This window comes from Microchirus variegatus (genome assembly GCF_963457635.1).
Source record: "Microchirus variegatus genome assembly, chromosome: 10".
Lineage (NCBI taxonomy): Eukaryota > Metazoa > Chordata > Actinopteri > Pleuronectiformes > Soleidae > Microchirus > Microchirus variegatus.
The window spans coordinates 26,143,012-26,205,632 of NC_139811.1; the positions used below are offsets into that span (position 1 = coordinate 26,143,012).

Below are 62,621 nucleotides of genomic sequence, written 5' to 3' on the forward strand. Positions count from 1 at the left end.
AAAGTCAAGTTTGGCAGGAGATGAAACTGTTACAGACTTTAAAACGGGAAGAAAGAAAATGGGCTTGTTTCTGTCTGTATTTTTTCCCCAGTTTTATTTCGTTTTACTCTCTTGACACTTGGTTATCCTCTAATTTACTCAGATTGATATAAATCAAGTTTGCAGCACTGGGGTTGGAAGTTGGTTGGTCTTAAACATTTGTGGAACCTCTTTCTCCCTCTGCAGGTCATTCTGTGCTGATAAATGAGGGTGGACTTTCCTCATCACTTCATCACTGGGAGCAAGTAAATGCAGTAATATGTCATCACCTTTTTTTAGGCTCAGCGAGAGACACACTGTAAAACCTTATTAATCCCTGAAGAAGAGCTGCTGCAGGATTAGAGACCCTAACATGGGGATTTTTCACTGAGTCTGCCTCCAGTCGGCTCCTTGGGCTTAAAACATGCCAGAACAGGAAAACTGGCCCAGTGGGAGGAAAAAATATGCATTTAAAGTTTCAAAAGGAACAAGGCAGCCGACTCTTTCAGCTTGCCAAAAACTGATTGATGTATGTTTAAGGGGAAAATACCTTTTGTGTGTGCAGTCTTTGATAAATAACGACCACACAGTTCACTCTGGGTCCTGTAATGTCATTTAGATGTATATTACATGATAAACACAGTCTTTTCTTTCTGTCACTGTGATATAACGGGGGGCGGTGATTGTGTGTCAGACTAATGGTTAGCGTGTGGCAGAGCGAGACGGCTAATCTGTCGTCACTTCATTTCATTTAAAGGCAGAATTATGGTTGAACGTCAGATAAAAGTGTCAGTGTTTGCAAAGCGTGTAAAATAGCGAAAAAATGGAATTAAATTCTGTGGTGAAAAGCAATTTTCTTCTTGTAGGATGATGTGAAAGGCCAATTCTGACTAAATGTTTTCAAAGCTTTTCTTACCCTAAGCCCCTCCCACCAGAGACAGGCGGACACAAATCACTCGCAACATGACGACAGACAAACTTCTCAGCATCAGTTATTTATTATCATTTTGCCTGTATGTATTTTACCTGACTCTGGGTCTTTTTTTTATGCTAGATCTTGCTCATGCAACACGATTTCGCAAAATGCACATGAAAGCCCCCTCACGTGGGGATTCCCAGTGGGAAATTGGGAGATCATTTTACTATAAGAGTTACTGAGTGGCAGGACAAGAGAGTAAGACGAGATTTGTCATGAAAAGTACGTAATATATCTGTTTTATCTGCTAACATTTAACTTAAAGGTGAAGTAAGTAGTTTATAGTGACATCTAGAGGAGAGGCTGAAATTTACAACAACAAATTGACTACTAATATGTATAAAAAAGTGGATTTTGGGTCACATAAACCCAAAAGTGTCCCTTTAACTAAATGTTGTTAGTGTTTGGTTTTACCTTATAACAAAAGCACTTGAATGTAGCGCATGAAGGTGTCAGAGCTTTTCTGAGTGTGTCTGCATCGAGGTGAACGGTAAACTGCTGATAAAACCCGCTCAGGGTTTTGAGGAGGAGTTAACTATGGCTCCTGTGCATCATTGAGACATATCTTTAGACACGCCTAAAAGATCCTGAACAGGCGACTGAAGAGAAAGTCTTTACTCTGTAACTCTTTGTTCTACAATTGTCACATATATGATTTGTGAAGAGGAGAAGCTCTGTATTTATTGTACAGGAACATTGACTAAATAAAATGCATGTTTCATGTGCCACCCACTGACTGCTGGTGTCATGTGTATCTCTACACGTCACAGCATGTGTTCTTACATTGGAGAGAACTACAACTCTAAGCTGCATGGACACACATGCACACACAGGAGTTAGACAGGAGGACAAGGTTGTCTGCTTGTTTCATTATTATTAAACTTAGATTAAACCAGTGGTTTTCAAAATGTTCCTGGCATATGAGGCCAGAAGTTTTTTTTTATCAGTCCATAACAATAACACAGGAGGCTGCTAATAATGCGAGCAGATTTTCAATGAAATAAAGGTCATCCAGATAGCATCAGTATACTCCTTGAAAGTTTATCTTCCCAGCATAAATCAATATTCATTTAGCTTAGTTTCACCCCTTTTTTTCCTTTAAAAGTTATGGTATTTGGGATATTTCTGTGGTTTGCTGGAAGGAGCGAGCTCTATATCAGAACCAAATCTGTGCAGGAGTTGGAGGCAAAGTCGCATTATCAGACATGTTCACTCCACACACACAAAACCCTGTTGTAATTAAGTTGCTAAACCAGAGACGGGACTAGAGGAAAAGCAAATGTTGCCTTCTCTCCGCTGGGCCAGTGAGGGAGAAACTGCCAGCCTGGTGATAATTATAATCATTAGAGATGACGGGAGACGAAGCTAATTAACATCTAAGGACCATGTCTGTTAAATGAGGTGCTCAAACAAATAGGCTAAATAAACCTTAACCAGCGACCACACTCGAGCACAAAGCAGCATGACTGCGGTTTAATCTTCGCACAGCAAGGTTATTGAGACTTGCAGAGGGAACATAAGGTAAAGGAGTAAACCAGTAAACTAAGAGAGTGCTATGATTGTAATAATATGATGATAATGGTGTCCGTCTGTTGAACGAAAAAACATAATGTAGTCTTTTGTAGGCATTCATTATGCGTTACACCAAACAGAGGAGCAAGGTTGACTGCAGGGAAAACCACAATCCGTTTGGCTTCCCCTTGAACCCTCAGTGTTTTCATACAGTGTCATCACAAAAGACCGGAAGTTCCAATTAACGCTGTTTTTTAGTGTGTATCTGCATCATTACCTTGTTTATGAAGCCCTGAAGTTTCAAAATAAACAGTTCAGCCACTGCTGAGAACGCTGTGTTTATTGTAATCTCCGGCTCAGCGAGATCTCTGAAAAAAACCGGTCCGGTTACGTAAACAGCGGTTCTCCTGAACAGCAGATCCTCCTGCTCCGGGCACTAGTCCGGGCACATCCGGTTGCGTACATTGAACCGCAGAAGAAGAATAACGTCCGTTGTGGAGGTGTTTCACGAGCGACAGTGTCTTCTGACTCTGGGTCTGACTCCGGGTCAAAGTCATAAAAGGGACTGAGTCGTGACGAAGCTATTTTTAAACATTGTTAAAACAATGTTTTGATAATGAGGAGCAGTGCATCCACCGTTCCAGAGGGGGGAGCTCCGCTTCTGAGAGCGGGTGTGCTGATTATGTCACTTCCGGGTACTGGCCAATCACAAGACAGTTGGGAAGGCTCTACGCTGGCTGGCCAATCACAACACACTCTGTCCTCTGGGGGTGAGAGTTGAGTCTGAAATATCGCGGCTGACGAACAGCGTCAGAAAAGACAGATTTCTATCGGCTCGTTTACAGCAACTAGGAGGTTTTTGACCATAAAAACAAGTTAATATATGTAAGTAGACCTCCATAACTAACATATATGTGCAACAGGACCACTCTATGTGAGCTTTAAACTCTGAAACAATGTCATGCACCATCTAGTGGTCAACATGTGGAACTTGTTGGATGTGTGGCTGAGTGTTTGCAGATGTTTTATAGACTTAATATAATCTGATGGGTTTGTTTCCTATAGCAGTCATGTTGGTGTCACACGGCAGAGCAGTGGGTAGACCTTTTTTGCCTCACAGCAAGAGGGTCTGTGGTTAAGAGTAAATGCTTGTTCGTATCTGTACGTTGACCCTCGAGGAGGATAAATCAGTAGAAAATAATAATTACTGACCAGGAACACAACAGGATTGTGACTAAGTACAATAATCCAGATGTTTATGATGAGTTATTGAATTACGATGAAAAGCACAATATTTATGTGTTAGGACAGTTGAAAAATCGATCAGGTTTGAAGGAAAACTGGCAGAAGTTTAGATTTACAACATGAAAAAAACAATCTGAATTTATTTCAGTTCTGTATCTTATGTTTGTTTGTAATCTGCTGAATTTGCCTCTGTACATGTGACACCAACTGCACTTCTGTCCACCTATGGTTTCTCCCATTTTTTCCTTGTACCGCGGTTTCTGGAGTTTTCCCCTTAAGGCCACATTATACTTCTCCGACTGCGTAATGCGTTATCCGACTGCGTAACCACGGAGACACCTCCAGCCTTCATACTTCTCCGTCGTGGTGACGGATACGCGCTGCAATTTCCCGGCTGATCAGTAGGGGTCGCTGTGCAAGGTTGTTGTGCTTCAGGCTACAGTGAGCAATGGCGTCCGAGAGAGAAAGAGAGACAAAGACTGTTGTTGTTGAAACAGTGGCCATTTCTCACTTTTCTGTGTCACGGAACGCAGTTTTAAGATAATTTGAGGCGAGAAATTGGCCATTTAGAGTCTAAACATGTGCTGTGTGTGTTAAGATATGACCTATTTATAGTTTGGCAGCGACGTTGTCGGCGGTGATCAGCTCTGCCTCTGTGGACGCTCGGTGCGAACTGTGAGCCGGCACAGAGCAGCTTATCTCGGCCTGTCCTGAGGACCAATCGCAGCTCTTGCTGTCTCTATTGTAGCTTGACGGAGTGACAGACACTTAAAAAATATTTTGTGCAGTCGGAGACGACGCAGAGGCTCCCCGACAGGCAGAGCACTTTACACAGGAGTATAAATTGGGCTTAAAGCCCTTCAAGGCTTGTGTTTGTGATGTTGTGCTATATAAATAAAACTGACTTGAATTGACTTTGGACACGCACATGCCTGAGAATGTACAAACAACGTTTTCTTTTAATGACAAGGCTGTCACTTTGTGCATGTTTCTGACGATGACATTCACTGGTTATTGTCAGAGCGAGATTGCTCTCAAAGCTTTCCCTGTGGAGTGTTCACTGTGTGTGGTCTGCAGCTGCAGACATCGTTTTAACTCTCCTCTTTTTGGCACAGCAGCCCTTTCTGCACTTTTCTCTCAATTAACAGTGTTCTCTCTCTGCCGCAGGACTCTCTTTTTCCTCCTGCTTTGCTGCTCTCTCTGAGCCTCTGCACCCTCTCTTTTTCCTGGTTTTAAAGGCTAGCTCGCTCCTTTCCCTCCCATCCACCGACCCCGGGCTTCACTATCCCTTCATCCCTTTCTTTGCCTCTATTCTCATGAAGTTTGCATTCCACACCTCCTCTATAGACTGCACACAAAAGAGCAGAAAGCGCCGCTTCTGACCTGTGGCAAACATTCCGCTCCTCAGGGTCCTTTTTCACTTGGCCACAAGTCCCTCGTCCTTCCAGTCTCATCAGCCAGTCTGTCTTCACTGCAGCTGCCACTAACAGATCATGGAACATGGATTTGGAATCACATTTGTATGAATTATCAGTGGGGAGAAAAATAAAATGCATAAATAATTAAGGGAAATTAAAGGAGCTGTTATTTGCATATTTGAAAAAAAAAAAAACATTGTCTGCCTTTATTATTAGGAATAATTTAATGTGCAGTGCAGATATAGTGTGGCACATGTCTAATCACAAAACCCATCTTTAATTATGATGACTCAAAACAGACTTCATAAAATCAGCTGGACGAGCAGCGAGAGTTCCAGCACCATCTGCTCATCCATCCTTAAAGCCAGGACACAGGAAATTGACTATTAAGCTATAAACGTGGCTTTAGATGGGACGGAGGCAGCGACGTTTTCGATTACTTGGACTTTTAGACAGAGGTTAGAGATGAACTGGACCAGGGGCACAGCTGGAGTTTCAGTATCACAAGTGCCAGAGGCAAACATTTGGAGGTATGAGGCAAGAAAAAGTGATTGGAAAGGGGAAAGTTTGGGGTGAAAAGGAGAGGAATGATTACAAAGAACATGCACAGACTTGTATAGTTTGCCTCCTCTTTGTCTCTGTGTCTGGGTTCATCAATCCTCTCAAATTCCACAGCTATAGCTCGGAGGCTGGTAGGTATATCTGAGGCTGTCCAGCACACGTCCACCTCTCCAGCCACACCTGTCCACTCTCTCCGGAGGCACTTGAGGAAGACACAAACCAGGAACGCCCTCTTACCTTAACATACTTGATCCCATTTAGCACCATAAGCAGCAGTGGACTAACCATTAGGTAGCAGTTTGTTGATAGTTTCTTGTCTTTTATGGGCAAAACATCACAAATATGAACTGATATAACTTGATGGCAACAGAACCAACGGGTTTTTCCATGGTTAAGGGTTGCTGGGATGGTCATAGGTCAAAGGACAAGGTCATTTATTCATTCACTTGTCCCTTACCATGACATGTGCTCAAAAAACCACCACTTGACCTCCCCAAACCCTATGATGAAGACCTAGAACTAGTGATAGGCACCATAAAATCCTTCAGGAAAAAGCTAACGTGTATTATAAATCAAGGAAGAAGTAGACTCCTTTTTTTCTCATAGACTTAAATACAAACCGGTGGAGTCGCCTCCTAATGGCCAATCAGGAGAATACAGGTTTCAGGCACTTAAGAATTGGCTTCACTTTTTTATATTAATTTACAGTAGAAATACACACACACACGCACAAAGAAAATCAAGATGTGACTTCGTTCCTGCCTTTACTCAAACTGCCAACCACACATAAATATCTAAACGTCACTGTCACAGTGCAGGTTTTGCTCGCTGTCAGTGACCCTGCAAATCATATTTTTATTATCTCACCGTAAAACTCTGCTCGCTGCTGAAAGAAATGGGTCACAGTTTATAGGGATGTTCTAAATAAGCAGGCATCAGCTTTGTGAGACAGCAGCAGGAATAACAACAGTTTATCACATGGTTTATCACAAGCAGACGTAATTGGTCGTCTATGAAACTGATTTGTCATTATGTGTTGAGTCATATATGCATCATATAATTGAAGATGATTTTTTTTTTTTTACCTGTATTCACACTGTTAACCTGCTGGTTGATAGAGCAGGTCAAGACTGTCGTTTTCAGAGTTATGGTGGGAATAAGTGTCTGGTCTTTCATCTTTACTTTTATGAACACGCACCTCCACCACTGTAACTCCCTCCATACACGAGTCAGTCGGTCCACACTCCAGTAGTTTGTGTAGAGCGCTGTCACTAGCTTTTTATAAATGAATAATTCCTTTTTCAAGTGAGGTTTTTACGAGGTTCTTGAGCCTTGAAGCGGCTCAGTGAGACATGCCTGTGACCAGGGACAACAGAAGAGAAAGATTCTGCAAAAGGCTCATCAAATACAGTCTACAATATCTTCAGACTGTGTTTGACAGCCTTTTACAACAGTAAACTGAGTGTTTGTGAACCACGCGTGAACCTGCACCAAAGTCTATTGACAAAAACAGTGATTTTACTGAAAATGACGATAAGTTGTGATTTTGGTGTTTGAAAGCTGTCATTCAGATTTACCAAAGTAACAAACTTACTGATGAATGCTACAATAGAGCAGCAGCTGCTGGACTCTGGTGCTGGAGAGTGGGTAGATTGTAAAGACACATCATTTGAGTTTTCTGTTTTAAAAGACTGTCTAGATGAGGGATAAAACACTCATTTTATTTGGTTAACCTTTTGTCACATGGCAAAAATCTCTTTTTTTCCCATTGTCTCTGGTGGCAGCCATGTTTTTCCTGCCATTTGGGAAAGGAAGTGTCCAGAGAACAAAAAGAGAATCCTCCCTACATACAATCTGACCTCTCTACTGAATCTTCAGACTCACAGTCTTTCCTTTACTGTAACACCAACCTATTTACAGTGTCCTCTACTTTTTAACTCCATGGATTCCTGCTTTTGTTCTTATGCGGGTCTTTGCTGGTTGCATTTTCCTTGACCTACACACGTTTCCTTTGAAGCTGTTTGGTCAGCTTATGTTGTTTTTAAACATGCAATAGAAACATTGTATATTTGACTTGGCTTGACTTGCTGGGTCCATAAGTGACCTCAGTTTTCCCTCAGGAGAAACACTGGCTGGGAGACGCAGGCCTGTTTCTCACTCTGTGGATCAGTTTTTTCCTTTGCAGGCTTGTCTTTCCCATGCTGTGCACACTTTGTAAACACGCTGCCATGTAAATGTTTGTAGAATGTTATTTTAAAGGGTAGAGCAGTTCTGTGTCATTAAGGGATTGTTGAGGGTTTGGTTTTTGGAGTGTAGTTCAAAGTGATTTTAGCTAATTACCATAAGATCTATGCCTGCTTCGGTCTAAAAATATCTTAACAATTTATTTGCTGCTTTATCTCACTCTCTTTATCAGCTTTTTTCAATTGTAAACTTAAGTTTGGAAACTGCTAACTCCACTACACCCAAGTCTTTTGGTGTTTCTGGTCAACTGCTGCCTCATTGGAAAGTTTGTGTCACTTTGGTAAACCTGAACAAAGACACTCAATACCAAACGTATGGCGTGTTTGCACCAGCTCCACTCAACTGACCTCCTAGTACCAGGTACTTTTTTAGTACCTGCTCTGGAAAGGTTCCAAGTGATCTGAGGCGATCCTATGTGTGACGTCGCCAGACTGCAGGCCACTAATGAGTGCAGTCACAGGAAGAGACATTTGACAAAAGAATGAAGCCAAAGAATGCAGAATTGTAGATCAGTTTAAAAAGACCTAACAATCCTAAAAATGTGGGTTAATCTCCAACATCTATCAGGGAAGTCTTCAGGGAAAGAAGAGTGTATTTAGCGACAACACTGCTGATCGTGATTGATCACAAACCCTGCCGCTGTAATTCAGTCCTGTGTCAGACGGAGTCTGTGCTTCGGTCATGGAGGAAGAGCTGAACAAACATTTTTAATTTACTGATTCTAATGATTCATTTACACTGAAAACAACTGCTTCACAAGTCATTAGTTCCACCCATGTTGAGTAGATACTATTTTTGTAGTGGAAAAACCAAACTAAACCGTGCCTTGCCGAGGCGAGCTGGGACCTTAGGTGGAAAAGGAGCTATAAACTCACGAGCGGAGGCAGCAATGGATCGACAACTCCTGTGTGATGTGATGTAAAACATTTAGATTTTTTCCATGGACTTTGGTGCAGGTGAGCGCTTTAGAAACTGAGAGTCAACAGGACATTCTGAGACAATGAATCATCAAATGATTGCATTCAACTGCAATAAGTAAGTTCACCAAATGAATGCTCCTGAATTTTACACACTGTACCTTTAATGGTGATCGGGACCTGTCACAACAACATGGTGTCACACAGGAAATGAGGCATCACGTTAAAGGTGAAGTAAGTAGTTTATAGTGCCATCTAGAGGAGAGGCTGAAATTTACAACAAAGAACTGCTCCTCTGCTCACCCCCTCCCTTCCCTGAGCGCTACGGTATCCTCAGCCGGTCAAATGTCGTCCTCGTCGTCTTTCTCCGTGTCAGCAGATGAGGTTCATGAGGCGAGGGAGAGGGCGAGCTACCGCGGCCGTAGCTGACGAAGCGGAGAGAGTGGAGGCGGGACTTCTGCTACAAGTAAAGAGACGCTTGATTTGTTCACTCGCGTTTGTCTATACAGGCTCCCGTAGAAACATGGCGTCGTGGCAATGCAACCGCGGCCCGCGACCATGTTATTTTACATTGACTTTTTGAAACACTACGAAAATGAATCAAAGAATATTATACAGCGACTAGACAATGCAGGAGCACATAATATATATAAAAAGGTGGATTTTGGGTTATATAAACCCATAAATACTACACATTGTCCCTTTAAGTTAATCATTTTTCAAGTGTAGAGTAAATATTGTATAGTACATTGTAAGACAAAAGTTTAAATTCTTTCAAATAAAAAAGCTTTCATGAATGCAATCATAAGTCATTCTTTATCTGCAGTTGTGTTTCAAATCTCTCAGTCACAAACTCATCCATGCATGAGCGTTATAAGAAATAGTATCAGAGAAAAAAAAAACATTTCAAATTGCTCCCTTGCTTTTCGGCTGCAAAGCGTTGCATCACATTTAGCAACAGGCCCGAAACACCAAAGACTGTGGCCTCTCATGACAGAAAGAGTCTGCTTTCTGATCTTATCTGCGGTACTTTGGCCTCTTACAACATCCATCAAGAGCAGAGTTCACTGTCGTTAGTCACCAGTCAGACACAGACTGAGGCACTGATAAGCTCACACCATTATTCGCACTCTGGGCGGGAGAAGAAAAAAAACATGGACTGACACAGTGATTTAATCCAATCGTTTTGGTGAAATAATCAATTTCAGGGAAACATGAGTTATTGATTTCAGGTGTGCTGTACTGCTTCTAACCACCAGATGGCAGTACAATGCAGCACATTAAGTGGCTGTAAACAAAGTGAACATGAAAAGTGAGAGGAAGGGTAAGCATTACAAATGAATGACAACATACACTCATGTTTTTTTTAAAATGTGGTAAACTACCTATTGAAAAGTAATATACGATTACGTTAAATGTAAAAACACAAGTCAACTCACTTAGTTTTCTAAAAAACGAAATAACACTGTAATAAATACATTAACGGCAGATTAGTTTAAATAATATATAGCAGTACATCTGTAATGCTTGAATTTGATTAGAAAATTATATTTTATTTGAATATTAATATCTGCCAATGATAAATAAATGTAAGCCAGAAAACCAAATATAACCTATAATGGTAAAAGTCAGTTTTATTAAAATATAAACACACATAAGTATCATATTGTTAGGACAGTTCTATAAAACTACACAATATAAACAGTAATATTGGGGTAAAAATACCCAACTACCTGGATAATACTTTGGAAATAACATGGTATTTCTGTAATACTATCTTATTTTAACAACATTATTATTGTTATACTATAAATATATTGCTGTAATACTGTTATTAAAGTGTCACCGTGTCCTGCAAATACATTCAATTTGTACAAATGAAATGTAGAATGTTTGCTTTGTTACAAAACAACATCAATAATATATAAATGGGATTAGATGTGTACATTAGAAATAATGTGTAATATTTGAACTATATGTCATTTTTAATTCATTAATATGAGAACATGAGCAGTGCCACAGCAGTGAATGGGGATCTGTAGCTGTTTGTTGACAGGGTCACAGCTCAGAAATCACATAAGCTCTGCCCCTAAGGTAGAGTGTGTCACGCGCCCAGACACGCGCGTGGCCCACTCATTTTAGAGGAATTAACGTGATTTTGGGGGCAGGCTGATCCAATCAAGTTTAAAATCCCGTCCTGTGGTGGTGGGCTGTTCGCGATGCCACGTCTTTTTTTGTAGAAAAAAAAATGCAGAATTCTTTTCTTCTTCTCTCTGTTTGAACATGTGACTTAAGTAGACGCTCACATGGCTGCCGCGGCTGCATGATCCGATTTACTTTTTTTAAAAGTCCGGTGATCGGTGGCAGGATCCCTCGGCAGCGGCCACACGGAGCAGAGAGAAAAAACACCCGCACAGACACACAGACAGACGGACCATGGCGAGCAGCAGCGGGCAGAAAGTCGTGCTGATCACCGGCTGCTCCTCCGGCATCGGGTTACGAATCGCCGTCACGTTGGCCAAAGATGAGAAGAAGCGGTACCACGGTAAATGCGCTTCATTGTTACATTATTTCTCTCATCGAGCCTATCAGGAGCGAGCCTGTATCCAGTCTGTTTTCCCGGAAAAACACAACGAGAACCTTTGTTTTTGCACCGGGCTCCTTTTACGCACACATTTTCGAACGAATTTCGTGCGCAATAACGCTCAGTCTCTGCGCATAATCAGTGGTTTCGTGTGGCTTTCCTTTGAAACTACAACGACCCCGTGGTGAGATCGTATCCATATGCGTTTTCATGTCACCACTGAATCTCAGTGGCTACTCTGGGTCAACAATTATCATGTGAAAGCACAGTTTCCAGGCGCGATCATAAAAGAAGTGTCTTGTCAGTTTTCTTTCAAGTGACTTCTCTTGCACAAAGCGTCCTTTTATCGCCCTAAATGGTGGAGCGCCTGCTCCGGTTTAGTGCCTTTAGTTCCCTCAGTAGAGCGAGTGTTGAAAGGGGGACAAAGTTTGAGACCTGTACAAGCAGGGTTCACTGTGATGCAGGGGCCTTGTGTGTTCGGGTGTCCCACTTTCTTTTTACAGTGTTGGATTGGTGCGCGTCTCCCAGAAATCATTACTGTCACTCTGGGAACGGAGGATCCAGAGGCCTTTCTATGAAATGATGGGTTTTCAGACAGAATAACATTATAGACTCATTCCCCCCACAAACTCCTATATTGGGACTTCACTTACCGAATAATAGTGTAACACAGTTTGTCTAAGTAAAACCTCAGTGTTGTCCTTCTGAAACACAATACTAAGTTAAAGCAACACTATGTAATACCATTGCCAGCTTAAAGACATACATTACATCACCTGTGCATTAAAATCTCCATATAAATGATAATGTTACATGTTTTGTTTTTTTTCAGTAGTGCACACAGAAAATATGTAGAAGGTGCACATGAGGCCAACCACGATGGAGCAAATCTGGTCACAAAAAGAACTCTAAAGGAGTTAATGGTCTCATCTGCTATCCATGCTATTTCTCTTCAGTGTTATGGATTGTTTTGTTTGCAAGTACCAGTCTCTGCTGTAACATCTGGGTCTACTACTACTTAGAGCCAGAATTACTACTAGTACTAGTGTGTTGACCTTAGGTTTTTTTTTTAATTAATATCATTATTTAATTGTTAATTATTCTGCTACCCAAGCCCCCCCATAACAGACAGAGAAACCAAAGAAGACAGCAGTTCCCATGATCCCACGCTGCTTCCCGATGTCATCAAACTATTATTATTATTATTACTGTTATTATTTATTATTCCTTGTGATGAATCGACTGTTAGCGGCAGAAATTACACAATGCAAATGTTTGGTGGCTAGGACGTCTCTCGGAAATCATTTGCGTCACTGCAGAGTAGAGCGGCCACTAACGATTATTTTCGTAATCGATTAATCTGTCGATTATTTTCGATTGGATTAATCGTTTGGTCCATAAAATGTTAAAAACCGTTGATCAGTGTTTGTCAAACCTGGAAATGACGACGTTCTCGAACGTCTTGTTTTGTCCACAAACCAAAATGATTCAGTTTTAATGATTTCTTTGTTATGTGGAGCAAAGACTAAGAAATATTCACATTTAAGAAGCTAAAACAATCAGAAATCTTGTTTTAATCATGAAAAAAGCTTCAAAATAGAAGCTTCAAAATCGATTATCAAAATAGTTGCCGATTAATTTAGTAATCGATTAATAATCGATTAATCGTTTCAGCTCTACTGCAGAGACACTAATGAGCCTCAGACAGCGTAACATTATAAACTCATTGTCACCAGCAACCACAAAAGAAACTTTATTGTGTCCTCATGCTGAATTCTATAATTAACTGTTTGAGTGCACAGTCACACGTTCCCCAATTAATGCTAATTTTAGCCGTTAGTTTCCACTTTCAACTTTTAGGAACAACTGTGCAAGACTTAGTTAAAGCAAAACATTGTAAAGGTTCATTTAGGAGGGTTTACTGGCAGAATCTTCCACTACTAAGTATGTTTGCAGTGTTTAATTGCTTCAAAATTAAAATAGAAGAACATTAGGTAAGGGTCTTGCTTTCCAGGGGCTGCGTGAATGAACAGGCGTTTCCAGGCGGTGAAATAAAGTTGTAGATGGCAGAATTACAATATCACCAGACCGTCTTTTGCAGCCTGAAACAGAAAAAAAACTCTGCATGTCTTGTAGAGTAATTTAACCCAGGAGTGAATGTGGATGATATTTATTGCAGACAAAAGCCAGATGTAAGCATGCGTCACTGGGTTTTCCGACCTGTGTAAAAGAAGCTTCGCTGTAGCAAACACACCACGATGAAAGTGGATTTCTCACAACTTTTTTAAGTCATTTAAGCCAAACCTGTTCATTTTGATGCCTCGACTTGCTGGATAGTTTGAGGCTTTGCCAGGAATGGCAACGTTTCCACTGAAGGAACATGTATTATTTAATTGAACAGCCAACAGGAGGTGCCCTCAATGTCCGAACTGCCCTGTGATTAGTCAAACTACAGTCATGCACCATTCTGCTGAGATCTGGACTGACTACAGAGCCTGGAGGAGGTGCAAAATTCTTATGATCTTTCATTTCACTTAATATAAATTATGCTGATACATTATTATAGAGTTATTAATAAATAATGTCAAGGATATGCGGCATTATTGCCCTTTTCACAGTGTTCTTACTCGCTCACGAAACTGAAGAATGTCAGAAGTCAGTGACCCATCAAATTTAATTTGAAGGTCTTTAAAGGTGAACAAAAGGTAGCCCAGTGTTGCTTTAAAGTCTCTATCTTTATCTGGGATCTGGTGGGACTGAGTACACTGAAATAGAAGAGCAAAACAAAAGTGATTAACTGCCTCCTCAACTCTGGTTTGAGTCGATTTTTTTGTTTGCTCATGTCGTGACCTGTTTTCAATAAGGCCACCTCTGAGCCATGAAGCCGAGTCACTCTCTGTTTTCCCAGGGTTTTATGAAATCCAGCAGAGATTAAATATTACATTGTGCATAAAGTAATAATCTGTTGCAGCAACAGGCTCCAAACTCGGTGAAACCCTGAAAAGACCTCTGTGTGTGCAACGCAGTGTGGTTCATTCAAGAATGTTTTAAGCTGCCCAAGAGTAATTCCCGTAGGAGCCTGAAGGAACAATGGATCTCTTGTTCACTTTTCTACCAATACGTAAATCTCTTTGTTGCTTCATGGACACCCGGTTCTCAAATCATGAGATTAGACTTTAAAAGACTAAGCATTGAGACACATGCAAAGCAACATTTAAAGCAAAACGTCTCCAACTTCATTAAAATACATATTTAAAACAACATTTTCACAGCACCCCGGCAGCACAGCAGCAGCTTCTCCTCACCAACCAACATATCCAGCCCTTTCTCTGTTCAGACAAGATTAAAGTGCCTTTATCTGTCGAGGACAACAGGTAGATGAACGTGTGAATGGGAGGTTGTTTACTTCCACTGATTGCCATTGTGCAACAGCACTGTCTTCCTGTCTCTCTGCGAGATAATGTCAGTCAGTGAACACAGCGTGAAAAGAAACCGTGAAAGCTGAGGCAACAGTGTTGCTGATAGCTTCTGTCTCCGGTCATGATAGATTCATGTGCCGTGACGAGGTCAATGCTGCCCACTTCACAGGAAATCAATTGTGTGACCTGTAAACTAAAAGGCGCGGACTTTCCTAGAAACTCTCTAACCTGCTCATGTGTTTCTCTTTGTATGTGTTCTTGCCTGTGTTTGTGTTAAGGAAGTGGTTAAAGCTGCCCTCAGTGATATGCTTTCATGAGTTTACATGTTAAACTCTGACACCCCCTCAGGATAAACATGGCTGCAGACGGGGGCCACAGGGAAAAACAGATTTGAGCCTCTTTACAAAAAGGCTCACTGAAACAAATTTGCATGTTTAAAGGTCATATAGAGTGGTCCTGTTGCACATATATGTTAGTTATGGAGGTCTACTTACATACATTAACTTGTTTTTATGGTCAAAAACCTCCTCGTTGCTGTAAACGAGCCGATAGAAATCCTCTTTTCTGACGCTGTTTCGCAGCCGCGAGACTTGAGACTCAACTCTCTCAACCCGGAAGTGACGAAATCAGCACACCAGCTCTCAGAAGCGCAGCTCCCCCCTCTGGAACGGTGGATGCACTGCTACTCATTATCAAAACATTGTTTTAACAGTGTTTAAAAATAGCTTCTTCACGACTCCCGCCGCAGTCCCTATGACGACCTTTGACCCGGAGTCAGAAGACACTGTCGCTCGTGAAACACCTCCACAACGGACGCTATTCTTCTTCTGTGGTTCAATGTACGCAACCAGTTGTGCCCGAACTAGTGCCCGGAGCAGGAGGATCTGCTGTTCAGGAGAACCGCTGTTTACGTAACGTTAACGGGATTTTCAGAGATCTCACTGAGCCCGAGATTACTATTAAACACAGTGTTCTCAGCAGTGGCTGAACTGTTTGTTTCAAACCTTCAGGGCTTCTTAGACAAGGTAATGACGCAGATACACACTAAAAAAACAGTGTTAATTGGAACGACCGGTCTAGTTCAGCTTTAATATGTTAAGAATACGTCTGTTGCCTTATCTCGCAAAGTGAGCTTTGTAAACTGCTCTCTCTCCCACACCAAATTCCATACAGAAAAAGATATGTTTTTAGCTCGCAGGCACACAAGACCTGCTTGTCAACTGGTACATTAGACCAGCAGTTTGTGTCACCAACATCGCAAAATAATACATTTGAAGTTACTGAACAGTGGATCAACAGCGCCTGTGTGCCCCGATGTGAAATGTATGTTTTTCTCCATGGACTGTGGTTCAAGGAGAAAGTGGATTATGAACTTAAATTTCAAGCCAGAAACAGCTTTCTCACGCTAAGTGGCAAACTTTCTATTTTAAAGATATCCAAAACTTAAGCAGGCCTATGGGGGAGAGGAATGTTAACAGCAGGAAGGTAGCCAAACGTTAGCCTTGAGTTAAGCCCAATTTATACTTCTGCGTAAAGTGCTCTGCGTAGGCTACGTAGAGACTCTGCGTCGACGCAGAGACTGTCGAAGAGCCTCTGCGTCGTCTCCGGGTGCACAAAATATTTTTTAAGTGTCCGTCACTCCGTCAAGGGACTACGGAGACGGCAAGAGCTGCGATTGGTCCTCAGGACAGGCTGAGCGAAGCTGCTCTGTGCCGGCTCTCAGTGCGCTCCGGGCGTCCTGACAGAGGCGGAGCTGATCCCCGCCGATAACGCCGCTGCCGAACTATAAATATGTCACATCTTAACACACACAGCACATGTTTAGACCCTAAATGGCCAATTTCTCGCCTCAAATTATCTTAAAACTGCGTTCCGTCACACAGAAAAGTGAGAAACGGCCACTGTTTCAACAACAACAGTCTTTCGCTCTCTTTCTTTCTCGGACGCCATTGCTCACTGTAGCCAGAAGCACAACAACCTTGCGCAGCGACCCCTACTGATCGGGCGGGAAATTGCAGCGAGTGTCCGTCACCACGACGCAGAAGTATAAATGCTCGAGGCGTCTCCGTGGTGACGCAGACGGATAACGCATACGCAGTCGGAGAAGTATAATGTGGCCTTTAGCCAAACGACAACACTGCAGGCAGCAGCTTTAAAACAGACGAATTGTTGTCCCTCCACATATTCATGTCTTTGCGTTTTTTACAGGCAACAAATGGCAACATCTTACATGTTTAATAACAGTTTTCCCATTTCTCTGTGTCTCCCTCCCAGTTATTGCCACCATGCGGGACCTGAAGAAGAAGGACAAGCTGGTGGAAGCAGCAGGAGACACATACGGCAAGACCTTGATGCTGATGTCTCTAGACGTGTGCATCGACGAGTCGGTCAAGCAGTGCATCAATAATGTTAAAGACCGACATATTGATATCCTGAGTGAGTGGGACTCACCCGAAACTTGAAACACTGACCCACTTATTTGAAATCAGAATTGAATTACATTGCTTTTTGTCCCCAAACGTTGATAAACACACTGAATGCTGTGTCCCAATTCAGGGGCCGTCTCCTTTGGAGGACGTGGTCTATGTGTCTGATGAAGGCATTGGTCTTCGTCAGCCACGTAGACACCAAAGATTTCCCTATCATCTTACTGTTGTCGCCTAGCAACCACACCGCAGCTGGACGTGGCACAAATCACTAACAGCATTTAATGAATCGTGGGAATTCTTTGTTTTGTACTGAGTTGCAGCCATATTTAAAGTAGTTTAGTAGTTGTTCCGTTAACTCCTTTCAAAGTGATAAACTCTGGAGTGCAATGCATCCTGGAATATGTTGGGACGGGTAGCGTTTGATGGCTGCATTTGTCAGGGACATCCAATTTCCTTTGAATTTAGTCTCCGACAAATGCTTTTGTCCAATCCCAGAGAAATTAATGAAGCATTTTCCCACTGCATTTGGAGGAGGCTTCCAAATTGAACAGACGAGGTGCGGCGGTGTGAGGCAGTGTGGAACTACAGCCTGACTGTAAAACCCAGAACACAAAATGAGAATTGCTCTGTATTTGGAGCACCGTTCTAGTCTTGATGACCACTCAATGCTACGGTTTTCTTATTCACCCATTCACACAGTGTATATAGATATATTCATATTTATATTTATATTTATATATGCACAGCAATTTTTCTATCATACATCTGTCAAACCCATTCTCACACTGCCCGCACAGCTGTCCGAAATAATTTGGGGTTAAATGTCTTGCCCAGGGACACATTGGTATGTAGACAAGCACAGCTGGGGATCAAACCAAGACCCTCTGGATGGAAGACAACCAGCTGTATCACTGATCCACAGTAGCACAAATCTCTTTGCCTGAAAGTAAAATCATGGTACATTCTTACAATACTTATCAAGTATAACAGTAAAAACATCAAACTACAGTGTAATATTACTGTACTGATTAATTCTTACAGGCCACTGTTGGTGTAGTAGGTTCGCAGTCTTGTCTTTGCAGCAAGAAGACCTTGCTTTGCAGAAAGACTGTGTGCGTGGGTTTTCCCCAGGTTCTCCGGCTTCCTCCACAGTCCACAAATGTACAAATATGGGGATTAGGTTAATTTGGAACTCTAATTTGACCATAGGTGTGAGTGTGAACGGTTGAACGGTTGTTTGTCTCTCCAGGCTGAGATTGGCACAGCACCCCCCGCGAAACCTCCTGTGGAGGATAAAGCGGTAGAAAATGGATGGATGGATGGATCATTCATCCAAACAGAGGTTTTGAGGATTTGTATATGAACCGAGCTGTGACTCTGCTGTAGCACTGTCTTCCTTGTGGTTTTGCAGTAGATATTGTGAGTAGGCGGGGGGAGGAGAGCCGGGACAGTCTTCAAATTCCAGCAGGCAAAGAGATTCTGCACCAAAGCAGAAAAGGCATATGAAAATAAGCCCTGCAGTTTCATCTGAGCACAACCTTCTCTTTTGCTTGTTCACTGGGTCTTTAATCCCCTTAAAAACCTTCCTATTTTTGTTTTTGCTCAAATTAAACAATTCCTAGATTAGTAACACCTTGACATTCATGTCAATATATCTAGTCTTATGATTTAAAGGAACTTTTGAACTTTTGCCGTGTTACTATGATGACCATTTGCGATGACCACTATTGCGTGGATTTCCTACTTAATCTTGGCGTACTCAAAACCCAGAAACTGTCGTACGCACAAATAAATTCAGATGTATCACAGTGTGCGTACACATGGATCCAAGCACGTTTCTTTTGTACATCCCAAATCAACGTGGAATTGAGCGCACTGAGAGGTGCCAAACTCCTCCCTGTCCACGCCCCCATTTAAATATGCATATCGATTTAAATAGGCCCTGAGATTGATCAAATAACGCAATGAACAAAGGAAAGTAAAGGAATTTCACACAGTCTGAGCAAGAGATTCTAGTGAATGAATGAAAACGCACAGGGAGATTTTGTTTGGTACACTGTCAACAGGGATTAAATATGACAAAAAGAGACGTGAGTGGGAGCGTGTGCGTGAGTCTGTAAATGATGTGGGATCAGAGCAGCGCACACACACACACACACACACACACACACACACACACACACACACACACACACAGAGATTAAAAAGAAATGGTCAGATCTCAAGGTGGAGGTGAAGCGGAGGGTTTCTGCTCACCGCCGAAGCAAAGTGAACGCAACAGGTCAAACTATCAGCTGCTCACAATACACATCGCTCGTGCGTAAAGATATTAAACACTTTGACTCATGTCAAGTGTTTTTTTTTATTTCTCACAATTAATAAATGCAGAAGTGACATTTCAAACTTTACGCCCGCTTTCACTGACATGGATACTGAACACAGGGAGACGATCAGGGGCTTTGAATGCGCACATGCTCAAATGTGCATGGTGCTGGTTTACAAAAAGGGACAATTAAAAGAATAAACTAATTACTCACCCATCGCGCACTGTTCCAGCCTCCAGCCTGTTCCCAACCATGCTGTTAGTCATCATGAATGAGTCATGAGTTGAACCAGACTACCTTACACGAGGTTAGTTAGCTGCATTTGCGAATCACATATGATTTGAACATTGATGGAATGAAAATGTTTCCTATCAACATAAACAAATTCATCCTGTTATGGCGCTTTTATAGCAATGTGTGTGCAGTCAATAACTTCGATTACATGAGGGAAACCGGCTCTCGCTGAAAATTGCACTTTAATGTTGGCCTGTTCAACAGCATTGTATGGGAATTTGATGAACCTGGATGACATTCGGATGATTCCGTCCCACACAGCTGGCATGGCTCGGCTCAGGGATGACTGGCACATGAGCCAATTATCATCGTTTGCAAGTAAATCCTCACGTTCACTAAATACTCACTCATGTGAGTATTGCGCCATTTGCAAGGTGTTAATTGTTCATAAGTGTGTCTCTGATGTGCACATCACTCTGATGACTACTTGTTTTCACATTATTTACAGTTTCCCAGCATCACCACTAAGTGTCGCCAAAGGAACAATAGCTGTAGAAACAGGCGTATGCCAGCCATGAAGTTGGCGTGGGCACCGCATATTTCGTTTCATACATCTGAACGTGAGCGTGGAAAAGAACGTACGCCACGTTTTTGTGCGTAAGCAACCTTTGTACATGAGGCCCCTGGCCTGTGCAGGACAGACATGGTCATAATTAGTAGCGTTGTGGTGGACACTGTCCACTGTCTCTCTCTGACGTTGACGTGAGATTATGTGCAGTACAAAGAGCGAGTAACGTTAAGCAAGTGAGAGCCAATGACGTGATGCCTTGGAAATGAAAATCCCAACATCTCTGTCTCAACAAAGAAAATTAAGACTGACTTTGACCAAGATCCCAAGGACATTCACATGTCCAGATGCAGTGTGCTGCAAATTAATAAAAATGGACACCATGGGCAAAGTGGCTTTTACAAGTTGCCTTCCCATCTTAAGATGTGTCAGCACATTCAGTCCTTGAATTTTAGGGAACTAGTCCTGGGAAGTCTTTGAATTTCATGTCAACCCAGGTATGGGAACAGGCAGCAGTAGTGCTCCACATTCATGTCTTTGCATTTTCAAGTTGTATCACTTCACATACAGTATTGTGCAAAACATTTGGCCTCTATTGGATTAGTTGTTTTAGCAGTTCTGTAATGATCGTATAATTATTTCTCTATATATCACTATTGGAACACATTCAGAATAAAACCTGTAGGCAGTTTTAAATGAACATAATAACAATTAAAAAAATGTATGTCATGTATTTATTGTGATCGACTTTTGAAAGACTCTGGCTCTTTTATACTTGGAATGGAACCCAAGTTAATGTCACCGTTAAAACTTTGTTGGTTTAACCAGTAAGGTCTATTTCGCCAAGTTTATTCAAGACATGCTTGAGCACGTGTTGGAAAGCTTGCTAAAACATAAGACCAACTTTCAGTCACATCATTCAAATCCATATGCCAATGATTACTGAATTCATCAGGCATAAAAACAAGGCTGCTGGTGCATGATATTTTTTGCACAGTACTGGAAGTTTTCTTTGAAATGTTCCCTTCCTCCTATGAGCACCAGAGTTTTGAGGGACATTTGTTTTCCCCTCATTTGTCTGATCGTCTCTTTCAGTTGTTGTATTCAAACCTTGAGTCCGGCTAAAGGGGCTGTCTGAAAAAAACACTCTCTTCAACATGGAGTGGTTATGTCACACCTCTGCGTTGTTGTGTCACACTGACATCTGGTGGCAACATCAAGCAATAACAACTGATTTAAAAATGTATTTATGTTGAACTGCCATGTCTGTGTTTGTTTTTATCTCGTCAGTCAACAATGCCGGTGTGGGCCTGCTGGGACCTGTGGAGAGTATCAGTATAGAGGAGATGAAAAGAGTTTTCGAGACCAACTTCTTTGGTGTGGTCCGCATGATCAAAGAGGTGATGCCGGACATGAAGAAGAGGCGTTCAGGACACATCGTGGTCATGAGCAGCGTCATGGGGCTGCAAGGTATGAAAATAATATGTGAAGTGAAACGGCAAGTTCAGAGACTGACTTTGCAGCTGTAACAGCATTCAAATCCATCAGCTCTGTCAACTTCCACAGAAATGTCACATAATAACTCAAAATTGAATGTATTTATCACAAATCTCTTGGAAATGGCTGAAAATGTTATATTATACATAGATTTGCTCTTGTCACAATTTATATTGTTAATTAGGTCACAGTAGTTTGTCATTTTTTTTAAAAAGTGGTTTCCCATATAAAATGTTGGGGAAACACCAGACTATAGGATCACAGTGTATCCAGTTGCAGTCATAACAAATAGCCTATTTGAGTGCAGTTTATTTTATTGACTGAAAAGCAGAGTTATTTGTATTAAAAGTAGTGTTTAACTGCAGCCAACCGTCTCAGCAGAAGAGTTTACTGTGATTCTAAATGTCTGCACACTTCAAACCCTGTAATAGAGGTCGAACAAAATATTGATACAGTATCGTTGCCATGACTCGTGAGATATGGTTATCATTACTTCATGACTTGGAATGAAGCTAACGTGAACAAAATTAAACAGAGAGAAGAATTTGATAGCGGAGACAAAACTGTAACTCCTCCCATTTATTTATTTATTTATTATTATTATTATTATTATTATTATTTAATTACACAAATATTGCAATTGCTTTATTTTTCTAATTTTGTGCAGCAAAAATTGTTCATACCATGCTTACAGTTTGATCAGAGTACAAACAGCTGCAGGTCACTTTCTAGTGTTTGTTGTTTAACTAATTTAAAGTGCCAGATGGGTTGGGATTACCAGAACATGTTAGTACACTAATCTCATTCTCATATTCTGTCTGACACATGTTCATTACGTGTAAATGTGATTGTCCTGTTCTTTGTCTCGTCAGGAGTGGTGTTCAACGATGTTTACACTGCCTCTAAGTTTGCCATGGAAGGATTCTGTGAGAGCATGGCCGTGCAACTGATGAAGTTCAATATCCGGTAGATTAGCCTCTCTGCCCTCTATCTCTGTCCTCACATCTGTCTTCACTCTGTGTCCCTCACACACGCCCGTGTGTTTGTGTCTGTGACTCCCCTCAGGTTGTCCATGATCGAGCCCGGCCCAGTGCACACTGAGTTTGAGACAAAGATGATGGAGGATGTGGCCAAGATGGAGTATCCGGGAGTAGACGCGGACACAATACGTTATTTTAAAGACGTTTACCTGCCATCGTCCATAGATATTTTTGAAGCCATGGGCCAAACACCTGAGGACATAGCCAAAGTAAGACAACTGTTTTCTACCTCAGATGTTACTGAATCAAAGTATTGACCTTTGTCTGGGGATGGCTTCATACCAATATCACAGAATCTTCCAATAATCAGTCCATTACAGTCCAATTTTTAATTACTTTCAGGAAACTATTAAGTTGTTTTAAAAACATAATGCTCCAACAATTATTCTGCTTCCAAAGTAAAAGATGAGTTAAGATGTTGTGACTGCTTTTTCCTTTAATTTGTACAATCTTTGCTTGGATCAGGGGTGGAATCATTGGCCCATGCACAGAGCGTCCAGGCCAGCTTGAGCCTGACTCTAGTCCATCTGACCATTTAGAACTCTGGATGTCACATGCCCCAGTTTGTTTACGCAGCCATTGTGGCAGCAAAGGCTTTGGCAAAAATGAACAGCTCCTGGTTTCAAGCCGTCACAGTTTACTTTGCACAATAAATCCATTGACATTGAGCAATATATTGCAGATTAAATTATACACTATATGGACAAAAGTATTTGGAAAATTGATCTTTACACCAACAAGGACTGTGAGGACGTATTCAAATACATATACACTACTTTAATATGGATTTGTTCCCTCTTTTGAAGCTGTAACAGCTTCCACACTTCTTGGAACATGTAGTGTTTCTATGAATTTGTGTCCATTAATTCTGTAGAGTATTTATGAGCTTAGAAACTGATGTCAAAAGTTAAACCAGGTCTTTGTAGTCCTTGCTTTGTGCACCATGACACAGTCATGTTGGAATAGAAAAGGACCTTACTCAAACTGTTGCCACAAAGTTGGATTGGAGATAAGAGGCCTAGAGACTAAAGGCTGGAAAACACTCACCATTATCCCTCCTCTACCGTGGCGCTAGCAGCTAGCTGTAACGTAGCTTCATCGCTGTCCCCCGTCGTTGTTATCTCGGTCATCAAGAAATCGATCATGGATAGTTGACAATGCTCCAATGAGTCCTTAAGAAGACGTTTAGCAGCTTATGAAGTGTCTAGCAACAGAAGGAGCAGTTAACACAGCTCCAGAGCAGGAGGAGGAGCTGCTGCTCAGAGGAGTGGTCTGCCTGCTAGTTACGTCACGAGCAAGCACTTTTCAGATCCACTTGGGAGAGCTCAGGAAAACAACTAAACCCTGCGTTCTCAGCAGTGGCTGAACTGTTAGTTATGAAACTTTAGGGCTTCATAAATGCAGACATAGATACACACCCAAAAGCAACGTTAATTGGAGCTTCAAGCAGGTTAAAGTAAAATAAAAACCTGGTCAACAAAACGTAATACAGGAATGCTAGAGCACTGACAGAAGACCAAGATGAACAGGCATACACTGAGTGCGTTTACATGCACACTAAAAAACTGATTCCTGGCAGTAATAAAGGTGTATACATGTCTCTAAGCCTAGGTGTGTTAAACAGGTTTTTCAAAAACCGATAACTAGAAACAGGTGTGACACAATAGAGCAGGAGCAGGTAATCACAGAGGCGGGAAACACAGGAGAGCAAAACAGGAGGGCAGGAAGTGACAACACCAGTGGAACAAACCAAGATTTGAGTTTCAAAAGAAAACAGGAGTTACAAGACTTACCCTGGATTTCCACTGGACGCGTTACAGCACGTCAGCGGCGCTGTCGCCGTTGCAAATCGCTTCCATTCTAATCAATGAGAGCATTTCCACCAGTCTCAGCAGCGTCCCAGAAGCTGCTCGCCGCGCCGCAGCGCTATCGATAGGTAGCAGTTCTATTTTTGCCGTTGCCGCTGCTGAGCCGTGTAAATTCCAACAGAGCAGTTTGCACCAGACAGGAAGTGCGACACAGACTCAAAGTAAAACATTTCCGCCGCCCTTTCAAAATAAAACACAACGCAGGTCATATAGCCTGTCACAACTTCACATCAACATTACGTCGTGACCGGTGCTGCCAGGTCAAAAGTCTCAGAGAGTCATAATGTACGACCAGAGACTGATTGTTGAAGTGGAGAAACATAAAATCATTTATGACACCAGATCAACAGTTCTTCCACGTCGGAGAATGAAAAGAAGCTGTTGTTGTTGTTGTTTCCTTTATACACGCAGTCTATCGCGGGATCTCGCGAACTCGCGTCCGTTTAAAATTATCGCGCGATCTTCCGTGAATACCGCTGGCTCCCAAGGCACCGCGCTGCTGCTGTAAAGCACCCGGTGGCGATTGAAGCTGGGCAGAGGACGAAGCAGAACCGCGCCCCTGACGTTCCGCGGCTGTAATGCGTCCAGTGGAAATCCAGGGTTAAACAAGTGATTTAAGAAACAAAGGGGGGCTTAAGTCACTCCTGAGTGTTATGTTTCTCTGGTGGTAAAAAACAAAGCGATGAAATCACTCACCGACTCTTCGTTTCTCTCTTTTTTCTGCAGTGCACTAAAAAGGTTATTGAGTCAAGCAGCCCTCGCTTCAGGAACCTGACCAATAGCCTCTACACGCCCATCGTGGCCTTAAAGTATGCAGACGAGACCGGTGGCCTGTCCGTCAACACCTTCTACAACCTGCTCTTTAACTTCGGTCCTCTCATGCACGTAACCATGAGCATCCTCAAGTGCCTGACATGCAGCTGCCTGCGGAGACGCACCATCTCACCTAACTGAAGCGAGAGGGTCCAGTCTTTGCTCTTTCCCACTCCCAGTTCCTTGTTTGACGCCCATCTAGGACCTTGGTGCCTTTCTTTCCTCTGAGGGTTTTTTTTTTAATTTTTTTTAATACTAAGCGGGTTAGACTAGAACCAGGAACATGGAACGAGGGAGGAGGAGGTGCCTTTGCCGCCATGATAAGCTTTGCCTGGATTACATGCACACTTGCACAGAGAGATTTTGTACATAGGCCAACCTTGTGTACTCTCCAGAATCAAGTACAAACGACACGCATTGTACATGGGCTTGGACAAAACTGCAAAGCACAAAAAATTGAAATAATAACAGAAACAAACAATAAAATTGTGGAGAAATAAAAAGCTATATTCTGTGGCTTCAATAACGTTACACTCAGGCTCCTTAGAGTTCTATAACATGAAAGACAGAGTCAGGAAGAATTTATCTGCTTTTATTGTTGTTTGCCTTACATAGTGTTCTCATGGTCATAACTGCTGTTGAATCATATTTTTATAAACTGGATTTTTTGTTGTTGTTTTGGTTCTTAAATGGTTCTATGTATGAGTGGGTGGGTCAGAATTTTTCTTTTTTTTTTAATCACACAACTTGATTTAGAAATAAATCTGATTTACTCTCAAATGTATATTTTTGATTTGTTCTTATTTTTTGTGATATCAAATAACGTTTTATGACTGTGGGGGTTTGTTTCATTTTTCTTCTTGTCTGCAAGAAACCTTTCTACCAATAGGGGGTGGTGTTTCACTGTTTTTTCTCTCCCCCAGTCTGTTTTAACCTGTGGATTTCACAGAGGGGTCTCAAGGAATTTGTCCTCAGTAGCCCCAGATAGACACATTCAATAAATCCAAACACTACGATCACACATTTTTGCAGGCACGAGAAATAGTGTTTGTTCATAGGAATATGTTAAATTTATACATTTACAGCAGTATACTTTAACGTAAATGCAGAGTGAAGATCCAGATAGTTCCTGTAATATTTAATTACTTATGTAATCTCTAATTTTATGACACTTTCATGAGAGTTTTCAAAATTTTGAAAAAGTTATTATCTATTTTTAAAGATGGCAAATTATCGTGACCCAAATCCCAATACCAATCACGACAAGAGCAAATTGTGTGCACTAATTTGCAGACATATCTGTAACAGCTAACATCATTTGCAAGAGATGTTTGTTCAGTCAATTAAAACTTCAGTTTATGCACAAACATAAATCTAAAAAATCTCCCACGACCCATTTGTGGGTCCCAACCCAGTCCCGATTGGACTTCGGAGCACAAACTTGTTGATAGAGATTTCATGAGTGTGCATGTCTGTGCACATATGCGCACATTAGCATGCATTTGCATGCATGTGTGTGTGTGAAAGTGTTGTATGAGCATGTCTATGGGCCAAGTTAGTGATCTGTTGATGGATATAAAGAGGTCATGGCCTGCCAGCCATCAAAACCCCTCCCTTGAACCCCCCCCCCCCCTCTGCCCATCACACACAAACACACACACATGCACGCACGCACACACACACACACACACACACACACACACACACACACACTGCTTTGTGCTGTGTGAGAGAATGTGACCTGGTTCCCATCCCTGAGGAGGGGTGGACCCTAATGACGGCCTCCTCAGACACACTGCGCAGCCCCGAGCCTCCCTCTCCAGCTGGCCCCCGGGCTCAGCACATTGGACCGTGGACCCCCTGGTCCATACTGGGCGAGGCGTGAGGGGTCTGGCTTGGATGAGGCTTCGGAGGTTGTTTTTGTGAACACACACTCCTTGTCCCCATGCAGTGTCCAGACCGTTCACATTCACCTGCCTCAAACACACACTGAGCCTCATCATCATCAGCAGCAGCAGAGGACAGTGCAACCGGTCGCAGACCTGTGGTGTTTGTGCAGGGTACAATGAGTGCAGCATGTGTCTTCATCAGAGGCGACAGCTCCACACAAAGGAACAAAGACGCTGTCAATCACAATCAAATGGGTGTGTGCGCAGGAGGGGGGGAATCTGAGGAGGTCGGGGGAGGATTCTGTGTATCCTGAGTGTTCCTTGATGCCAAGACCCAATGTGGGACGTTGAAGGCTAAGGGCAAGGGGGGCCGAGTAGAAAGGGGGTGGGGGGGTGCCACTTTCGGGAAAATTAGTATTGTGGTTGCAGAGGCCTGAATGGAGGACCTGTTTACTAATTGTAAGAAAACAGGAGTTACAGCAAAGTCTCATTAAACAAGAGGTCTTATCAAACCATTGTGGTGCACCTTTGTTTCACCACTGAGAACATAATTGCAACATAATGAGGGCATCATGACATGGTTCGGTCTAACCCTGTCATATTAACCAAGCCACTAAACATACATGAGCTGCACCTCACGTGTACCCACACTAACATTACTCACTGAAATGTAGTCAGTTAGTGAATAGCAAACCCTCTAATTACTAACATAATCCACTGGATTACAAAATAATCTGAATGCTTTAGGTTTACTTACTTGAAAAAAAAAAAAAAGTGATTACAACACCCAAAGACACATTTAAGGGCAGTCAGAGTAAATATAGGACACTGATAACTGAATAGATCTTTTGGCTGTGTGTATTATTGTGTCTATTGAAAATTAACTAAATAAGATATTATAACAGTTTATAAAAGTAAAATATGTTGTGTTGCATGTTATGTATGCTCTTTGTGGGGCAGAGCCATACACTGTTCCTATTTATAATATAATATAATAAGGACATTTGTTCAGCATTTTTGAAATACCCAACAAGCTGTTTATAAAACGATAAGCACATCTGGTGAGACTTTTTCAAATGGATTTCAATCTGTTCACAATTGCTTATGTTGGTACAAACTTTTTCAGATGCATTTTTAAAAATAGTGACTCTGTGCAGAGAAGACCAACTCAGTGGTTGAGCAGGAAACATGCTGTCACCGGGTCTTCGTCAGCAGAGGAGAAGAACACATGAGTCTGAGTCAGAGATGAATTGAGGAGTCAGACATGAAGGAAGAGAGAGAAGGGAGCTGTCGAGGTCAGGAAACACACACACAAGAAGAGAAGGACGGTGTGAAGACAACAGATTAAGGTAACAAAAAGTTGTGAGTGTGTGAGGGCTAGTGTGCGACGCTGACATCAAGTGGAGCTGAGCTCTAAGACAGCAGTGCTTCAACCTGATCTCAGGTCAGGATGGATCTAAATCCTCATTATTTCACTCACTGAGATCAGTGATCTCCAACCTCCTGCTCAACACTCTGCCACAGAACAATATAATACAATATTTTTTTCTCATGAAAACAGCCAAAAGAATGAAGAGCAACACCTCAATTACAATGTAGTATAGTTTTAGTTCAGTAGTTATTACTAGTGTAATAACACTAGTTATAAAAGTTATTACTAGAAGTAATAGCTTAGTAATAGCAAGTAATTACAGTGATTCTAATTACCAAGCTATGACCTGGAGATTACTATAAAAAACATTGTATTATTATAATAAAATCTCCTTGTTAAAGCACTGTTACTATTGTTATTGTGAAGCTGGACAATGCATTACAGTTAAGATAGTAATACCATAATATCGCCTCCTTATTACTGTAATAATACCATTCCATTACCAGTGGATTTATAACATAAATTATAATTGCATTCTCTTTTCACTCTACTGGTGATGACACGATAAAATTAACAAAATAGGTACACATTAAACATGGCACGCAATACAATTCAAAGATATTTGGACGTGGTACCTGGTGCTTCTTTGGTACCTGCTCTGGCGATGTTCCAAGAGAGCTGAGCCGACAGAGCTAACCTTCTGACTGATTGGTCAGAGGTTTTTTTTTTTTTTTTTTTAAATGGCAAGAGCGTTACAGCGAGCATACAAAAATACACTGTACCACAGACTGAGCAGCAAGCACACCATCACCTCAATGTCCTCCATTGTTGGTGTGCTCACGTCTCGTATAAAATGGCATGATAGCACAGTGGTGCTATGATGACCCTGTCCACATTGGGGAGGTACTATGAAATATGAATTAATGGAAAACAGCAACTAGTGCTAGAACTGTAAAATGAAAGAGTGCCATTTGTGAGTGCCATGTCCAACTGTCTGCTCAGGTGGACATGTAAGCTTGACACTGAACTCACAGCACCCTCTACCTGACATCCTGGTAATTGCATCACACAGTCTGAAGCGTTGTATATTTTGAACTAAAAAAATGTGATCATTCTGGCTCATCCAGACGTCCCTGTTTGTCTGGCCACATATTTTAATCTATATCCCTTGTGATGCAGCAAGGAAAGTATCTCCTGGAGTGGCGACTCTTCACATGCTGCATCCATGGATGCTAGCAGGGCCATTTGCACATGTGGACGTCGGTCATAAACATTTAACTCCCAGGCAGAGAGAAACTCTGGATTAAGGTATGGGAAGTAGGGAGGGAGATATTCGACCAGCATCCATGTCATGTGCTGCAAACCACTGTCTGACCAAATGTGAGTGGTGAAAACGGGCATTATCCCATAGTTGGCCTCCACCTCTCTCATTCTCACTATCATGTCCCTGTAAAGAGTGTCTAAAAAAGTCAGCAGATGTGTATTACAGTTTTTCTTAGTCGCTTTGGTGCTTTTCTCACATCACTATTACCATTTGCACAGCAGTTAGTGCATTTCTCAAAACAATGAGTGCAAACCTACTGGATAACCTGCAAAAGCAAAGTATTGATGTCAATGAATCTGCCAGTGTCTTCAAAATGAGAAGTCTTGCCACCATCGTTTACGAACAAGATAGTCAAATGGCTTTGTCATGTTTTCATTATGACAGTTTATTCTCTCAGTGTTTTCCAATGCAACAAAAAGGTCAGAACTCGGTGACACAACCTGAAAAGGCTCAAAACAGCACTATACACTACTTGCACAGCCATTTAAAAATGACAGTAAAGTTACACATTGCTGTAGTTAGTGGAGTTAATGAAATATTATGAGATGTTGGATTGCTGTCCAATACTATTCATACTTTTCTCCCTAAGAAAGTTCAACTTAGAGCAATTGTTCAATTGAGGAGACATTTCCAGGAAAAAATGATAAAGAAAGGTATAAAACAGCAGAGAATTTTATGAAAGCAACCGATACATGTCCAAAAGCATTTGCAATACGTTCAGAGGAAGGAGAAATTGTTACTATGATGTGCACAATTGACTAAATGTTGTGGAGGTTGAAGTATAGAAATTTCATTCTGATTTGAGAAAAGCACCAAAGCGACTGCGAAAAACTGTAAATGATGTGTGTGAGAATCTAGGTGGATCCTGGGAGCTGATTGGTCCTGCACGGGAGGTTCCAGTACAAGAGGCCTGATCATCCCAGCTGCAGTGGACTTCCCTGAACCACTTCCAGCCAGACTGCCAGCAGTCATTTTGGTGCTTGTTCTTCATAAACATTTCAAGTGGTTTGTTTAGTTTGTTGCTGGTGGTTCTTTTGGGAGTCAGAATCGTACGTGAAAAGGGACAGTACATCCATTCATCCACTCATCGTCTACTGCTTTATCCTCCACATGTGGGTCATGGGGGCAAGTGACAGTCCTAGAGTCATTAAACTCCTGAACACGTGTGTTTTGAGCAGTCAAATAACTATATATAATACTAGCTCAATGTTGCTCTTCACCTCCTCGTTTCCTCCGTCCGTCTTGGCGTAAAAAGAATCACTTCCTGTGTGCAGCGCCGGAATGTCGCCACGTCGACATGTGATCTACACACACCGCCATACTGAGAAAACCAGAAAGAGTCGTGCAGGAGCTGAGAGAGATCAGCATTATGTGAACTAATTTGACAACGGTTTGAATGTGCCACACATTTGTTTATATTTAAAGGTTTGCTCTGCGGATTTAAATTGCGCTCAATCATGATAACAGTCAGACTAACCGCACCTCCTTGTTGGAGGTGATAATTGTGTCACGTCCAAAGCATAACAGGGCAGGGAGCTGAAAAACAAGGTGAAGGTCAGACGCCATTTAACATGGCTGCTGTGACGGCTCATGTAGCCACATGGGACTTATTATTATCCACGGAGCTAATCTGAGATGTGAGGGGGCGCTATCAATCTTTATTTAGTCAAAACAGGAGAAGCCCGAGTTGCCCTGTGGTGGCCGGGTCCAACAGGGCAGCAGAGGCCACAGGGGAGAAACAAACATACAACCTCTATCTCTCCTCCCTCCCTTTCTGTCTTTTCCCTTTCTCCTTCTCTTTCTCTCTCTCTCTCTCTCTCTGAGGCCCACTGTCTGCCTGCCCTCTCTCCTCCGTCCATCTCCATAACTCCGCTGTGCAATGACCTCTCGCAGACCCGACGTGGGTCACTTGTTTATTCACACATGGACAGAGTGAGGGAGAAAGAAAAGAGGAGGAGGAGGAGGAGGGGAGTCATCATCATCATCATCATCATCATCATCCCTCGCCCATGAGTATAGAGCTGCTTGTTTGCAAGGCCGAGCTCCTGCATCGTTCAGAGGCCTGGAACATAAATCAAAAGAATCTTGGCTTTTGCTCACCATGCCGTCGTATACACATTGTTTCGCAGACACAGACCCACCATTGTCACCGTCGATACAACATTAGCGTTGTCCCCCTGTCCTTGCCCCCCCCCCCCACCACTATATATTTTTTTCCAGCTCATAAACAATCCAGCAGGAATTTCCAAACTAGATCTGCTTGCTGGATTGTTGTGTTCCGCTCTGTTCACTCTCTCAAAACTACCAGTTCCAGTGACTGTGAAACTGCGATTATAGGACTCAGGCTGTGTACAAGGATTAAAACTCTCAAACATGGGTTGATAAGTGATTGTGCCAGGCTTAGAGATGATGTAATTGTAGCTGCGGGAAATGGGATCCTCTTGGTTTTTTTTACATGGACAAAGAGCCACAATTGGTGTTGTAGTTCACACGAGGGGCCGCTGATATCAGAGCCCAGTTTTCTTTTTCTTCTTAAACCTGAAACTCCTGTTTGTGGGGGAAAGTGACACAGACTCTGGTCCAAGCATTGGTGCGTGTGAAGTGGGCAAAGCCCACAAGCGAATTGCACTTTTCTCACTATTCTGTGCACTCACATTTCCTCCTCTAACATATAATTTTTCCTCTGGTTTCCAAACCTCTTCCTCCGTTATATTGTCTCTCCTTTAGTTGTTGTAATTAGATGTCTGGGAATCCTGAGCAGAGGAAGCATTTTTATATTTTTAATTTACAAAAAATGAACGGTGCTTTCTGGCAAAACTGACACAGAAGACAGAATATTTTCATCCTTTTTAATTTGTGTCCCAGGGATAGATGTTTATGACTGGGACCGTATCTATGTTCCCCGGGTCCTATGTTCCCCGCTTTGTATGTGACCGGGAACATAGGACCCTTTCTCTAACCCTAACCCTAACCCTACGCTTTTTCAAAAAAAGGGTCCCATGTTACCCTGTCACATACAAAGTGGGGAACATAGGACCCTTTCTCTAACCCTAACCCTAACCCTACGCTTTTTCAAAAAAAGGGTCCCATGTTACCCTGTCACATACAAAGTGGGGAACATAGGACCTTTTTTGGGAAAACGGGGAACATAGGACCCGGGGAACATAGGTACGACCCCTTTATGACTCACACGTGTGAGTGAGTGTTTTCAGTGTACAGGAAGATGGATGATGATGAATAGATAGGTGAATGGACGGACAGACTGACAAAAGGACAGACAGATTGACAGATGGATGACTGGTAGGTGAACAACCGGGCAAATGGATGAATGGATGATGGACAGGTGAACGAGTGGATGGGCAGACAGCATATGCAGAGCGACAGAGACAGTTAGGATTCATGTGAAAGACAGACACCTCATCTGAGAGTCTATCATTATTGATGTTTGTCGTCCCCCATGGCAACCTTGGCTGCATCCCAGGCTGGTTTCCCTGCCAGGGAGAAAAACCTCACTGTGGACTCCATCAGCACCGCTGTGGATCTGATCTCTCGCCAGTCCCAAGGATGAGAAGCTGGACGGCGTGTGGGCACACCCTTGCCAGGAAGCCTGTCTTCGCCCAGAGAGACCACATCATTGTTTATTCAGCTTGAGTGCCTCACATCTTGGCAGCCAGGGTGAGAATGAATTGATGTTTAGGATGTCGGTCCATAACGTAGACTCAAGTGGTGGCTCAGTTGAGTCCGAGAAAAATGAAAGGTGCACACGTAGACTCTATAAGGGCAGTAGGCATTTTCTGCAGCAGCTTCACTCGGGAGCAGAAGAATGGTAAACTTTGAGCTGCATTCATGATCCCCCCCCCCCCCCCCCCGCCCCCATTCAAAACAAAAGAATGCCTCTGTGCTTCGACTGACCGTGAAAAGATGTTCGTAGATTTGTCCCCAGTGAAGAGATGTCTTTGTTGGTTATCTCCATTGGTGAGCCGCCTCCATTTGGCTCAGCCTAATCAGAACACAAACACGCCTCTGTCATTTGGCTGCTCTCATTCTCACCCATTCAACGACCCCGTCTCTCTCTCGACCAAAAGAGACAGATTGACCCCTCTGGTACATCGGTGACCCCTCTCGGTTCCATTTATTGATATAAATATTTATTGATCTTTGAAAAGGTGTACCTGCATTATTATGCCATTATCATTGTATTAGATGAAAATAGTCTCATGACGATGAAAATGACAATTTTATCATTTCACAATAATTTCTGGGACAATTTATTGTCCAGCAAAATGTGTTATCGTGACAGGCCTACGCAGTGATTGCCTCTGACCCTCTTCCTCTCGGCCCCAGATTTATTTCCTTTCTTTCATTCCTTGTCTATCTAATCTGATCATCTGGATGGTTCGTGTCTCCCCCTGAGGCACAGACACTTAGGGCTGGCGTACATTAACCGTGCTTGTCTGTGCAAGGCCTGGTTTCAGTTGCAGGAGGGGAAGTGTTGCGATGTAAAGAGAATTCCCTCTGGGAAACTGACGACGTGCAAGATTCCAGGTGGTTCAGCAAAATGCACTGTGCATGCAGACACGATCTGCATGTGTCCAGATCCACCTGAACCTGGCTTTTGCTCATAAGTTTACATAACCTGGCAGAATTTATGTTTTCTTAACCATTTTTCAGAGAATATGAATGATAACACAAAGACTTTTCTTTCACTCATGGGTAGTGGTTGGCTGAAGCAATTTATTGCTGTTTAAGCCATTTAACAACTGTGTTTACTCTTTTTAAATCATAATGACAACAATGACGCCAATGACAACTACCCAAATGACCCTGATCAAAAGTTTACATACCACAGTTCTTAATAGCGTGTATTGCCCCCTTTAACATCAATGACAGCTTGAACCAAAATGAACAGTTGAGCAAATTCAAATTCCGAGATAAAATTAATTTAGCAGAGATAGGGATAGGAACCCCCCCCCCCCCCACACACACAAATCACACCCTGATTATTTGATACATTCTGAATGGCTTCTGGTGAAGATAGCAGACTGTTGAATAAAGCGGCAGCTTGGCCGATACGCTCTCCTTTTCTTCTAGCCGCCATGATGCGTTACCAGTTAACAGTTCCTGCTTTTCGTCACATAACTGGAAGGCCTCCCGATCACACATTCACTTTTTTTGGACCTCGCACAATCGCATAAAACGCTTCACACACACTCACAAAAAAAATGTATGCAAGAGGTGTGTTTTGCGTAAGTGCAAAGTAAAAGAGAGTATGTGAGAGGTAAAATTGTGTATGTGTGAGGTAAGAAAAAGGAATTATGGCCTACACGGCCGCCATAAGACTTCAGGTCTTATCCACATGGAAACAGAAACCTTCACTATACAGTTTCATCAAAGAGTAAACTCTTTTTGTTCTGCTTCTGGAAATCAAAGTAGTGGGAAATTGAACACTTCAAAGAACACTGTTTTCTAAAGAGCCAGTATTATTACTTTTTCTTCTTCTTCTCTATGGTATTGCACACATGCTCGTTGCTCACACATATGGAGTGTGGTCATATTGATGTGGGCAGTGTGTAGAGTTGAATACCTCCTGCTTCGTCCCTCATGCTGTCACAGAATGCCCATTATTTATCTCTTCTCCACAAAACACAACCCACAACTTGTTCTCCGTTGAATTTCTATTGTGAAAGATTTGTTTTAGAGTTCTGTCTTTGTGTGTTTTGGAGCATTCTCAACCGTCATCTATTTTTACAACTCTGTAAACGTTTCAGTGTGGAGTTACATTAAAACCGTTCAGCAATGATTAATTGATTATTAATCAACTACTCACTTAGTATCAACTTTTAGTAAAATAATTAAAACAAATGTTCTTCTTCTATCTTTCAGCTTCTTAATTTTGTGATTTCTTTGCTCCATATTACAAAGCAAGCATTCATACTGAATTTTTCGTCGACATTAAACTCGAAATGTTGAGAATAAAGTTAAAATGTCGACATTAAACTCGAAATGTTGAGAATAAAGTTGACTTTAAAGTCGACACGTTGACTTTTAAGATAAATCACAACAACATTAACTTCTACCGGAAGAGACGGGACAAATGAGCCGGTACTTCCCATCAATCATGATCATAATATTAGGAACAATAACAATGTGTTAAAAGTATTTTTATAACTCCCGATTTTTTCACTCAACCTGATTATCTTCAACAATAATTCATGTGTTCATCACATTTATCAGTAACTTTATTAATGACAAGACAAACAGCCTACCCGGGAATCAGTGGTGAAGTGACCGCAGGTCTCAGTCCATCACGCGGTCACAGCTCCACAGTCCACACCGTCATCAGTCTCACGATGACATCATCACACGGTCACAGCTCCACAGTCCACACCGCCATCAGTGTCATGATGACATCATCACACTGTCACAACTCCACAGTCCACACCGTCATCAGTGTCACGATGACATTATCACACGGTCACAGCTCCACAGTCTACACCGTCATCAGTGTCACGATGACATCATCACACTGGGCTTTTTATGGCATTAAGAAGATTTTACAAACAAGAAACTCCATGAATTATATATATTTATATATATATATATATATATATATATATATATAGTATAAAGATCTATAAAATCCTATGTCCATGTCTGGAGTTGTCCTATGGACACTTTTATAGGCATCTCTTTTACTATTGTGGTCAAAGGGAAAATTGCTTTTTGGGCAATAATGAGTATTACTTGTTGCAACACCACAGGTGGCCACCATGACAAAATTGTCTTCAAGACAGAGGGGGCGATGCTCTATCCAGTTCTGATAATACATCCTTGTGAAATTTTGAACCCAAACTGTGTGAAGCATCCATGATCCCCATATGGTCTCAGTTTCCTCTGTGTGCTCCAGTTCCCAACCACCATTAAAAAAACACATGCATATTAGGTCATATGTTCTTTGCTGCCATTGCCCTGAATTGCCACTGGCCACAACATTGGAATTGGTCCCACTACACTTTGCAGTGGCTGCCAACTGTTCCTGGAATTGGTTTGGCCCAATAATGAACATATGGTTACGGGGATTAATTAATTATGTATTAGGATTCTCTGTTTTTGTTGTTTTGTTTTTATTTTGCAGGAAAAGAAACATACAGTGTGCAGACGTCATTTTGTAATTTGAAACTAAAAAAATTGTGAGCACACCCTGAAATGTTATGGTTGACGCTGTAAAGATGACTGAAACCATGGTTGGAAACCTCCCATCTAGGCTTAATGCCACTTGTCACAGTCGTGTTGTTCAGTGTGAGGGCCCGTTGCCCCTATTTGCCTGTGGCCCGTTAAGTCTCTTGACACACCCCTGATTGGTGTGAAACTGTATGTTGATCTTTACAGTGTTCATGTTCATTTCCATCTGAATCAAAGGAACAGGTAACCGTTTAACTGATTTTACAGAAATTAATCAGTGTTGATTCTTCTGCACATTTTGTTATGAACACACTTGAAGTAAAAAATGTTTTCCATATCTGAGAAACCAAAGCTTTCTCTCAGTCTAAGCCCTCTTCATTTTTCCCCTGACCTGTGGAGAATGGCCTAACTGTGGCATTTGACTCAGGTCAGGTCTGCCATGAGTACTGGGCAGGACCCCACTCATGTGATCGCCCACTAACTTGGATTTTGGCCTGAAATGAACAGAGTGATGTGTTTCGGTAAATGGTGGGAAAAGCAGCCCATGGAATGTGACTTTGAGAGGACTGTGTGGGACCAGCAAGAGATTGTTATTCCCTTTCCCAGTGAAAAAGAAAAACGCTTTTTCCTCCTGAGGCTGTGGGAGTGTCAGAGGTCAGATGTACCCACTGCAGAGTCTCTGCAGCACACAAAACCCACCGCTGATGTAGCAGCTCCAATCTGAAGACCCCTGAGGGCAGCGCTGGAAGAAAAAATGGCTACAGAAGCAGCACCGAAACAATTCTTCTTACTCTCAATCAGCCAAAACACAAAGGGTTTATGTGTATTTGAGATACAGGGACAGTTTGTAACAATTTCACACCCTGTCGAGGTCTTGGGCCGAGGAGGACTTAAGAGCTAGGACATTGTTAGGCTTAAGATATCCAGTCTGTAGATCGTATGTGGTCCCCTAAAACCTACAAGAAGCTCCACCATGCTTTCCTTGAACCACATCCACGGAGACTTTAGATTACACATCCTGGTCATACACACACACACCTGAAGTCAGAGGTTGCGCTAGACATTTTTGTTGTCTGTCATTTTGACTGACAGGGTCATCAAATGTATTTACATAAAAGCTATTTTTATCGGTCACTTTAATTTATTTAATTTAAATGATAATAAATATTCAACTGCATTTAATTTTAATTCATTTTTAATTAATATTCAGTCCAAAAAAGCTGAACAAATAATCCACAGCGTGGATACACACATCAAGCAGAATATGACGAATATGTAACTTTTTCTCCGCAGTAACAAAAACATCTGACTGTGGCCCCAGTAGCTACATATGAACAATGAATAGTGAAATATGAGCGGGTCACAGACGCGCTCCAAAGCCTCCTGTCCATAGCTCTTTAACGCGCTGTCAGCACCACCTGGATTTTTCCATCCTCCGTCCTCAGCCAGGAGAACTCCCGCTCCCACTGAACTCTGTACTCCCGCCTCACCTTCTTGCTGCCGCTTCCTCGCTCCGCCGAGGCCAAGGGCTGAGTTTGTCCTTCATCTTCATCTGCATCTATCCCTCTTTTTTCACCTCTTTTATCAACATCGTTATTGGGCTTTTTAAAGAAACTTCTGACACTCAACCGCCGTGACATTTTTCTTCTTTTCTACTTTTCTTCTTCTACAAGAGCCAATTACTGTAATATGCTCTTTGCCACCAAATGGTCAGAGGTGTGAATTGCAATCTGTCAAAATGACGGATGGCCCTCAGACCCCTGAAGTTACACAATACAGTCCACGGGCTCACAATTTGGGCTGCATGTAAACATCAGCGTATGTGTCCAAACATACCATAGAAAACACTTTGGGATGATGATATTCGTGTAACAGATCCCGGATTTGCATACAGATGTGGCCAATAGCAAGGACGACAACACTAAAGACTGGGGAACAATGGAGCGGACTCCTGCCATAAAATACCACATTAAAAGCGTTCATAGTAACTAAAATTGCAGCAGAAATTACACCAAAATTGCTTGATTCTGCAATTGTGGAGCAGAATCTTCTTACACAACTTACCCTCATCAATGGGTTGATTTAAAGAAAGACGGGAGAACGTGGCATCGCAAAAAAGCAATTTACAAAGAAAACAAAATAAAAAACACTGAACAAAAGCATTTAAAGGGGAAGTAAGTAGTTTATAGTGACATCTAGAGGAGAGGCTGAAATTTACAACAAAGACCTGCTGCTCTGCTCACCCCCTCCCTTCCCTGAGCGCTACAGTATCCGCAGCTGGTCAAATGTCATACTCGTCGTGTTTCTCCGTGTCAGCAGATGAGATTCGTGAGGCGAGGTCGAGGGCGAGCTACCGCGGCCGTAGCAGACGAAGCGGAGAGAGAGGAGGCGGGACTTCTGCTACAAGTAAAGAGACGCTTGTTTTGCTCTCTCGCGTTTGTCCTTACAGGCTCCGGCAGAAACATGGCGTCTCGCTGCTAACCGTGCTATGCGACCGCGGCCCGCGACCATGTTATTTAACATGACTTTTTGAAACACTACGAAAATGAAACAAAGAATATTATACAGCGACTAGACAATGCAGGAGCACATAATATGTATAAAAAAGTGGATTTTGGGTCATATAAACCCATAAATACTACATATTGTCCCTTTAAAGGAGACAGAATTCACAAAAAGTTGCCATTTTAACCAACAAAATAAATAATGAAATAAATGTAAAGTAAAGGTCTGACTTTACATTTATTTTGTGTCGTTTGTTGCTTTGTTTTCTGCATGTTATGTTCTTGACAAAAAAGCAAACCTGTGGAGCAGCACAGGCACATTGCAAAACCAAATCCAAGCTTAGCAACATAACACAATCAGTATCTGCCACAGAGATCGAGGGTTTCACAGGTCCTTTTCAGAAATACTGTATGTTTATTTATGGCTTAAAAAAAATCATCCCAGTCTCAAGTTCCACTGTCAATGAAACATGGGATAATATTCCTTCCATCTTGACCTTTATACATCCTCCTCCCCTCCTTCCTCCTCTTACAACACAAGCCCTCACAGGAAAATAATAAACAGATGAGTAGGATGGGAACTGCTCTGAGCGAGAGCAGCCAGGCACTTAGGCGAGGAGGCATCACTGCGCTGGTTCCCAGGCTGGAGGGAAGAGGGCAGGCCTCAGCTTGACTTGTCCCAGTCACTGAGAAGAACCAGAAAAACTTGTCAGAAATCAGTTACCTGTCACTTTCATCCTCCAACTTACCAGCTGCACACACCTCCTTGCACAAGTCTGGACACACAAACTGAGAGTGAAACAAGTTTTTGTACACTGAAACCATCAGTGGGGATGAGTTGTTTGGTCTTGTGTGGGTTTGTGACATGAAACTCTCCATGACTGGGCGCAATATAGTGTGATGGATTATGCTCAGCGTTGAGCAAAAACAACAGCCCAGCCTTTCAACATGGAGTTTCAACTGTTCTGTTTCACGGTAACAACCTCCTCCCCCTCGGACCTCCCTCTCCAAAAGCCGCTGACTGAGGCATACAACTCTTGCACAACTCTTTCCACACACAGAACCACTAAAAGGCTCAAAATGTGTCCGTGTGTCACATATCTAGGAGACGTCCATTCTTGGCCTTTTCATGCAGAAGAGCGTCGCAGGTCCACTTGGCACTTAATCACACAAACAAAAAAGTATGGGCTTCATTTCCCCCCACTGCCTCTGTCTCCTTCTGAATATCTGGCAAGGTCCTCTTTTGCATGAAAGACAGATCTACCCTAGATGCTTCAACTACGTGCCAACACTGTTAAATGTCTGGAGGTCAGTGGACCTAGAAACGCAGGATTATCCAGACTGACTCCCTACAGATTCTCCTTCATCCAAATGAGCATTTCATTTAGCTATAAATGAAAATTCTTTGTCTCTTGATATAGTTGTCGTAGACACAAATCTTCAAGCACAGTGTACAAAAATCAAGATTGTCCAGAGGTTGTTTGCCTCCACCAAACAACAGTTTTCAGTGTATGCAATACCCTTTCCAGACTCATATAACATATGTATGTTTGCATATAAAGGAATTTAAAGAGAAAGATGCTAAAAAGAGGATTTGTGCATGACTTTTGATCTTCAGCCACTCAAATCTAAACACTTAATCCACAAGTCCAAGTGAACGTTTTTCATAATTTAAAAGTTTTCTCTTGAGACATTCTTAACATTCACAAGGGGTGGTGTTGGGTGAGTTCACATTTGACCTTTGACCACGGAAATGTTCTCAGTTCATTCTAGCATCCATGGGAACATTTGTGCCCAATTTAAATGATTTCTCTCAGGAGGTTTGCAAGATAAAGCAACTACAAATACCAGGTAGTGCTCCTTACAACATACTGAAGGACACATTCAGTATACATGTGGACTTGGTAAGTGAATTCACGGTGGCCTTGAAGTGCAAAACACAAACGCAAAACACAAACACAAAACAAAAAACACAAATGCAAAAGAAAAAACACAAAAGCAAACCACAAATGCAAATCATAAAAAACAAACATATACACAAATCACAAAACACAATCGTAAAACACAGACGCAAAGCACAAACACAAAACAAAAAACGCAATCACAAAACAGTGACCCTGAACCGAGAGCAGATGCCTACCTTTTCCATTTTGTGTTAATGTTTTTGTTTTTTGATTTGCTTTTGTGTTTTTGGTTTAGCGTTTGTGTTTTTTGATTTACATTTGTGTTTTGTGATTTGGGTTTGGGTTTTTTGTTTAGCGTTTTTGCTTTGTGATTTGTGTTTGTGTTTTGCACCTCAGGGCCACCGTAGAAATCACTTGGAAGAAAGCTTCCCTAGATCAGATTCAGTTTGTTCAAAAATGTTCCAGTCAATAATTCTGCTATATTTAAATGACTTGAAGTGCTCTTGAGAAAAAGCATTTACAAAAGTTAGGATTAAGTTTATGAGTTCACAGCAACTTTGACGTTTGAACTCTATCAAAATCAAGACAGTTCATCCTTGGGTCACAGTGAACATTTCTGACAAATTTCAAAGGTTTCTCTTGAGGCGTTAAGATAAAGCATTCACAATGGAACAGCTTGGTTTGTGAGGTCACAGCCACCTTTACTTTTGACCTTTGACCAGCAAAATCAAGTCACTTCATCCTTGGGTCCAAGTGAATGTTAGTGCCAAATTCTAAAGTTTTCTCTTTAGGTTTTAGGGTTCGAGTTGGAGTTAGATTGCTATACTCATTCTTGTGAATAATAATTATCTCAAGAATGTCTTGTGCAGACATACAGTACATGTAGATGTATGGACAGACATTAGAAAACATTAGACCTCCAGCCACTGTCATCTGTGCAGAGACATAAAACGTTATGTATACAAACCTCATACATAAGTAAGGAAAGACCAGAAATGTTGGGTGGGACGGCAACATCATTGTGAAACTGAGGTGTCTGGACTTGATCAGTGTGCACTTGTTTGTTTGTGTCGATGAGTCATTCTATTGTCTGAAGCTCTGGCATGTCTCCTCTGCTCCTGCAGAATCACATTACTTCATAAAGATGAACTTCCATTATCAAGAGACCAAAGCTGTGCCAAACTGTGTCTCACATTGTTTCTCTCTCGCTGTGTTTGTGTGCACATAAACAGGGACATGTGCTTCCAGTCTGTCAGGAGCCACTGCCACCACTAAAGACATTCAGTACATATTGAACAAAGATACACACTTGAAAAGGAATAGTAGGGTTTGTTTTGATGTGGGGGCAAACTTATGCAGAGTCAGTGTGTTGCATACTGAATGTGGTCAGTGGGCTGTCTCTTTGGAAATGTAGATAAGAGAACTGGAACTGCGTTGTAGCCCCATAAAAGACAACCCAATAAAAACACCAGTAACATTCCTGTGCCCTTTTGAAAAAAATGGTCAAACTAGACACTAACACCTAGAATTGTTCTGCAGTTCAAATGATTTTGCAACAATAGACACAGACTTTGACTGGATCACCAATGAATGGAGTCATATAATGGCACGACTTTATTTTGTCTGTCAAGTTGCTGAGTCTGCACCTTATGTGGCGCAGCAATCTGGTTCAAGCTTCAATCTGAGATTGTTGTTGTATAAAAGTGTAACCACCGTGACAATGTTACTGATCACTATGACACTTTCTTTTGCTTTGTGTTACCTGGCCTACAGGCACCATTTTGTTGTCCGACAAGTTGGTTGTTCATGCTGCCAAAGCAAAGACGCCAAAAGGTAAACTCCTCCAATTTTAGTTGGGTCTGTGAGGGAACCAACATTCTTCCATGAGGCAATAACACATGTTCTATATAGTTCCTGATTTACAGGGAAGCAATACTTAAATTGCGTTCTAATGTTCTTGCCTCCTTTTTCACACAGGCAGCACTAACCTGTCTACTGGGCGTAAGTACCACTTCAAAAACCCTTACCATCCCTTAAAGAAACCAAAGGAAGATCCTGAAATGTGGCCATGTGTACGTTTATCATTTTCCCAAAACAAGGTACCATGCTACAGAGCACATAAGGAAATACCACGAGTCTCTGGTCCTCGTGGCAGCAGACGGGTCATTGCGGCATTAGTGGTGGAGGGATTTCGGCGGGGAATCGGGTACAGAGAACAGGACCTTGTATGGTGAGGCGATGCAGACCGTCATTCCTATGGACTCATGAAAGACTATTTTTGGGGCATTTTGAACTCTCCCACGCAAGCACAACAATTTTGGGGTTAGCTCATTTATTTATCTTTTGTGTTTTTTTCCATCTAATGAAGCCCAAGAGAGGAACATGTCAAGTTGTTTTTGGCCCTTAAAGTCAGGCAGTGAAGGAGGAGGGGTGTGAGTATGTCTGCATTCTTCAGAGCGTGACTGTAGTCTGGACAAACGCTGCTTTCGGCACTTTTGCTCCGTACCACAAAGCGTCACTTCTGCTATGGCTCAATTCTCATAAATGTTGCCTGTTGCAAGAGGTGTATCTGATGTGCAACACCAGCAAGCCTAACGCTGTGAGTGAAACAGAGTGAGTCTCTTGCTCCGCATGCAGTCAATGCTGGATGTGGCTGTGATTTATGTTCATTCTTGTATACAGAGAAGGGAAAGGGGAATTGGGGGGGCGTGGGACCCTTTGGGAATGAAACCCCTCTCTCACAACCCCACTGTTGAGGGCCAACAGCAGGGCTATAACCTCAGTTTCTGTTCAACGCACACACACACACACACACACACACACACACACACACACACACACACACACACACACACACACACACACACACACACACACACCTGAAGAGATCAAGCAAAAGCACAGTAAGTCATCATTGCAAAGGGCTCTATTCTTTGATTAATAGCTTTTGATTCAGCTTTTCACTTCAAAAACATTGAAAAAAAAATGTATGTGGCCCCACATTTTATCCACGATAGTTCTAACACTATTAAGGTAAAGAAGTCAGCTTTTTTTTGGTACGCTGGTCAGCAATGATTGTGAAAAGTTTGTTTCATTTTGTAAACTGCTCACTCCCCGCACCAAAGTCCATACAGAATTTCAGTGATTTTACATCACTGCATACAAGTGTGGGTTTAGGTTTTGCTGCCTCCATTGATAAGTTAAAATGTGTGACTTTGTGATTTCAGGGTTTTGAAAGCCTCTGTTTGGATTTGACAAAATAACACAAAATAAAAAACAACAACACACACAAGACAATAAAAAGAGGACAAGGACCAGAGGTGATGATGATCCATCTATGCTGATGACTGTCAAGTACCACAAGGTGCATGTTCTGCTTCAAGTATTTAAGCTTGTACGTGAACCCTGATGTGGGCCTTCTACACGATACAAGAGATATGACCGCAGAGTCTCTGATGTGTCTACTTTATCTTAGAGGCCTCCTGAATGAGCCAGCATAGTTTCACTTAAAGTGCAACAATAACACACCTATCGCACTGCATTCCCCCTTTCTCTCTCTCGCTGCTGGAGAGTGTGAAGGATAAACTGTCAGGCTATCTCACAGAGATCAGTTTCTCTTATACCATCAAGCCCCCCCGAAAAACACTCTCTGTGCAAGATAAAGCTTGCACTCTATATACATTTACAGAGGGGCAAGAAGATAACTCGTTCATATCTGAACAAAGTAAATGAATCTGCAACATGTTTATTCAAGCTTTATGTATTGTAAGCCATGTATGCAAAGATCAGTTTCTTCTTCCTCTGCTGCTGTGCACTGCTCTTACCACCCTGTAAACACTGACAGGAAGTGATTACACTAAGTGGATCCATGGCATTCTGTGGAGGAGTCAAGCTCGCACACCCAGAGGGAACAGACCCCTGACCCCTTTTGTGCAGTCAGCCAGGAGGCTCCATCTCCACACTTTCTTTTTCTTTCTCTTTCTTTGCCCCTTTTTTCAAGCCACTTGTTTTTCCTCCCTGGAAGCTCCGACTCAGTATGCATCCCACAGAACAACATCTCTGCCTTTTCCCAGAGTGTTCCCATTTCTTTTTTGCTGGAGAAAGTGGTAGGTGAGGTGGGAGAACATGACAAATTGTTTCACCAGGGATTTGACTCTTTTCCCAGTGTTAAAGAATCTTCAGTGTGTGTGTGTGTGTGTGTGTGTGTGTGTGTGTGTGTGTGTGTGTGTGTGTGTGTGTGTGTGTGTGTGTGTGCTTGCGTGCGTGCGTGCGTGTGTGTGTGGGTGGGAGGAGAAACAGAGAGACAACTTATGGTTGCAATTGAAAATATGCTTTTTTTAGTCACTCTTATGTGGGAAATCTAATGTCAAAGTCTTTGAGCACGGGGCGTCTGTGGGAAGGGGAGCTTGAGATCTGGGAAAGAGGGAAGTTTAGATCTCCTGGTGGAATTCCCATTTTTCAGGGGGGCCATAGGTTTGTTGAAAGTTTGGACTGCTTATTTGCATTAGATTGATTCAGTCTGACACAGTAAAGAGGGAGGCATACAAAGTTAATCTGCAGGAAACGGAACATGCAGCCCACACCACATGCAGTTTTCTGTAATGTGGGAAATCATGGACCACATGACGCTGCAGATGCTGGAAGGAGGCCTGGAACTGGAACCACAGATTACAGTTTAACCAGGGGGTAAAAGTAAAAAAAAAAACCTGGTTCAATTTGGTGTAATCTTACTGTGTTTTTGTGCGGGTGAAAGAGAAAGAGAGAAGAGGGAGCTAGAAAGAGAAAACACAAAACAAAGAGAGGGTGTGTGTGTGTGTATGAAAGAGAGTGAGATAGGAGTGAGCGAGGGAGAAAATAAGAGAGAGACCATGCTTAGCCTTGTAATGGAGTAAAGTGCATCTTAGCCTTTTCTTGCTGGTTCCCAGAGTCTGAGCCAGCTGTATGGTGACTGTTGAGTCTTTGCTGCACAGCTGCCCTTCGAACTGATTAGAGAGAGTTGGCTTCCCTCACCAGCATCCATTGTGCCCTTCTATCCAATCTGAAGCCTAAGGAACAAATGTGGACAAGGAAGATTATCGTGGTGCCGTTTTTCCACAAACCAGTCAACCTCATTTTTTTTTTTTTTTTTTTTTTTTATATTTCAAACAAACAGATATATGTGACCTCACGGAACTAAAATTATGTTACTTGGTTGTAGATATAAATAGTATTTTGGTGAAACTACTTCCTGATTATGAATGTGGATAAGACATAGCATGTGGCTATGACTATGAAAAGATTAAAAAAGAAGTCCTCAGGCTCCATAGTTTTTCTTCATAAAATCTAATTATCAACACACCAACATGTCCTCTTAACAACCTAACTTTTCTTCATAAAACCACACAGAAATGCCCGGATAACTCTCTGTCCCTATAAAAATCCCACCAAAATGTCCTCAGAATGTCATTCCATATAAACACACCAAAAAGCCCTCATAACAAAAACACTCTAAATAAGACCACACAGAAATGCCCTGATAACAGAGAACACCATAACTCTCTCTCCCTAAAAATGCTCCAAAATGTCCTCATAACACAATTCATTATCTTCCTGAAAACACACGACAAATGTCAAACTTCATTCCATATAAACATAACACCGTAACTTATCTACGTAAAACCACACAGAAATGCCCTGGTAACACCATCACTTTTGAAACCAAAACCTCTCTTCCATAAAAAATACTGGAGAGTCCTCATAATACCATCAAATCCATGGGAATATATTATAATACCACAAATATCTGTGACTGAACTGTGATCTGCTGCTTGGCAAACATCTCAAACATATCACCAAACAATCCTCCTCCTCCAGTCGAGAGTTTGGCTTCAAATACTTGAAAACTAGTTCTGAAATGTTGTCATGACGTTTATGAAACACGTGTCAAAACACTGTATTAAAGAATGTACTCTTGTACAAACATTTCCCATGAAGAAAATTATAAAAGCTATGTTTTGTTATTTCCTGGGAGCACAGGTTGTTTTTTCATTGAACTGTCTTGTCTATTGTTCCTTGAAGGTCACATCAGATGTAAACAGATCAAACTGCCTTTGACATACATGTGAATGACTGCTGTCTGTGAAAGGCTCATTTCAACAGAGAGGTGAGAGCTTGTGAATGCACAACATTCTTAAAATCATAAATCTTCAAAAAGGACACAGTAGACAGATGTGACAATTAACCAATGATGTCCCTGCAATACATCTGTTGTGATCTTTTTTCTTTTAATTAATGTGTCTGAAATGCAATCTGTCCATCTGTACGGGGGCCCGCAGTAGTCTGCTCATGCTGGAGCAAAGCGTGAGGAAAAACGGCATTAAATTGGCGTGCTAATTCACAGTAAATCCTCTTAAAGGAGCCCGTTCCTTCCTGTCAGTCACACACACACAAGGGTCACAACCTCCAGAGTGTTTGTCGACAGAGGTTTAAAAAAAAAAAAAAAAACATTGAGTGATGTCAGAGTGCAGCTACAGACCTAAAGCTTCAGCATTAGGAATGAGATATCCACAAAATGGACTTGCTGCAGGAAAACGAAAGCACAGAGTAGAAGAGTGGCGGTTCAAAGGGACAGGAACACAGATGAGTGAGGAGGGAACGTGAGTTGGACTGATGTGGAATGTCACACAGGCTTTGTTGTAGAGAGCGAACGTGGGCATGAGCGGGTGGCAGCAGGTGGTGAGCAGATTTGGTTACCTGGAGGAGAATGTGGACATGACTTCAAAGTGCAGTTGGCTGAAATCGTCACTGAACAAGTTTGAGGAAATTCAAGACTTGATGTTGACATATTCTGATTTTGATGTGCTGTGTTGTATATTTAGAGCTCGATGGGACACGGTGGTAGACGATTGAGATTGGTTTTGGTCCTTTTCCATTATACATATCAGGCACTACTCGACTCGGTTTGGGTATCAGACATGTTGTTGTTCCATGCCATTTTAATACGCGATATCCAGCTCTATCTGGATCTTTATAAGTTATTACTTTCTTAAAGCGAACCTAGACCGGAAGTTGCAATTAACGCTGTTTTTTAGTGTGTATCTGCGTCATTACCTTGTTTATGAAGCCCTGAAGGTTCTAAACAAACAGTTCAGCCACTGCTGAGAACGCTGTGTTTTATTGTAATCTCGGGCTCAGCGAGATCTCTGAAAAAACCCGTTATGGTGACGTAAACACCGGTTCTCCTGAACAGCAGATCCTCCTGCTCCGGGCACTAGTCCGGGCACATCCGGTTGCGTACATTGAACCACAGAAGAAGAATAACGTCCGTTGTGGAGGTGTTTCACGAGCGACAGTGTCTTCTGACTCTGGGTCTGACTCCAGGTCAAAGTCATAAAAGGGACTGCGGCGGGGAGTCGTGAAGAAGCTATTTTTAAACATTGTTAAAACAATGTTTTGATAATGAGTAGCAGTGCATCCACCGTTCCAGAGGGGGGAGCTGCGCTTCTGAGAGCTGGTGTGCTTATATGTCACTTCCGGGTTGAGAGATTTGAGTCTCAAGTCTCGCGGCTGGGAAACACCGTCAGAGAAGAGGATTTATATCGACTCGTTTACAGCAACTAGGAGGTTTTTGACCATAAAAACAAGTTGATGTATGTAAGTAGACCTCCATAACTAACATATGTGCAACAGGACCACTCTATGTGAGCTTTAAAACTTGAATCTGTTGATTTTTTTAAGATTATATCATTCACTTTAATTAGTATGTCTAACCCCAAACCCTGATTTCCAGTGTGAAGCAGAGAACAGACACATAAAAACAACATTAAGTGTTCACGAGTTTCTTGTGTTGCAGGAGTCAAATTTTCAGGCTGATGCTCTGAGTCTTTCCATGACCAGCATCCCCACTATCAGTGTGCATGGTTGGTTTCAACTCGGCTAATCAGATTCAGTGTTGGTCAGGCTGTGTTATCTGGGCTGCCATGGTCCACCAGTCTACCCATTCTGTGAGCTGTAAGTGGGAGTGCAGTTTCCATGTAATCATGGACTATAAAGGGAGAAGTGGTGTCGGCCTCATGCAGAACTGTGGGAAAATGCGGCTCCCGCTTCCTCTGCTTATTTGGACCAATGTGGTTAGAAACTGACTTTCACAAACAGTTATGCCCACGAGGACAGCCCGAGGCCCTCTGGTCACATTAGCTGCTTGAGTATTGCTTATCTCAGGGGACCAGTGGTCTGATAAAGAGATGTTTTTTTTCCATTCAACACGGCAGAAAGAAAGGTTTCCCCTTGTGTGTAACCTGAGATGTTTACAAATTGTGACTCAGACTGACTGTCTGAAACTTTCAGTCCTTGGAGATCATATCACATGTAAGATTTATTTGGTATTATTTGTATTTTGTTTCAATATTTTGGACCTTTTTTCATGTGCCTCTGCCTACTTCCACCTAACCCGTATTCAGCATATAGCGATAAAGGGAAGTTAAAGTCCCTGTCAAAATGCTAAAAATATCTATTTTCGGCCTCCATAATTCACATTTCCTCAACCACTAATTTCTAACAAATACAACGTGTGAAATGGGGAATATCTACATTTGATTTGCAGGGACATTAATGAAACATTCACCAAATTGCCACATTATTCGGTTCATATATTCAAATACTTGGTAACACAAATGTCAAATAGCCAATCACATGGCAGCAACTCACTGCCATGTGATAAAGTTCAAACCGTGCAATTGGGGGGAGGATGATTTAAGTGACTTTGAATGTGTCGTAATAATTTGATGGCAAATTGCATAAAGTGACAATCTACTGCAGAGGTCACTAACAGGCGGACCACGGTCCGAGTCCAGACCCAGACGCTGTCCTGTACGCACCTGGACCTACAGTGAATAAATTATTTAAGTATTTTAAATGTTGACGAGGTTCTTCTATTTTGACCGGCGCATCCACTGACCAATTGCATTCGACTTGAGCCGTCCCGCGTGAGAAGACAGAGAAAAAAGAGAGTTTACAGGGAGAGAAGACGGAGAAAAAAGAGAGTTTACAGCGAGAGAAGACGGAGAAAAAAGAGAGTTTACAGCGAGAGAAGAGAAAAAAGAGAGTTTACAGCGAGAGAAGACACAGAGAAAAGAGAGTTTACAGCGAGAGAAGACAGAGAGAAAAGAGAGTTTACAGCGAGAGAAGACAGAGAAAAGAGAGTTTACAGCGAGAGAAGACAGAGAAAAAAGAGAGTTTACAGCGAGAGAAGACACAACATTTTTGACCAAACACACCCACTCAAATCTGAACAGGTCACAGAAAATAAGCACTCTCAGAGCTTTTCCTTTAAGAGAGAAGAAAATAATATGTGTGTTCTGTGTTACATCTATACAATTATATAAAAGTGACACTAAATATTGTCTAAATGTTTTTGAATTGTTCTTTCTGTATTTGATCTGACAGTCAGTTGTTGTTTACATGCAGACTACTAGGCTACTTCAGTATATATCCCACTACTAAATAATAACGCAAGTTAGACATTATGATGTTCTGGACCTTTGCTTGAGGAAATTTTCACAAAGTGGCCCTATTAGAATTTTAGTTGATTATCCCTGATCTACTGAGATTTTCAAGCACAACCATCTCTTAGGTTTACAGACAAGAGTAATCAATGATAACCAGTGACCACAACCAAAGAAGAATCAATGCACAACTCGAAGTGGATGATCCACAGCAACAGAAGACCACACTGGGTACTGCCCCTGCTATTTTATTTGTATCACGTGTACCTAATAAATGGCATATGTGCCTGTTGCACAACAACAGTGTTTTACAGCACAGCTCTGGAAGACTGTTTAGAAACCGAGTTTCATTCCAGAACTCACTGCGTCACTGAAGACCTATCCATTCCATATCATTAGATTATAGGCCTGCTGAGGTCAGGGCATCCACATAGGAGGTTCATTGTTATGAGTGGTATCAGATCAGAGGAGACCGAGTGATTTCTGGCTTGTGTTCCTGGACCAGGTCCAGACTGGACCCACAGCTGGCAGCTGCAGAGGCAAGGGTCCTGCAGAACCAGGGGCCCGAGATGAGCCCCCTAACAGGTGCTGCATTAAAAACTGCAGTGAAAACGCTCTCTTTGGATTAATGCTGATCCTCTCTCGCAAACGCCAGTGGAGTGGCATGCTGTTAAACCAAACGCCGATCTGTGACCAAAGCACAGGCCAGAACATCTGGGTTTAAGAACGCCAAAGGAAAGAGGAAGTCAACGGGACAAAACCATTTAAAATTCAGAAGAAAACCGACAGTGGAATGAGGACACATTCATGCTCTCTTTTCCTGCCTCATCTTTTTTGGATTCTCTCTCAAATTGATTTACTACATTCATAAATTCCTATTGTCTCATGTGCTCCCTTCTGTGTCATCACTTGCACTTGCCCAACAGTCTAACTCACTCCAACTCTGGCACCAAACAGCAAAGCAGCACCACAGCTTTGCAAATAAGGGGGAAAAAGAACAAAGTACAGTTGCCCATTCTGCTGGAGAGGTTTTGTCTGTTTTCTTAGAATCCCTCAGTTGGACGCAGTCGCAGCAGCTGTCACCGTCGCTCTCTCTGCAGCATTATACTTTTAATGGGCGATTAGTGTCAGATATCTGGCTGTTGCTGTCTGGGCCTCGACTGTGGGAAATGGGCACGCTGGTTGCACCTGATCCAGGGCTCAGTTTAGAGTTTCCTCCTGTCCAAAGAGGAACACAGGGATCCAGCACAACACAAAAACTGACTTATGAAAGATTGACTCAACAAACTAGTATTTCATTAGAAGAAGCACATCTCTGACACTCAGTTGGAGCCTCTCCCACCTTTGCTGGGCTGAGGGGCATAAAAAAATCAACTTCACTGAAACCTTTTTTTCAGCCCTAAATCCCTCCTTTCATTATGGAAGTTTGGCTTTCAGACTCTGAGTCTGAGGAGGATACTGACAGTTTTTGAGTGCCTGCATTAGGGTCAGATCAGGTGAATTATTTTGCCTGATTATAGGAATTCTTTGTTGGATGTTAGAACCACCAAAGACTGCAATTAGACCCTGATTTTGTCTGTTAGTAATAACAAAAACAGAAAGAAGAACTTAAACAGCAGTCCTTTAGGCACTGTTTTAATTTATCTGTTACCAGTATTGTTGAAAATATGCCTGTTTCTTTTATGACTTGCATCCCTCTGCAGATGAAAAAAATAGGATTCCATTGTTTGGTTCTCATGTTCAGTCTTTGGAGGGGGAATCTCTGTGTAAAAGAACAATAGCTCAAATATTCTGGTTCCACTTATCTCCAATATCAAATTTACTGGATTTGGCTTGCTCTCTTTGTACGTTTCACAAGGATTTGCAAACCTCGGTCCCCCGGCGTCTCCCCAGCAGTAGTGGGCTGAATCAGTTACAATGCTGAAAAAAATAATTGCCACCCCTTCACCTGCATTGTTGCACGACAGACTCCAGCAGCTGCTACATTGAAATAATGCATGTTTCATTTCTCTTCTCTTTTTCCGTGGCATCAGCACGACATCCAAAGCTCCATTTTATCCTCCATTGTGTCCAAGCACCAAATACTCTTTGATAAGTTACTCTGATAATGTGCACAACCTGTAATACATTATTTTTTTATTTCCATTACTCTTCAAAATGAAGTCCAGAACTTTTCTGTCAGAGCTGGTTGTAAATGCAGTAGTGTATACACTACCGTTCAAAAGTTTGGGGTCACTTAGAAATGTCCTTATTTTTGAAGGAAAGGCACTTTTTTTTCAATGAAAGAAATAATAAAATGAATCACAAAAACACTCTATATATTGTTAATGTGGTTTTTAATGGAGTATGTACATAGGTGCATAGAGGCACCTATAGAGTAGAGTTTTACATTCTAGGACCCATTAAAAAAAATAGCATTTTAGGGCTCCCAAAACAGGCCTTTAGAATTCCCTTACCCTTAAAGGTGAAGTAAGTAGTTTATAGTGCCATCTAGAGGAGAGGCTGAAATTTACAAAATCTGCTCACCCCCTCCCTTCCCTCAGCGCTACGGTATCCTCAGCTGGTCAAATGTCGTCCTCGTCGTCTTTCTCTGTGTCAGCAGATGAGGTTCGTGAGGCGAGGGAGAGGGCGAGCTACTGCGGCCGTAGCAGACGAAGCGGAGAGAGTGGAGGCGGGACTTCCGCTACAAGTAAAGAGACGCTTGATTTGTTCTCTCACGTTTGTCCTTACAGGCTCCAGTAGAAACATGGCCTCTCGCTGTGGCAATGCAACCGCGGCCCGCGACCATGTTATTTTACATTACTTTTTGAAACACTACGAAAATGAAACAAAAACTATTATACAGCGACTAGACAATGCAGGAGCACATAATATGTATAAAAAAGTGGATTTTGGGTTATATAAACCCATAAATACTACACAGTGTCCCTTTAAATTGCCAGGTTAGTGTGGCATATCTACTCTATTAATACTCAGTTTTCCGAATGAATTAATGAATGAATGCATGAGTACTACTCGATTTACATAAATGGATATAGATTTAGTGTTAAAAAAAAAAACTTCTAACGAGAAAAAAAAAAAAAAACAATGGTGAAAAGTTTTATTCCCAAGCTGAGTTGAAACTGAAATGAAGCATTAAAGGAGCTTTTGGTCCACAGATAATTGTCAACTTGTGACTGTAAGGACCAATCAGGGAGGGAATACGGGTTGGGATTTTCAAAGATCTCCATATGTTGCATTTTTAATTATTTATGTTTTAAATTGCTGGGATACTGTGGCTGTGTGGATGAGAATATTTGATGTTGATGATGAAAATGGAGTCGTGTGTGGATGGGGCCTTTGCCTCGCTCTCTCTCTCTCGCTCTCTCTCTCTCTCTCTCTCTCTCCCTCTGTCTCTGTCTCTGTCTCTCTCTCTCTCTCTCTCTCTGTGTGACTGTGTGAATGACGTCTTGCCGCAGCTGAGAGCAGTAGACAGCAGTCTGTGTGACGGCTGTGGTGTCTTCTCTAAGACAAAAGGGAACTTGGCAGGCTGCTGAGCTGCGGCTGGATCAAACGGGCCCTGTTTATTGGACCTCTCCCTCTTTGCTCTGCGCTCATCAGTGGCTGTGTGTTTGTGTGTGTTTGTGTGTGTGTGTGCGTGCGTGTGTGTGTGTGTGACTGCAGCTTGAAGTGTCTCAGAGATCTGCTCAACTCCTCGAAAGACGGGAACCACTCAGACCACACACAGGGTTGTTTCAGCCATCACAAAGGACCTGAAGAGAGGCTGACACACTCACTGTTCATATTCTCTTTATGATGAGTCTTTATGATGCCTTTAAGGCCCTCAGTTTGTATCTGTGCTGGTTTGAAACTGCCTTCAGAAAAGATTTTCTTTCTCTCATTCCTGACCTTTCTTCAGTTTTGGCCTGTGGTCTTTTACAATCTCTTTTTTTCTCACTGTACTCCCTCCACCAATCCCCCTGCCTTTCTTTTTCTTTATTTCTTGTCCTTACACTCACTCTGGAAACAATGTCCTGCTCCCAGTTTGTGTTTTCCCATGGTGCTAGCGCTGGAATGTGTGCCTGTTAAAGGTGATATATTTGCTCTCGAACAGAGTGAGAAGGCCTTCATTACTGTGTGATGCTGATAGAAGGGAACAGTCCCAGTCCAGAGTTCCCAGAAACATTTTTCAGCAACCATCACTCTGCATGTGGGGATGATATCTGAGATTCGTACAGTTAAGGCTCCCAGATGTAAATCTCAACAACATGACAGCAGCGGGGCAGAGGCTGTAATAAAAAAAAAAGTGTTGGTGTTTTTTAAGAGAGCGGGTATGAAAAGAGAGAGATAAGGATCAGCTTGACAAGCGAGAGTGGAAGATTTGTATGGAAACTCGTGTATGGACAGGTTGTGATTTTATCCTTACATCTACCGTTGGTTTTGCAAAGATACATCAGCACTTGGGGCTGACACTGGTACAATACCAAAGATGTATACCTGAAGTTATGACTCAAGAGTAAGGTTAAGTGATTAGAGCGGGAGCTTCATTATCTGAGCCCTTCTCATAAAGCCTTTCTCAGACATGTACTGAAGTCTGTACGTTTTTTCCTGATATTTTCCAGATGTGCTGTATTTGAACGCAAATGTCTACATAAGTCGCTCTGGACATTTCCTGGAACGAGCAAATCCCAGCTGACACAGGGCAAAAGGTGGGATACTTCCCAACCAGGTCGCCAGTCCATTGCAGGGCCAACTCTCACAGAAGAACATCCATTTACTCTCACATTTAAACCTATAGAGTGTCAACCTCTGCATGTTTTTGGACTGTTGGAGGAAACCAAATTAGGTTAGGACTCCCTAACCTAATTTGGGAGACAACTATGTGATTGCCATGTGAGAAGAGAGCAGGGAAAGTTCTGAATATCTACTATGAGCTAATGGGCATCATGCCTCCTACATGCTCATCTAGGTGTTCTGGAAATTGTCCTGCTGTTGTTACTCAGAGAGTCACACACTGCGTTCATCATATGTTCACCACAAACTCTGTTTAACCTTTTCAGACATCTTCTATTCCTGAGAATTGCTGACATGTCATGTCTTTTACTGCCAGAGGGAGTTTCAAAAGACTCCTGGATAGGGGGGCTCAGGGGCCCCACATTCAGCAAACAGTATCAGCCATAGTGGCAGTGGGCCTAGTTGAGAGGTCAGCCAAAAACAAAATGAAAAAATATCAATGTCGCAATTTTCCCCTAAAAAAATATATTTTTAAAGATACAATGCTTTGTCAGTGATTGCAGTCATGAAAAATGTTATGTTCATATGTGACCTAATGACCTAATTTGCATCTAATACCACAAGGTGGCAGCAGCAAGCATTTGGTTAGAGGTCTGCACTGTGTTTGAGATGACATTTACAAGATTCCCTAAATGCATCTTGTAGCTGCTCCTCTGAGCTCGACATGCTGTGGACCCATCTTCGGAAAAAGTGACCCCTTAAATGAGCCAATATATCGAGAATTTGTGCGATCTGTGATCAACATCCTGAGCTGAGGCGGCCTAACAATGCTAGGGTCCACTGATACCAAAAAGTCGTAAACTTGTGTACTGTCGGAGGAGATTAATTGGCTTAAGTGATTAATCGGGCAACCTCAAGTTTCCAACAGGGGTGTTATTTCAGTCTCCTGTAAATGATGAAATGTAACAGCGTTTTTTGTTGTCAATGAACATTATCAACTGATCTCTCTCTGGCCTTGATTCCCACACTAAGCAATTTCACTCATATCACTGAAAGAGCCCAAATATTCCAGGATTCTCATGGTGAGCCCGAAAAAAAAGACGGAAAAATGTCACTGCGCAAAAAGAAAAGGGTGAACTTAAACTGTAAATTTAAACACAGAAAGAACCTGGATTTGAACCAAGAGGATTAAAGCATTGTTAGTTTCTTTGTTAAGCTATAAATCCTGAATGTGTTCTGAGAATTTTACTATACTACATTATTTTACAGTAAATTGTCAGCGGAAAGTTAGTTTAGAATGTGGATGATGACACTGACAAGAACACAGTTTTGTAAGAATGGGAATATCTGAATTGTAGATATTGGCCTTGCCTAACATTTGGAACCATGATACAATTGTTTGGTTTCTCAAGACTCATGATTACACCAAACAAGCTGTTTGTATTAGTTTTATGGCAGTTTTTGGACCTCTGCTGTCCACATCTGTTGTTTTTGAGAAGAATTAAGCAGCTGTTAAATCTCTGCATGTCACACAGACTCATGGTGCTGCTTTCTGCTCTGCGTGTCTGCATAATGAGAAATGCTCTCTTTAATCAAAGAGAGCATTTCTCAGGGTGACTTTGCTGCTGCTCATATTGTTGGAGTTTTCACACAGAAAATGATTTTCGTGCATACTCAACCAAGGCCACCGCACGTTGTTATCTTTCCCGCATCGATCCCCAAGCATGGAAAGCAGGTTTTCCCACACAGAGTCCCCTCACCCAGCAGCACAAACAAACACACACAGCCTGCTGTCAGCATGTGAACCAGCAAAGCTGAGACTCACAGACCGTGTTTACTGAAACACCCAACTGTGACACACCTGGGTAATGAGAGGAATCGGGGTGGGCGATGTAACCTTAAGGGAAATTGGCACTTGATGATATTGCAAACTGAATTTCAAAATAAAAGAGTTTGCTTTGATATGGATCAATATATAGTTCACAATTTACAAAGAAATAAACATGCATTTAAGATGCAAAATTATATAAACACTAGTGCAGTGCCGTGCATTATCTGTTGGCTTGGTGTGTTTGAGTGCTCATTGTTACTGTTACACAGCAAAAGTTCAGTGACATTTTTATTTGTGTATGGTACAAAGCAAATACTGATACTGATACTGACATAATGGCATACTATAAAAAAAATATGGAAAATGACATCGATGGTGATAACAGTTGGTTGATTGTCACCGGGATGCAGAGCTAGCGTTCAGTATGGTGACAGCTGCAGGAAACAAGCTTCCTCTGAACCTGCTGGTTCAGGTGTGGAGACCTGTAACACCTCCCAGAGGTGAGACAGTCTGTGGTTGGGGGCACTGCGTTCGTCGCCTGCCGCAGCTTTGCGCCGTGTGACTGTGCCTTGTCTCACTCATAGTTTTGTGTGAGTGAGAGGGGGGGTGGCTAAATGTAGAGCTGCGAAAACCAATGTGTGCTTCTTTTAACGATATCTTTGCATTACTTAAGACACCTGTCAAGATTGAAATTAATCGCCTTGGTTCTAGAGATATGTGAGTTACACAGACAGACCTTCCTGGAATTTATAGATAGATAGAAAGAAAAATGAGAAGATATTTGATTTGACAATCTCTCAGAATTTTTTGTGATTGTTTTTATACTTTTAGTTTCTGCTTTGATTTTCGATCTCAGCAGGCACTAATGATACAATACAGGCTTACAACTCCCCTAAGCGGTGTTACTTCAATGTTACTTCAATATTTTCTTACAGTACAGAACGTATACCTAGTATAGAAACTTTGAGAACCACTGAACTAAATGATTTGTATGGGAATGCTGAGCACTTCCATCTACTATTCTCCTGTTCTTTGGTTGCTAACTTCAGTAGTTGCTAATTCCTCCCATAATATAGATCAAAGGCAGATTAGGGTTCTATTAATTTTCAATGAGGGAAAAAAAATGGCTAATTTAATTTAATTTCTTTCATTTTAATACATCGAAAAGCTGGATTGTTGAAATTGGCTGAAGAATGTCAGAGATAGCAACCAAAAAGATAGTGAAGGATTGCATAAAGAATATAGTTTGCACATGCTGACTTATTCACAGTGCTACAGCATTCCCAATTAATATTGAAGGAAACAGTGCATCTTCATGATATGGCAATTTCTTATAACATGAAAAATGATGGCGGTAATAAAGTGAAGATACAGGACAATCATGGAGGAATATAAACACAAACTCTCATCAGAAGACATAGCAAGACAGATGTGACTGGATGGTGGAAAATGTCAGAAAATGCCAGCCTGAGTCACTCTCAGAGCCGCACAGCCGGGCCACTGGCCCACACACGGCATGTGTTTCTATCATCAGGAGGATTGTTTGCCTGTCACTTTAGGAGCTCTTGTTGCTTTGAACATGCCAGGACTGAGGCCGCTGCCCCATCAGCACAGAGACATGAAACATGTTTCAGCCTTGTTAAAAAGCAGCGGCGGTGTAGAAAAGCCCAAAGATTAAGATTAGTTTCCAAACATCCAAATAACTTTGAAATCCAGCGTGTGTAACCGTGAAACTTCCACCTGTTTGAGAGTTTCATTCAGCTGTCGAGATTAGGCCTGTGTCTTCCACAGACTGTGAAATTCACACATTTAATTCTTTTTACATGAGTCAAGGAAAGTCATTTGTGGTTATATATGAATTGTCAACAGCAGGCTTTCCACATTTCATCCCTCATCATTCATTATCACTCAGCACTCCTTTATCCAGGGCATGATGGGGGATGTATTTTTTCACGGGCTGTGCTGAAGAGGAAATCCAGGCATTAGTCACTCGGGGCCCCTTCACTGTTGTCACAGGACGGACTTTCTGACTTTCAAGTAAACGGAAAAGTAAGCTTGTCCTTTGAAGTCTCCTTGCTGAGCTTCAGATGTGATCATTATTTATAAAACAAAGTCATTCATTTAGAGCCTTGATTTCGGCAGCCACAGATGAGGTGGTGTCGAGAAATGTGGTTTTGTGTCGTAAAGAAAAATAGTAATAAATCCATAAATTCAGACCTGTGTTTCTTTCCATTTTTTTTAAAGTTGGTTTAATTAGCTCTCACTGCCTTATCTACAGTCTACGGTTACTGCAACTGGTGTTACACATGGAAACATCAAAGTCCTCTGAGAAATGAGCTCTTCACAGAGGATTTAGGTTTCAGAGGAACTTCAAACATCCTGCAGCTGAAGGCCAGTTTGCGTAAAACCACGAAACGAGCAGACCCCATGTGAAGGAGAGAGACATTCCCTGGTATATGAGTGTGGGTGTGTGCTGCCCATGCATTTCCGTTGTTTGCGACCCCCTCACTCCTCAGCCTCAAGCCTACTGTGATTGCATTGACCCGCTTCCTCCTTGTGCCCCCAAGGCTGCTTGTATTGTGGGGATTTGGTGTTTCCTCCTCCCCGTTTGTCCTCCAGGAGCTCGGATAGACGGGGGAATTGGAACAAGCTGTGGAAACACCGCTTCCATGGGAGTGTGGGTCAAGGAGAACCCCAAGATGGCCTTTCTCATATATGTGGAATCAACTTCCCAAGCCTGAGCAGGAAGGAGTCTGTGAGCCATATTTTCAACAAAACATGGACTTAGGCTACGTCCAGAAATTGATGTATTGATGATATGCCTGCAACATTATATCTCTGTTTTCTCCAGCCCCGTAAACAGAGGTTAAAAAAGTACCCTATTATGGCACACAGTAGTCTGTCAATGAGATCCATTTTTATTTCAAATAGATTATACACTCACAAAAACATACTGTAATTATGCAGTATATTCAATTTCTGCATTGTCCCTACTAAATCCTGACTTTTACATTTAACCAGTGTTATTTTTGTTAGTATTACTTTCTAAAACTGACCAACAAATGTTGGCGCGTAAATCAGTTTCCCCTTTACACCGGCACACACATGCACAGTGTACTGTACTGGTCATGTGATTGACAGTGTGTTTTCAAATGAAAACACAGTAGTGTGGATGTACTAGTGTCGGTGCAGTTTTCTTTACGTTCAGTGTGTTATTCTAGTTGCACATCTGAGTTCATGTATGTGCCACAGCGACAGGAGGAGGAAATAAATCAATTGTCATCCACCACTTTGAATCACAGAGCGATTCCCAGTAATTATGTCCCATGACGGAGCCAATAGTGTAATTAGGGGTTAGTGCAGAGCAGAGTGTGTGGACCACATCTGGGATCCCCCGGGGACTTCGAGTCTCAACATGCTCAGTGTGGAGTGTGAGAAACTCAGCCCATAAGCACACCTTAAGACCCAGGGCTACTGCATGTACAGCAACACATCACAGTCTGACAGGAGAAGATTTACGTCAAATAATTAGAATTTAACTCAGTTATAACATCTTCATTAACACTCCAGAATAACTTCTCTGTGTCGGGAGAAAATCAGGCTTGGCATCTCACGTATAAACTGCTGTCATGGTTGTGCTTTGACTGAAGGAACATGACTGAAGCAAAGCATTAGGTGAATTTAGGCCTGTTTAACTTTACAGTGTGAGCAAGCCACTAATGCAAGAAACTTTCTGCATACAGGTGAGCATTTTCCGCTCGGTAGCAGAGGTCTATACTAACACACGGAAAACTGCTAGAGAAACAGCAGCGGTGAAGGGCAGAGCAAGGGTTTGTTTTATGAGACAGATGACGACATGAAACTGTAAGTGATTCTGTATGGACATTGCTCTCTTTGTGGCCAGTAAGCACCAACCCAGAAGTAAATGAAAAAGGTCTCCTTTTCTGCTAACCTGGATTAAAACACAAGGAGATTTCAGACAGAAATTGAGTTATAGTGGCATTTTTTTAGTAAAAGTTGTACTTAGTTTTACTCGTATGAGTAGTACAGGGTCAGACGGTGTTTTAGTGTCTCGCACAGTTGCCTCACAGCAAGAGCGTCACCTATCTGTGTGGAGTTTCTCCCCGTGTGTACATGGGTTCTCTCCTGGTATTCCAACTTCCTCCCACGGTCCAAAAACATGCAGATTAGTTGGACACTAACGAGATGTTGGCTGTGGGTGTGAATATGAGAGTGAATGATTGTTCTTCTGTGTGTGTTGGCCCTGCGATGGACTGGCAACCTGTCCTGGGTGTACGCCTCCTTTTGATCTATGTCAGCTGGGATTGGCTCCAGCCACCCAGAGAATAGTAGAAGTTGTAGTAGTAATATAGCATATTCAAGTATGTTTATGTCAGACTATTCTCATCGAAGATTTGTAGCTACAAAAAGTAATGCACAGTGTTTTTGTACGCTCTCTCACATAATTTTTGCCACAGAGCCGTGGTCATATGACGTTGCGCTATGTCCCCTAACCGTGTCCCTTTCCCTGACCCTACCCATCAGCATCACCATAACAGTAACCGTAACACGAGGTCGAGACCTGAAAAATCTCCCTAATAACTGAGAAACGGAAGATAATCCATTCAGCGAATGCATGCACACTTGCGCTTCACTCGCACTTCAGGTTTTTTTTCATGTTGTGGGATTTTAGTAGAATAATGGCAAGGCAAGGCAAGTTTATTTGTATAGCACCATTCTTACACAAGGCAAT

At 42.0% G+C, this 62,621-nt stretch overlaps 1 protein-coding gene across 1 annotated transcript; it reads left to right on the forward strand.

Annotated features, from left to right (window-relative positions):
• The first annotated feature begins 11,197 nt into the window (after window positions 1-11,197).
• rdh8a (retinol dehydrogenase 8a) lies at window positions 11,198-25,855 on the forward strand. Its single transcript, XM_083896368.1, has 6 exons — window positions 11,198-11,436; window positions 17,169-17,330; window positions 21,740-21,919; window positions 22,819-22,912; window positions 23,012-23,195; window positions 25,581-25,855. Exons 1-6 carry the CDS (start codon window positions 11,328-11,330, stop codon window positions 25,806-25,808), a joined length of 957 nt encoding a protein of 318 aa, XP_083752494.1. The 5' UTR covers window positions 11,198-11,327; the 3' UTR covers window positions 25,809-25,855.
• Window positions 25,856-62,621: the final 36,766 nt, after the last annotated feature.

Bases quoted from the DNA above. Each gene is read 5' to 3' on its own strand.
- rdh8a (XM_083896368.1), top strand. From the start codon at position 11,328: ATGGCGAGCAGCAGCGGGCAGAAAGTCGTGCTGATCACCGGCTGCTCC. The intron at 11,437-17,168 runs GTAAATGCGCTT...TCTCCCTCCCAG, and splicing joins TGAGAAGAAGCGGTACCACG to TTATTGCCACCATGCGGGAC. The intron at 23,196-25,580 runs GTAAGACAACTG...TTTTTTCTGCAG, and splicing joins CACCTGAGGACATAGCCAAA to TGCACTAAAAAGGTTATTGA.